Source organism: Leucopleurus acutus (assembly GCF_964270905.1).
Source record: "Leucopleurus acutus genome assembly, chromosome: X".
Lineage (NCBI taxonomy): Eukaryota > Metazoa > Chordata > Mammalia > Artiodactyla > Delphinidae > Leucopleurus > Leucopleurus acutus.
The window spans coordinates 110323221-110395309 of record NC_139148.1 but is presented as its reverse complement, the minus strand read 5'-3'; positions in this window follow the sequence as shown (position 1 = coordinate 110395309).

Here is a 72089-nt window from a genome sequence, read left to right as displayed (position 1 = left end):
GGGGACACAGGTTCAAGCCCTGGTCCAGGAAGATCCCACATGCCGTGGAGCAGCTAAGCCCGTAGACCACAACTACTCAGTCTGCGCTCTAGAGCCCATGAGCCATAACTACTGAGCCCACATGCCACAACTGCTGAAGCCCATGCACCTAGAGCCTGTGCTCCACAGCAGGAGAAGCCACTGCCATGAGAACCCTGCACAGTGCAACGAAGAGTAGCTTCCACTCACTGCAACTAGAGAAAGCCCATGCACAGCAACAAAGACCCAATGCAGCCAAAAATAAATAAATTTTAAAAATATTATTAAAAAATGCATTAAGTATATCGGTCAATTTGTGGAAATTTGACATCTTGACTATATGGGTCATGTTTTCTTACATCTTGACGTATCTAGTTATTTTATTATTGGGTTACTGGGTTTTGTAAGTGTTACATTGTTGAATGTCTGAATTTTTTTCATCCTCTTTGAATGATATTGGATTTTGTTTTCAGAAAAGATAAATAAGTTGCAGATCAATTTGATGCCTCAAAGCCGGTTTTTAATATTGTCTAAGGGAATTCTAAGTGAAAATTTACTCCATGGAATAGTTCAACTCTCCCACACAGGAGAGATTCCTCTGGGGTTTCCACTGAATGTGTCTGGTATCAGCAATGTGTCTCTGATCTAGCTGGTTGGAACTTAAATTTTTCATCACTTATATGAGCTCTAGGTAGTGCTTAGCTTGCATCTGTCTAGTGATTTCGAGTGCAGCCATATAGGGTTTTGCATATGCATTTGAAAATGATGGCTATATAGATAACTGGAGCTTTTCTTCTGCGTAGCTCTTGCTTATCCAGAATCTGCCTTACTATTTCCAACCTCTCCAGTATCTCTGAACTCAACTTCGTCTCTTCAACTCAACAAGGCCACTGAGCACTGTTTGTATTCTCTGTATTTATACACTCATTGTGGAAATTGCCTACAGATTGAAAGCTGTAGCTCTTGTGGGGCTTACCTTTTTTGTTTCCCTTCACTCACGGATCCCACTTCAGTGCTATTCATTGCCCAATGGGTGGATATACTTGGTCCAGTTTTCTAATTATTTATGTTGGAAAGGTAAGTGTGGTCGTTTTTACTACAATATAGCCAAAGTAGAAGTCACTTAATATCAGTAGTTTGCTGCATACTGTTGTGTTTGTATCTGAATTAATTGGTATAATTACCAGCAATTCTCTTTCTGAGGTTTCGTCAGGTTAACTGCAAAGATAATGCTATTACAGTATTGATTTGAACAACGAAAATAAAATTTCCAAATCATAACTATAGGAAACTTATTCCTTTGGACTAATCTAGCACAGTTGCACAGTTCTTCTGAGTACCTCATGTGTATGCTCCGTTCATGTACAGTGACACATCTTTCCATACCTTGGATATACTCACTCATTTCTCCTAATCTTCTCACTTCAACTAAGGAGACTTCCATATCTGTGTCTTAAACTTGAATATTTCTGTTGGCCAGAAAGGTACTTCAAAAGTCGGATTCTCCAAGCTTAATTCATGTGGTACCATTCATATAGACTCCAGTCATTATGGAGATCTGTGGCAAACTGAAACTAAAGACACCCAAATCCATTAAAAACAAACTGGTGTGAACACTTTAAATGTTTAAGTGTCATGAAAGGCAATGAAAAACTGAGGAACTATTCCAGTTTAAAGAAGACCAAAGAGGCATGACAACTAAATCTAATCCATCATTTTAGATTGGATACTTGATTTTAAAAAATTGACATAAAGGAAAATATTGGAAATATTTGAGTATATGGATTATATTAAATGATAATAATGTATCAAGTTAAATTGTCTAAATTTGATAATTTCATATTTTGGGGTAAAAGAATATCCTTTTCCTTGGGAGATATATGCTCTAGTGGGAAAGAGTAAATACATGTGAGCATAGGCCAGTGAGATGAAATTTTACCATTTGGTGAATCTAGATGAACATTTGTCGGAATTAACTTTATTACCATTCAAATTTTTATGTCTTAGAACTTGTTTTAAATATAAAAAAGGTTGAAAGCAACCAAACCAAACAAAACTAAAACTAAAACAAAAATGACACGCTTCTTCCTAAACAAAATAGATCTAACTTTCAAATTTGCCAGTCAGCTGCTATACTGTCTGATTAGTCCTTAGAATGTTCTCTTTATTTTTGAATCCTCATAGTATCCACTATCTCTAAAAAACAACCTTGATTAGAGTATATTTTCTCTTGTTTTCCTCTGTGTGTGTCTTGTTTTTTCACAGTTGGGTAAGCTACTACAGGGTATGTTCTAGTCTCTGTCTTATTTATATATTCCCTTAGCAATTAGGAAAGTTTTGAGCACAAAGAGGTTAGTGAATAATTCCTTTTTTTTTAACATCTTTATTGGAGTATAATTGCTTTACAATGGTGTGTTAGCTTTGCTTTACAACAAAATGAATCAGTTATATATATACATATGTTCCCATATCTCTTCCCGCTTGCGTCTCCCTCCCTCCCACCCTCCCTATCCCACCCCTCCAGGCGGTCAAAAAGCACCCAGCTGATCTCCCTGTGCTATGCGGCTGCTTCCCACTAGCTATCTACCTTACGTTTGGTAGTGTATATATGTCCATGCCTCTCTCTCGCCCTGTCACAGCTCACCCTTCCCCCTCTCCATATCCTCAAGTCCGTTCTCCAGTAGGTCTGTGTCTTTATTCTTGTCTTACCCCTAGGTTCTCCATGACATTTTTTCCCGTAAATTCCATATATATGTGTTAGCATACGGTATTTGTCTCTCTCTTTCTGACTTACTTCACTCTGTATGACAGACTCTGGGTCTATCCACCTCATTACAAATAGCTCAATTTTGTTTCTTTTTATGGCTGAGTAATATTCCATTGTATATATGTGCCACATCTTCTTTATCCATTCATCCGATGATGGACACTTAGGTTGTTTCCATCTCTGGGCTATTGTAAATAGAGCTGCAGTGAACATTTTGGACATGACTCTTTTTGAATTATGGTTTTCTCAGGGTATATGCCCAGTAGTGGGATTGCTGGGTCATATGGTAGTTCTATTTGTAGTTTTTTAAGGAACCTCCATACTGTTCTCCAGTATGGAGAATTGGCTGTACCAATTCACATTCCCACCAGCAGTGCAAGAGTGTTCCCTTTTCTCCACACCCTCTCCAGTATTTATTGTTTCTAGATTTTTTGATGATGGCCATTCTGACTGGTGTGAGATGATATCTCATTGTAGTTTTGATTTGCATTTCTCTAATGATTAGTGATGTTGAGCATTCTTTCATATGTTTGTTGGCAGTCTATATCTTCTTTGGAGAAATGTCTATTTAGGTCTTCCGCCCATTTTTAGATTGGGTTGTTTGTTTTTTTGTTATTGAGCTGCATGAGCTGCTTATACATTTTGGAGATTAATCCTTTGTCAGTTGTTTCATTTGCAAATATTTTCTCCCATTCTTAGGGTTGTCTTTTGGTCTTGTTTATAGTTTCCTTTGCTGTGCAAAAGCTTTGAAGTTTCATTAGGTCCCATTTGTTTATTTTTGTTTTTAATTTCCATTTCTCTAGGAGGTGGGTCAAAAAGGATCTTGCTGTGATTTATGTCACAGAATGTCCTGCCTATGTTTTCCTCTAAGAGTTTGATAGTTTCTGGCCTTACATTTAGGTCTTTAATCCATTTTGAGCTTATTTTTGTGTATGGTGTTAGGGAGTGATCTAATCTCATACTTATATATATATATATATATATATATATATATATATATATATATATATATATATACCTGTCCAGTTTTCCCAGCACCACTTATTGAAGAGGCTCTCCTTTCTCCACTGTACATTCCTGCCTCCTTTATCAAAGATAAGGTGACCATATGTGCGTGGGTTTATCTCTGGGCTTTCTATCCTGTGCCATTGATCTGTCTTTCTGTTTTTGTGCCAGTACCATACTGTCTTGATTACTGTAGCTTTGTAGTATAGTCTGAAGTCAGGGAGCTTGATTCCTCCAGCTCCGTTTTTCATTCTCAAGATTGCTTTGGCTATTCGGGGTCTTTTGTGTTTCCATACAAATTGTGAAATTTTTTGTTCTAGTTCTGTGAAAAATGCCAGTGGTAGTTTGATAGGGATTGCATTGAATCTGTAGATTGCTTTGGGCAGTAGAGTCATTTTCCCAATGTTGATTCTTCCAATCCAAGAACGTGGTATATCTCTCCATCTATTTGTATCATCTTTAATTTCTTTCATCAGTGTCTTATAATTTTCTGCATACAGGTCTTTTGTCTCCTTAGGTAGGTTTATTCCTAGATATTTTTGTCTTTTTGTTGCAGTGGTAAATGGGAGTGTTTTCTTGATTTCACTTTCAGATTTTTCATCATTAGTGTATAGGAATGCCAGAGATTTTTGTGCATTAATTTTGTATCCTGCTACTTTACCAAATTCACTGAATAGCTCTAGTAGTTTTCTGGTAGCATCTTTAGGATTCTCTATGTATAGTATCATGTCATCTGCAAATAGTGACAGCTTCACTTCTTTTCCAATTTGGATTCCTTTTATTTCCTTTTCTTCTCTGATTACTGTGGCCAAAACTTCCAAAACTATGTTGAATAAGAGTGGGGAGAGTGGGCAGCCTTGTCTTGTTCCTGATCTTAGCAATTAGGAAAGTTTTGAGCACAAAGAGGTTAGTGAATAATTCTTTTTTTTAATGAGCATTTTTTAAATAAGCATTTTTTAATAATGCTTTTAGTTTTTCTCCATTGAGGACGATGTTGGCTGTGGGTTTCTCATCTGTGGCCTTTATTATGTTGAGGAAAGTTCCCTCTATGCCTACTTTCTGCAGGGTTTTTTTCATAAATGGGTGTTGAATTTTGTCGAAAGCTTTCTCTGCATCTATTGAGATGATCACATGGTTTTTCTCCTTCAATTTCTTAATATGGTGTATCACATTGATTGATTTGCGTATTTTGAAGAATCCTTGCATTCCTGGAATAAACCCCACTTGATCATGGTGTATGATCCTTTTAATGTGCTGTTGGATTCTGTTTGCTAGTATTTTGTTGAGGATTTTTGCATCTATGTTCATCAGTGATATTGGGCTCAAATTTTCTTTCTTTCTGACATCCTTGTCTGGTTTTGGTATCAGGGTGCTGGTGGCCTCGTAGAATGAGTTTGTGAGTGTTCCTCCCTCTGCTGTATTTTGGAAGAGTTTGAGAAGGATAAGTGTTAGCTCTTCTCTAAATGTTTGATAGAATTCGCCTGTGAAGCCATCTGGTCCTGGGCTTTTGTTTGTTGTAAGATTTTTAATCAGAGTTTCAATTTCAGTGCTTGTGATCGGTCTGTTCACGTTTTCCATATCTTCCTGATTCACTCTTGGGAGGTTGTGCCTTTCTAAGAATTTGTCCATTTCTTCCAGGTAGTCCATTTTATTGGCATACAGTTGCTTGTAGTATTCTCTCATGATCCTTTGTATTTCTGCAGTGTCACTTGTTACTTCTCCTTTTTCATTTCTAATTCTGTTGATTTGAGTCTTCTCCCTTTTTTTCTTGATGAGTCTGGCTAATGGTTTATCAACTTTGTTTAGCTTCTCAAAGAGCCAGCTTTTAGTTTTATTGATCTTTGCTATCATTTCCTTCATTTCTTTTTCATTTATTTCTGATCTTATTTTTATGATTTCTTTCCTTCTGCTACCTTTGGGGTTTTTTTGTTCTTCTTTCTCTAACTGCTTTAGGTGCAAGGTTCGGTTGTTTATTTGAGATGTTTCCTGTTTCTTAAGGTAGGATTGTATTGCTATAAACTTCCCTCATAGAACTGCTTTTGCTCCATCCCATAAATTTTGGGTCGTCATGTCTCCATTGTCATTTGTTTCTAGGTATTTTTTTATTTCCTCTTTGATTTCTTCAGTGATCCCTTCGTTATTAAGTATTGTATTGTGTAGCCTCCATGTGTTTGTATTTTTTACAGATCTTTTCCTGTAATTGATATCTAGTCTCATATCATTGTTGTCACAAAAGATACTTGATACAATTTCAGTTTTCTTAAATTTACAAAGGCTTGATTTGTGACCCAAGATATGATCTATCCTGGAGAATGTTCCATGAGCATTAGAGAAAAATGTGTATTCTGTTGTTTTTGGATGGAATGTCCTATAAATATCAATTAAGTCCATCTTGTTTAATGTATCATTTAAAGCTTGTGTTTCCTTACTTATTTTCATTTTGGATGATCTGCCCATGGGTGAAAGTGGGGTGTTAAGGTCCCCTACTATGAATGTGTTACTGTCGATTTCCCCTTTTATGGCTCTTAGTACTTGCCTTATGTATTGAGGTGCTCCTATGTTGGATGCATAAATATTTACAATTGTTATATCTTCTTCTTGGATCGATCCCTTGATCATTATGTAGTGTCCTTCTTTGTTCCTTCTAATAGTCTTTATTTTAAAGTCTATTTTGTCTGATATGAGAATTGCTACTCCAGCTTTCTTTTGGTTTCCATTTGCATGAAATATCTTTCTCCTTCCCCTTACTTTCAGTCTGTATGTGTCTCTAGGTCTGAAGTGGGTGTCTTGTAGACAGAAAATATAAGGGTCTTGTTTTTGTATCCCTCAGCCAATCTGTGTCTTTTGGTGGGAGCATTTAGTCCATTTACATTTAAGGTAATTATCAATATGTATGTTCCTATTCCCATTTTCTTAATTGTTTTGGGTTCGTTATTGTAGGTCTTTTCCTTCTCTTGTGTTTCTTTCCTAGAGAAGTTCCTTTAGCATTTGTTGTAGAGCTGGTTCGGTGGTGCTGAACTCTCTCAGCTTTTGCTTGTCTGTAAAAGTTTTAATTTCTCCATCAAACTTGAATGGGATCCTTGCTGGGTGGAGTAATGTTGGTTGCAGGCTTTTCTCCTTCATCACTTTAAACATGTCCTGCCAGTCCCTTCTGGCTTGCAGAGTTCCTGCTGAAAGATCAGCTGTTAACCTTATGGGGATTCCCTTGTGTGTTATTTGTTGTTTTTCCCTTGCTGCTTTTAATATGCTTTCTTTGTATTTAATTTTTGACAGTTTGATTAATATGTGTCTTGGCGTATTTCTCCTTGGATTTCTCCTGTATGGGACTCTGTGCTTCCTGGACTTGACTAACTATTTCCTTTCCCATATTAGGGAAGTTTTCAACTATAATCTCTTCGTATATTTTCTCAGTCCCTTTCTTTTTCTCTTCTTCTTCTGGAACCCCTGTAATTTGAATGTTGGTGCATTTAATGTTGCCCCAGAGGTCTCTGAAACTCTTCTCAGTTCTTTTCATTCGTTTTTCCTTATTCTGCTCTGCAGTAGTTATTTCTACTATTTTATCTTCCAGGTCACTTATCCATCTTCTGCCTCAGTTATTCTGCTATTGATCCCATCTAGAGTATTTTTAATTTCATTTATTGTGTTGTTCATCATTGTTTGTTTCATCTTTAGTTCTTCCTGGTCCTTGTTAAATGTTTCTTGCATTTTCTCTATTCTATTTCCAAGATTTTGGATCATCTTTACTATCATTATTCTGAATTCTTTTTCAGGTAGACTGCCTATTTCCTCTTCATTTGTTAGGTTTGGTGGGTTTTTATCTTGCTCCTTCATCTGCTGTGTGTTTTTCTGTCTTCTCATTTTGCTTATCTTACAGTGTTTGGGGTCTCCTTTTTGCAGGCTGCAGGTTCGTAGTTCCTGTTGTTTTCGGTGTCTGTCCCCAGTGGCTAAGGTTGGTTCAGTGGGTTTTGTAGGCTTCGTGGTGGAGGAGACTAGTGCCTGTGTTCTGGTGGATGAGGCTGGATCTTGTCTTTCTGGTGGGCAGGTCCACGTCTGGTGGTGTGTTTTGGGGTGTCTGTGGACTTATTATGATTTTAGGCAGCCTGTCTGCTAGTGGGTGGGGTTGTGTTCCTGTCTTGCTAGTTGTTTGGCATAGGATGTCCAGCATTGTAGCTTGCTGGTCATTGAGTGAAGCTGGGTGCTGGTGTTGAGATGGAGATCGCTGGGAGATTTTCGCCGTTAGATATTATGTGGAGCTGGGAGGTCTCTTGTGGACCAGTGTCCTGAAGTTGGCTCTCCCACCTCAGAGGCACAGCACTAACTCCTGGCTGCAGCACCAAGAGCCTTTCATCCACACGGCTCAGAAGAAAGGGAGAAAAAGTAGAAAGAAAGAATTAGTAGAAGTAGAAAGAAGGAAAGAAAGAAAGAAAGGAGGGAGAGCGGGAGGGAAGGAAGGAAAAAAAGAAAGAAAGAAGATAAAGTAACAAAATAAAGTGAGATAAAATATAATAAAGTTATTAAAAAATTATTATTAAGAGAAACAAAACGGACGGATAGAGCCCTGGGACAGATGGTGGAAGTAAAGCTATACAGACAAAATCTCACACAGAAGCGTACACATGCACACTCACAAAAAGAGGAAAAGGGGAAAAATCATAAATCTTGCTCTCAAAGTCCCCCTCCTCAATTTGGGATGATTCGTTTTCTATTCATGTGTTCCACAGATGCAGGGTGCATCAAGTTGGTTGTGGAGCTTTAATCCGCTGCTCCTGAGGCTGCTGGGAGAGATTTCCCTTTCTCTTCTTTGTTCTCACAGCTCCCGGGGGCTCAGCTTTGGATTTGGCCCCGCCTCTGCGTGTAGGCCGCTGGAGGGCGTTTGGTTTTTGCTCAGACAGGATGGTGTTAAACGAGCCGCTGATTCGGGGGCTCTGGCTCACTCAGGCCGGGGGGGGGGGGGGGGGGGAGGGAGGGGCACGGAGTGCTGGGCGGGCCTGCGGCGGCAGAGGCCGACGTGACGTTGCACCAGCGTGAGGCGCGCCGTGCGTTCTCACAGGGAAGTTGTCCCTGGATCCCGGGAACCTGGCAGTGGCGGGCTGCACAGCCTCCCCGGAAGGGGGCTGTGGATAGTGACCTGCGCTCGCACACAGGTTGCTTGGTGGCGGCAGCAGCAGCCTTAGCGTCCCCTGCCTGTCTCTGGGGTTCCCGCTTTTCGCCGCGGCTGGCGCCCATCTCCTGGAGCTCCTTTAAGCAGCGCCCTTAATCCCCTCTCCTCGCGCACCAGGCAACAAAGAGGGAAGAAAAAGTCTCCTGCCTGTTCGGCAGGTCCAGACTTTTCCCCGGACTCCCTCTCGGCTAGCCCTGGTGCACTAACCCCCTGGAAGCTGTGTTCACGCCGACCACTGCAGTCCTCTTCCTGCCTCCAACTGAAGCCCGAGCCTCAGCTCCCAGCCCCGCCCGCCCCGGCGGGTGAGCAGACAAGCCTCTCGGGCAGGTGAGGGCCGGTCGGCCCTGATACTCTGTGCGGGAATCACCCCGCTTTGCCCCCCGCCCCGCACCCCTGTTGCTGTGCTCTCCTCTGCAGCTCCAAAGCTTTCCCCCTCTGCCGCCCGCAGCCTCTGCCCGCGAAGGGGCTTCTTAGTGTGTGGAAACATTTCCTCCTTCACAGCTCCCTCCCACTGGTGCAGGTCCCGTCCCTATTCTTTTGTCTCTGTTTTTTCTTTTGCCCTACCCAGGTACGTGGGGGGTTTCTTGCCTTTTGGGCGGTCTGAGGTCTTCTGCCAGCATTCAGTACGTGTTCTGTAGGAGTTGTTCCACGTGTAGATGTATTTCTGGTGTATTTGTGGGGAGGAAGGTGATCTCCGCGTCTTACTCTTCCGCCATCTTCCCAGAAGTCTCCCGTGAACAATTCTTGAATTTGGTTAGTTTGTATGAATTTGGCAGGTTGACCAAATGATAACTTTCTCTATTGCAGTTCGGGAGTTCCTATTATCATTTGTACTGAAGTTTTACTTCCTAAGCAATTAAGACAGTCATTTAATCTTTCTTTTGAAATGCTCTACGATTTGGAGAAACGTAAAGGGAGTTTTGCAAGGAGGAAGAGGTATTCTACAGCACATGAAGAGGTCACTAATTTTTTTTTTTAATGTACAAAGTAGGTCATTCTCTCTGTACTTTCATCCCTAGGCCCAGTTATAAATTCAAAAGTGGAGCCTTACTGTGTTGTTCTAACTGAAAGAGCATGAACAAAGCGCTGAATGTTAGTGAAGCTCAAAAAAGTTTCAGTAGCAGAGCTTCTTTTATTTTTAACCTTCAAAGGACTGAGGAACATTTAACTGTTTTATTTTTATGGAATGTCTACCACGAATGTTAGATGGAGGGGCATTTAAAAGGATTTCCTTGTATCGGGCCAGTTCAGAGCTATAATCAATCTTAAAAATTCAGAGTAGCCATGTCTGAGCTGCGCTCGTCAGTCTCCAGTACAGTACATACATTTCATCACCGAAGCCATATACATTGCCTCTGTCCTGGTAACTCAGACAAATGTAGTGTTAAGGTGTTATGTAGTAATGGGATAGGTTAGCCTGAACTAAGGATGTTTCTTCATTTTGGTTAGGTTACTGTGTGTTCTGGGCTATGTTTTATATCCATTCATACAAGCAAGAGTCACAATTACCCATGGTGAATAGTTAGTTCTGCTAGCTTCTTGAAAAAAAATTATATATTATATATATATAATATATATATTTGAGAAATGAATTTGCTTATATTTAAGATATACAATGTGATGTTTTGATATATGCATACATTGTGAAATAATTACCACAATCAAACTAATTAACATATCCTTCATTTCTCATAATTACCGTATTTTTTATCAAAAGAGTAAGCATGCCTTCAAAATTTATTTTACATTGATTTGTAGCAGGAAACTAAGAGAAATACTGATATGGCATAAAAATCATATATCTGGGTAGAATCTTGTTAGGAAAAGACATCTTGCTTAATGAATATAGAAGTAAAGCAAAGGGAGTTGTTAAGAGCTCTTACTAGCAATGAAGATATTCTCATGTTTGGTTTTTTTTTTTAGGAATATTTTGCTTCAAGGAGTGAGAAGTTTTCTAGAACTGTGTTACTTAAAGTATGGACTATGAATAATGTTGCTTATGTTCAGGATGTAGAAAGCTAGAAAGAGCTTTGGTCCCAACGTAAACACCAAATAAAGTTAAAGTAGTTACAAAATCATAAATTTGCTTGAATCCATCCGAGAATTGAGGTTGAAGGACAACCAAATAGCCTGAAATCTGAGGAAATATAGAATCTTCCAAGGGGAGATAAGATGCAAATATTGGATCACATGTGAAAGAGCACTGGACAAAGAGGCCAGGTGCCATACAAGTAAATGAAACATCAGGTAAAATGTTTAAGAGAATTCTAAGAGCTGATATGGGGTACTGTGAAAGTATAGAAACCTTAGGATCCTGAACACAAACACAGTTTGCATAACCTCGTAAGCTTTATTCCATGAGTTCTCATGAGAAACAGAGTTGGTAATATGAAAAGGCCTCCCTCAGTGGTGTTGGGGAAAAAAAAGGATTTATAGAAAATACTCAGTAAATCCAAAAGATGAGAGAAAAATAGAAAAAAACAAAGAACAGAAGGAAGAGATAGTAGATCATACTCCAACCATATAAATAGTTATATCAAATACAGATGGTCTAAGCATACACAAATTAAAAGGCATAGATGATTAGATTATGTTGTTTATAAGAAATCCACCTTAAATATAAAGACATAAATAGTTATAAAGGAAAAGGGTAGAAAAAGATATACCATGTAAATAGAAAAATCCACATTTGATAGAACTTTTAGGTTTAAAATCAGCAAAATGTAGAATACTGTTGAAATGGTATCAACCAACTTGTGTTAATTGACATTTAGATTTCAAAAAATTGACAAAGCAGCAGTGGAATATAGTTCTTTTCTAGTGCACAGGAAACATTAACATAAATCATATTCTGGCCTATAAAACATATCTAAACAAATGTATTGGATTGGGCCAAAAGTTCGTTTGGGTTTTTCCATAAGGTGTTACGAAAAACGTGAACAAACTTTTTGGCCAGCCCAGTAAATATTTTCAAATCACTCAAAGTGCATTATCTGAGCCCAGATGAATTAGAAACAAATAGAAAGATATTTGGAAAAACAAAATCTCGGAAAAGGGCTGTCAGGCAGTTTATTTGGGGGAAAAACGAACATGTAGAGATGGCAATGAACACACAAAAAGGTGCTTACGATTACTACTCATTAGAGAAATAGCAAATTAAACCACAAAAAAACTAACAGAGTATTTAAATGGCCAAAATAAACAACCAAGTCCTGGCCAGTTCAACTTTCCAGAGGATAAATAGCAACTAGAACTCTCATACTTTCCTGGTGATAATATAAAATGGTACAATCACTTTGAAAAATAGTTAGGCCATTTATTATAATTTCATTATTGAAGTATGGTTGATTTATAATATTGTTATTTTCAGGTGTACAACTTAGTGATTAAAATTTTTATAGATTATGTTCCATTTAAAATTATAAAGTATTGGCTATGTTCTGTGTGCTGTACAATATATCCTTGTAGATTGTGTATTTTATACTTAGTAGTTTTTACCTCTTAATCCCCTGGCCCCATCTTGCCCCTCTCCCCTTCCTACACCTGACTCATAACCACTAATATATTCTCTATATCTGCAAGCCTGTTTCTGTTTTGTTATATTCATTTGTTTGCTTTATTTTTTAGTAGCACATATAAGTGATAACACAGAATATTTGTCTTTCTTTGTCTGACATATCATTATGCATAATACCTTCTAAGGCCATCCATGTTGTTCCATATGGCTAAATTTCATTCTTTTTATGGCTGAGTAGTATTCCAATAAATATACCACAACTTCTTTATCCATTCATCTGTTGATAGACACTTAGGTGGCTTCCATATCTTGGCTATTATAAATAATGCTGCTATGAACATTGGAGTGTGTGTATCTTTTGGAATTATTGTTTTCATTTTCTTTAGTATTTACCCAGGAGTGGAATTGCTGGATTATATGGTACCTCTAATCTAGATTTTCTTTTTGTGTGTGTCTATTTTACTTATTTCCTCTCTGATTTTTATTATTCCTTTCCTTCTGCTGACTTTGGGCTTTTCTTGTCTTTCTTTTTCTAATTCTTTCAGGTGGTAAGTTTGGTTGAATATTTGGGGGTTTTCTTGTTTCTTAAGGAGGACCTGTGTCACTCTAAACTTACCTCATAGAAGTGCTTTTGCTGAATCCCATAGATTTTCATTTGTTTCGAGGTATTTTTTATCTTATGTTTGATGTATTCATTGATCCATTGGTTTTTTTGTAGCATCTTCTTTAGTCTCCATGTGTTTGTGTTTTTCCTGTTTTTTTCTTTAAGTGATTTCTAGTTTCATATCATTGTGGTTAGAATAAGTATTGATACAATTTTTATCCTCTTAAATTTGTTAAGACATGTTTTGGGACCTAGCATGTGATGTATCCTGGAGAACATACATGTGCACTTGAAAAGAATGTATATTCTTCTATTTTTGTATGGAATATCCTATAGATATATTTTCAGTTCACTGGTCTAATGTGTCCTTTAAGTCCACTGTTTTCTTATTGATTTTCTCTCTGGATGACCTGTCCATTGATGTAAACGGGATGTTAAAGTCCCCTAATAGTATTGTGTTACTGTCAATTTTCCCCTTTATGTCAGTTAATATTTGCTTTATATATTTAGGTACACCTATATTAGGTGCATGTATATTAACAAGTGGTGTATTCTCTTCTTGTATTGATCGCTTTACATTATATAATGCTCTTCTTTGTCTTTTGTTATAGACTTTGTTTTACAGTCTTTTATGCCTGAGTATTGCTACCTCCATTTTCTTATCATTTCCATTTCCATAAAATATTTTTCCATATCCTCAGTTTCAGTCTGTTTGTGTCTTTTGGTATGAAGTGTCTCTTGAAAGCAGCATGTAGATGAGTCTTGATTTTTTTCATCCAATCAGCAACCCTATGTCTTTTAATTGGAACATTTAGTTCATTGACATTTAAAGTGATTATTGATAGGTACATACTTATTGCCATTTTGTTACTTGTTTTATGGGGTTTTTCTTGTTTGTTTTTGCTTTTTTTTTTTTTTTTTTTTTTTTTTTTTTTTTTTTTTTTTAGTTCTTGTGCTTTTCTTCTTCTGTTCGTTTCTTCCCTTGTGGTTTGATGGTTTTTATTAGTGGTATGCTTGTGTTCCTTTCTCTTTTTCGTATAACTATTGTAGGTTTTTGATTTGTGGTTACCATAGGGTTCACATATTCAATATGTTGACCTATATCTACTTGTTTAAAATGGTAGTCATTTAAGCTCAAACACTTTCTGAAAGATCTACACTTTTTTTACTTCCCTCTCCCACAGTTTGTGTTTCCAAGTCATATTTTCTGTCTCCATGTTTATCCCTTCACTGTTTCTAATACTTGCTGTTGTTTTTTTTTGTCCTTTTATTTTCCTAGTAGCTTATTTTAATGGTTAATACACTGCCTTTATCATATATTTGCCTTTATTTGTGGGAATTTTCCTTTTCTATAGATTCCTACTTCTTGTTGTAGGTGGTTTTGTTTGTTTGTTTGTTTGTTTTTCCCTTCCCTTAAAGAAGAACCTTTAACATTTCTTTTAAGATTGGTTAAGTGTTAATGAACTCTTTTAGTTTTTGCTTGTCTGAGAAGTTCTTTCTCTCTCCTTCAATTCTAAATGGTAATCTTGCTGGGTATAGTATCCTGTGTCGTTGGTGTTTTTTCCTTTCAGCAGTTTAAATATATCATGCCACTCTCTTTCGCCCTGCAAAGTTTCTGCAGGAATATCAGGTGATAACCTCATGGGGCTTTCTTTGTATGTGACTTTTTGTTTTTTCTCTTTCTGCCTTTGAATTCTCTCTTTATATTTAACTTTTGCTATTTTAATTTTGAAATGTCAAAATACCAAAATTAACGTGGGTCTCTTTTGCTTCATCTTGTTTGGGACTCTCTGTGCTTCTTTACCCAGATATTTATTTCCTTTTTCAGGTTAAGAAGTTTTCAGCCATAATTTCATCACATACTTTCTCTCTCTTTCTCTCTCTCTCACTTTCTCTCTCTCCTCTTCTTCTGGGACCCCTATAATGCAAATGATGTTGTACTTTATGTTTTCCCAGATGTCCCTTAAACTGTTCTAATTGTAAAAACTCTGTTTTTCTTTTTGCTCTTCTGAATGGATAGTTTCTAATTAGTCCATTTTCCAGATCACGTATGCATTCTTCTGTATCACCTAGTGTGCTGTTAATTTCTTCTGGTGTGCTTTTCATTTTAGGTATTGTATTCTTCAATTCTGATTGGTTTTTCTTTTATTTTCTAGTTGCTTGTTAAAATTTTCACCATGTTCATTTATTTTCATCCTAATTTAGTTAGCATTTTTATTACTTATGCTTTGAACTCTCTATCTGGTAAATGATTTAGCTTTGTTTCATTTGTTGTTGTCTTGTTCTTTCATTTGAAATAAATTGCCCTCTTTTCTCATTTTGCTTAACTTTCTCTGTCTCTTTGAAATTAGGTGAAACAGTTACCTATTCCAGTTTAGAGCGGGTGTCCTTGTGTGAGAGAACCCCTATACAGCCTGTTTGTACCCCTTGGCTTTGGTGGGGGTGGTAGATCTGATGTGATCATCATTCATGTCTTCCTCCATGATGTGTTGACAGCTATCACCTTGGTAGAAGGTGGCATTGTAGATGGAGATGCTAGATCAGGGCCATGTGTGAGCTATAGCTTCTCCTCTGCTCAGTGGCCAGCACCCTCCTAATGTGTGTGTGGGCAAGTCCCAAGTTGCTGGAGCAGAAGCCCTGAGGTTTGGGTCCAAGCTGGCTCCCTTCCCTCTAAGTGTCTTCTCTCCCCTCTCTCAGATCTTGAATTTTTGGCCCAGAGGAGAACAGTGCTGGATTAAGAGGGGCTAGACCAGGCAGTTGGTGTGGTTTAGGGAGCAGTATGTGGAGGTCCCAGTTCCAGTCATTCCTGGGCTACTCCGGATGCACTTCCTCCATAGGCGTCAGAAATGGCCACCCTCTCCCCATTTAGATACCATTCATGGTTTAAACTGGCTCTATCCCTCCCAGCCAGGAACTCCCCTCTGCCACTGCAGCCCTCACCCCAGTGTGGAAGTGTACCGTGGAGCAAGAACGTTTGCACATCAAAGGAAAGGAAACAATCAACAGAGTGAAAAGGCAGCCTATGAAATGGGAGAAAACATTTGCTAAACAGATATCTGATAAGGAGCTAATATCCAAAATATACAAATACCTCATCAAACTCAATAACAAGAAAACCTATAACTGGATTAAAAATTGGACAAAGGACCTGATTAGCAATTTTTCCAAAGAAGGCTGACAAATGGCCAGCATAACTAATTAATCATTGGGGAAATGCAAATCAAAACCTCAGTGAGATATCACTTCACACCTTTTATAATGGCTTTTATCAAAAAGATGAAACGTAAGTAGCATTGGCAATGATGTGGAGAAAAGGAAACCCTGGTGCATTGTTGATGGGAATGTAAACTTGCAAAGCAATTATGGGAAACAGTATCAAGATAGCTCAAAAAATTGAGATACCATATGATCCACCATTCCGACTGGATATATATCTAAAGGAAGTGAAATCATGATCTCCAAGAGATATCTGCACCCCCATGTTTATTGCAGCATTATTCACAGTAATCAAAATATGGAAACAACCCAAATATCCATCTACAGATCAATGGATAAAGACTGTATCATATCTACATCTTATATATATCTATATATATAATGAAATATTATTCAGCCTTAAAATGAGGAAAGCCTGCCATTTAGACGACCTGGATGGACCTGGGAGATATCATGATATGTGCAATTAGCCAAATGTAGAAAGACAAATACTGCAAAATCTCACTTATATATGGTATCTAAAATGGTCAAACTCATAGAAACAGAGAATAGAATAGTGGTTTCCAGCTGTTGGGGGGAATGAGAAATGTGGAGATGTTGCTCAAGGGGTACAAAGTTTCAGGATGCATAAGTTCTAGAGATCTAATGTATAGCATAGTGACTCTAGTTAACAATACTGTATTGTACTCTTGATATTTGCTGAGATGGTAGCTTTTAACTGTCCTCATCCCAAGCAAAGAAAAAAAGAAATAAAGGAAATGGTAACTAAATGAGGTGATAGATATGTTAATTAACTTAAGTGATTAATTTGTAATGAACATGGAGTGTAGATATCTCTTAAGATCCTGATTTCATTTCCTTTGAATATATACCCATAGGTAGGATTGCTGGATCGTATGGTAAGCAGTTTATTTGATATCTTTCTTAATGTAGGCATTTACTGCTATAATATTCCTTCTGTGCACTGCTTTTGCTGCATTCTGTAAGTTTTGGAATGTTGTGTTTCCATTTTTGTTTCAAGATATTTTTTGCTTTCCCTTTTGATTTCACCTTTGACACATTGGTTTCAGGATTGTGTTTTTAATTTCCAAATATCTGTGAATTTTTCAGTGTTCCTTCTGTTACTGATTTCTAGTTTCATACCATCGTGGTTGGAAAAGTTACATGGTTTGATTTAAATCTTTTAAAATTTGCAGACATTTGTTTCATGGCCTAAGTATTGATCCATCCTGGAGAACGTCCCATGTGTACCTGAGAAGAATGTGTATTGTGAGGCCCTTGGATGGAATGTGCTGTGTATGTCTGTTAGGCTTATTTTGTCTAAAGTATAATTTAAATCTAATGTTGCCTTATTGATTTTCTTTCCTGATGATCTATCCATCGTTGAAAGTGAGCTATTGAAGTCCAGTACTATTATTGTATTGTTGTCTATTTCTTGCTTCAGATCTGTTAATATTTGCTTAATACATTTATGTGCTCTGATGCTGGGTGCATATAATAAAATTGTTATAAACTCTTGAGGAATTGATCCTTTTATCATTATACAGATGACCCTTGAGCAACGTGGGTTTTAACTGCATAGGTCTATTTACATATGGATATTTTTCAGTAGTAAATACAGCATACTGCATAGTCTGTGGTTGGTCGAATCCCTGGATGTGAAGGAACCGTGGATATGGAGGGATGACTGTAAGTTATATGTAAACTAACTCCCACATTGTTCAAAAGTCAACTGTATAACGACCTCCTTTGTCTCTTGTTATTGTTTTTGACTTAATGTCTATCTTGTCTGATGTAAGTGTAGATACCTCTGCTCTCTTTTGGTTTCCATTTGTGTAGAACATCTTTTCCATCCCTTTACTTTGAGCCTATGTGTGTCCTTGCAGCTGTGTCCTATAGGCAGAATGTAGTTAGGTCTTGTTTTTTTACCCATTCAGCCACTCTGTGAGTTTTGATCAGATAATTAATCCAATAAATTTAAAGTAATTATTGATAGGTAAAGTCTTACTATGGACATGTCAATTTTTTGGCGGCTGTTTTGTAATTCCTTTGATCCTTTCTTCATCTCTTGCTGTCTTCCTTTGTGAACTGATGGTTTTACATAGTGGTATACTTTGATTCTCTTCGTTTTATTTTGTATGTTCTGGTAGTTCTATTTGTAGTTTTTTAAGGAACCGCCATACTGTTCTCCATAGTGGCTGTACCAATTCACATTCCCACCAGCAGTGCAAGAGTGTTCCCTTTTCTCCACACCCTCTCCAGCATTTATTGTTTCTAGATTTTTTGATGGTGGCCCTACTGACCAGTGTGAGATGATATCTCATTGTAGTTTTGATTTGCATTTCTCTAATGATTAAAGATGTTGAGCATTCTTTCATGTGTTTGTTGGCAGTCTGTATATCTTCTTTGGAGAAATATCTATTTAGATCTTCTGCCCATTTTTGGATTGGAAACTTCAAAGCTTTTGCACAGCAAAGGAAACCATAAACAACACCAAAAGACAACCCTGAGAATGGGAGAAAATACTTGCAAATGAAGCAACTGACAAAGGATTAATCTCCAAAATTTATAAGCAGCTCATGCAGCTCAATAGTTTTAGAGTATTCTGAATCTGACCATTACTTTTACCTGTGTGTTTCATATTTTCATGTATTTCTTGTTGCTAGTTAGTATCTTTTTGTTTCATCTTGAAGAACTTTTAAAAATTCCTGTAAGGCAGATTTGGTGTTGATGAACTCCCTCAGCATTTGTTTATTACAGAAAAATCTTTATTTCACCTTCATTTCTGCAGGAAAATTTTTCTGGGTAAAGTATTCTCGGCAGTTTTTTTCTTTCAGCACTTTGAATGTATCATCCCACTCCATAATCGCCTGCAAAGTTTCTGCTGAGAAATTCACTTATAAACTCATGGGGGTTCTCTTGTATGAGAACTTTTTTTCTCTTGCTGCTTTTAAAATTCTCTGTTTGTTTCTGATTTTAATCAGTTTTATTATAATATGTCTTGAGAAGATTGTTTTAGATTGAAATTTTCAGATAGTCTGTCAGCTTTATGAACTTGGATGTCCAAATCTCTCCCCAGGTTTGGGAATTGTTCAGCCATTATTTCTTTAAACAAGCTTTCTGCCCCTTTCTCTCTCTCTTTCCTTCTGGGACTTATGAATTATGAATAGAATGTTTCTCTTTATAGTGCCCCTTAAATCCCATACAGTTCTTTTATTCCTTTTTCATTCTTTCTTATTTTTCTCCTTAGACTGGGGAATAATTTCAAATGACTTGTCTTTGACATCACAGATTCTTTCTTCTGCCTGGTCCAGTCTGCTCTGGAAGCTCTCTATTGAATTCTTCAGATCAGTAATTGTATTCTTCATCACCAAAATTTCTGTTTGTGTGGGTTTTTTAAAAAATGTTTTCTCCATCTTTATTGAACTTCTCATTTTGTTCTTATGTTCTTTTCCTGATTTCATTAAATTGTTCATCTGCATTCTTTTGTATCTCTCTGAGTATCCCTAGAACAATTGTTTTGAATTCTTTGTCTGGAAGTTCCTGTATTTTCATTTATTTGGGGTCAGTAACTAGAGGTTTATTGTATTCCTTTGTTGCAGCCATATTTTCCTGGTTCTTTATGATCCCTGTAGCCTTATGTAGGTGACTGAGCATTTGAAGAAGGCATCAACTCTTCCAGACACTATGGATTGAAGTTGGTGAGAAAAGACCTTCACCTGTGAATGGGGGCATGCTTGAGCAAGCTGTGACCATGTGTCTAGTGATGCAGGGCACCAACTGTGGGTGGTGTATGGTGGCTCGAGGTACAGGGGGCATGGTTACTTGTTGGCTTATGCTGCTGAGTTGCATAACATCTACAGTTGTGTGGTCCTTGGCAAGCACTGCAGAGGGCCCACAGAGGCTACAGGGGCAGTGTAGTTCTTCAGCAGTGACTTCAGGTCCAGTTGCTAGGGACCAGGGCATGCATTGGTGGTAGCTCGATTGAGTGGTGTGCACATGCTTGGCTGGGAGGGCCAGCTGCTGGTCCCTGTGTAGTGTCAGTGATAGTTGCAAACACACATACAGTGGTGGGGTCCCAGGAAAGCAACAGGGGTCAGGGCCAACTGCAGATACTGGCAGATACAGGGGCTTCTAGTTCTCACTATGGGCACATGGTAGTGGAAGCCAGTGTTGGGAGTCAGATTGGGGAAATGCAGGTACCCAGTTGGAAAGGCTAGCAGCAGGTGGACCCAGCGATGTAGGCCAGTGACAGGAGATAGGGCTGGATCTGGGCCCACACATGGCTGCAGGGGCCCTGGCTGTTTGCACACACTCCTGGGGCTGCACAGTCTCTCCATGGGCACACACACGGCAGTGGAGGCTGGTAATAAGGGTCAGGCCAGGAGTGTGCAGGTGCACAGATGGAGGGGCTAGCAACAGATGAGCCCCAGTGGTGCAGGCCAGTGACAGAAGACAGGTCCAGATCCAGGCCCACAAGCAGCTGTGGGAGGCCTGGCTGTCAGTTCACTCCTGTGGCTACAGGGTATCCGTATGTGTGTTCATACAGCAATGGAAGCCTGTGATGCAGGTTGGATTTGCTGCCTGTAGGTGGACATCTCAGGGGTAGTTGCAGATGAGCCTAGAGGCGCAGGCCAGTGACAGGAGATGGGGCCAAATCTCGGCCCACAAGCTGCTTGGGGGCCTTGGCTACTGACATGCACTTCGGTAGCTGTAGGATCTTGCCATGGGTGCACACAAGGCAGTAGAGGCCGGTGACAGGTGTTAGGCCAGCAGCATGGAAGTGCACAGGGGTGGGGCTACCCCCAAGTGTGTATATGATGGTGGGAGTCAGCTGTGGAATTCTGGCATCTTGGAGTCACATAGCTGCAGATGCCTGGGCTCTGGTGGGGGTGACGTGGAGGTAAGGAGCAGTGAGGGACTCAGGCAGCTGGCGTCAGCAAACGTGAAAACATGTGGGGCAAAACCTAGTGAAATCTGCAGGGGGCCTGTGGTGGCTTTGTGGGCCACTGGTGAAAACTCCTGAGGCTTTCTGCAGGGCAGGTCACTGGCTACCGTGTTTGCTCCCACTGTGTAGCTGATACTTGTAGCCCCTGCTTTCCTTCCTCATTGCTAAATGTCTCTTACATCTCAGCTTTGCCGGTCTCTGGGTGGAGTGAACCAAAGCAGGTCCTTCTTGTGTTGCCCCAAAAGTCTGGGGAAGCTGGTCTCTCACCCCGTTCTCCCTTTCCTGGTGAGGGGAACTCTATAGCTGAGGACGTCCCGCTTAGAGCTGATCAGTGGTGGCTTTGGGGATGGGATGATGCAGGCACAATGAAGGTGTTTTTCCTACCTGTTTTGTGGAGGAAAACTCAGGTTGTTTGTTATTCTCAGGTTGGTTGTTCTCAGGTTGTTTGTTCCACTGTGTTGCTGAAGTTTCTTAAGTAGGCTCCAGAGCTCTCCCAGAACTATTTTTGTTCATGGATAGCTACCTAATTGTTCATCTTTGTGGGGGAACAGAGTCTGAGGTCTCCTACTCTGCCATCTTGATGATGTCACTCTTTTCTCAAGATACTTTAAAAATTCCTTGTTGATTTCTTCTTTGAGCCTTTGATTGTTCAGCAAATATCTTATTAACAGAGCAGTGACAAGAAGAAACTTTAGTTGGATCTAGTGCAGCTATGAAATCAGCAAATTGCTGTGTCTAATTATGTGAGCCATGAACAATTAGAGAAGTGACTAGAGCACCACAAATGGTCATGTCAAGTTTTCTTCCATGCTAAGAACCTTCAGTTCCTATCAGTGTCATGAAGTTGTCGTATCTGTCTTCTTCAGTTGAATATTTTTCAAGGAACGTGGGTAAGGGATGAAATATACCTGTCTCTGTTAGGTAATCTGGGGGAGAGCATGCTGAAGTGTTTTGAAAATAATGTGTCTTCAACTCAGAAACAGATGCTTCATTTTTGTTGGATCTAGCAGGGGTCTCTGTCAGACCCCTAGGACAATCTTCTCTCATGGTTCATTGAGGGAAATTGGCAATGAACCTGCCAGCTGTGCTTCTGGTTCCAGAAATTCTCTTTTCTCTCTCTACCCATCAAAACAGTTTTTCGGGCAAGTAGGCGTCCCACATTAGATTGTGAGCTCCTTTCTGAGCAAAGGCCATGTTGATTAAACTTAGGTTTTTTCGTCCACAAGCCCAGCATTTGACACAGAATATGTGGAGTTCCTCCATAAATAATGGTTAAGGACAATCAAACCCATCTAAGCTTCATGTTATCCCCTCAGGGTTCAGTGGTCCTTAGGAGAAAATGACTATTGATAGGTTAATTGGGTGAAAGGGTATATAAACTAGTTTATGTGTTACCTCTCTTGAGAATAAAAGACTGCTTAATCTACCTACAATATATAAATCTCCAGAAGGGCTCTTACCAAGTGAATATCTGTGGAAATATCCTGGCAGATGAGAGCAAATAAAGTGAATTTTCTGTGAAAACTGAATTCACTTACAAACTTTAGATGTATGGACAGAGCTGCTTATAGGCTGGGTCTAAAGCCTAGTCTACTCAACAGAATAATCTGTGGAACTTTAAAAAAATACAGGGTGATTCATAAAGAGTTGACAACTTCACAGACTCATTTCTTAGTCACTAGATTATATATTAATAGGTATGTACCAAATTATAGAGATATACTTACATTTGCCAATTATGTGGGTTAGAGCTTGCTGAAGTTGATTTTGTGAGTGTAGTGCAAAGGTCGTTTTTTGGACTATACAACAAACCTCTATAGGTCCTAACGATGTTTACTGGTGCTCCAAAGAGATGGGGTAAACAAAACATGCACCTGTAAAGGGCATCAGCACCGAGTGGTCTAGTGTGTCTAAGGTAGTCGTCAGTCACATTGGTGTCACCATCAGCAAAGTCCCAGGAAAAGTTAGCAGTTAACCAGGCATCTGTTAGCCAGTGGTCTGGTACATTTTCTATAAACTGCTGAAGATGAAATTAGGCCCCTTGCACCTGATGAAGACCTTAATGGAGGCGCATCATGCAAAATGATATAACTTCTGCAGTTTTCAGTCAAATGGAAATGAATTTCACATGTTACTTCATATTCAGTGAAGAGGCTACATTTTACTGAAGTGAAAAAGTGAAGCACCATAATTTCCACTTAATGAGACAATGGAAACCAACGTGACACATGTAAAAATGCTGTCAAAAGTTAACATCTTTTGTTCTATCTCTTGCACATGGGACTTTGGTCTACTTTTTTTGTGTACAGACATTGACAGTAATCCCATATCGGATGGAGTGTGATTTTTCTCCTCTGTTAAAAGGTTATCTCCTTCAACTTCACTTCCAGAAGGATGAGTCTCTGTTTTATTTCCATAACAAGTCTGGAGGTCCCCTAATAAACATCTAACATGACATTAGACTGGGTATAGTGTACAAACTTTGACGTACCTGGAAACTGTTTGCCACCCAGATCCCCAGTGCAAATCTTATTACACTGTGCAAATCTTTTCCCTTGTAGCGGTATGTTCAGAACTCCGTGGTTTGTACCACTTCTTTCTTGAAGGCTTGAGAAAATCAAAGAACACAATCTGGCTGCCGTTCCTACCATGAGAGTCTGGGATAAATTACTATAGGACTGAACGTGGGTCTGTGTGGTAAAGAATAAATATTGAGCAATTGTAAGATTATAAAAATAACTGGGATAGATGTTTTTATAAATTAGTTTGGCTATGTGCTCATATAGACACAATTACTGAGTAATCAGTTTTGAAAAGGGTTTAATTATTTTCTGAATCGCCCATATACATGCCAGGGATACAATCCTTCTTATATGTTAAGACCGGCTTTGTGCTAGCCATCTACATATTTGAAATGATCTAAGAAGATGCAGATTTGGAACCAGAGCGGAAAACCCCTCAGAAACAGCCATTACTGTTTGCCCTTATTCTATTCTCCAGTCTAGACTGATAATACTGAACTTTATGATCCTCTGCAATCCCCACCCCAAATTAGCACATATACACACATGAGTGTGTGTGTGCCCACACACATGGGTACATGCATATAAACATGCACCTTGGAACTGAGTATTCAGAGCTGCCAGAGACTAAATCGTGCCTCCTTCCAACAGTTCTCTGAGATCTTTACAACACCATTCTGGTGATCTTTACCTAATTATAATACATCATAATTACGTAACGGCACATTGTAATTGTATGATTACATGTGTTTACAGTCAATAGACAATTAGAGATAATCACCCGTAGCACATAAATGCATGATGACAAAAAGTTACTTGATGGAAACTAGGAACCTACATAGAAAGTGAAGTGGATCAAATGCTATTCTGATTCTGCTATTTTGATATTTTCTGTCTAGCAGTGCTCATGAGGTGCAGCTAGCAAGACACCTTGCCTCAGGGTGGAGAAAGAGCTTTGGAAAAGTATTCTAACTGAAGAAAATGGAAATGAAGAAAAAAATCAGGAAAAACTTTCTTGGTTAAATTTGCAGGAACAGCTAATACTGAAATTAACTGAATTGAATACTGAAAATCACTGATAATAAATTTCAGTTAATACTAAAACTAACATTTGAAAATTTATATCTTTTTGACGACTTAAATACCTGTTGGGGTATTGATGAATGGGAGTGTCATTACACGTAGACATCATGTTAGAAACAGAGGCACACAGTCTTCCATTTTCTCTGCCCATTCATTTATTCACTCGCTCATTCCTCCATCATATGTATATTGAGTGCCAGTCATGTACTGAGACGTGAGTTAGACACTGGTCATGTCCTTATTCTTCAGCAGCCATTCTCGCCTCTGGTCTGCAGTGCTTTTACCTTCTTCCACAGTGTGTAATGCATACCCTCCCCTTCAAAACTTTCCTTTGGTATCTCTCTCTATCATGGTTGGATTGTCATCTAGGTGGTAATGAGTTGTCAGGATCTCAGAAGTAAAACAAACCAAAACAAAAAAACCCCACACGCTCAGGTGTTACGGAATTAAGGGGTAATTTTAGTACTAGTACTCATAGGCACTGTGGCAATAGTGCTCCTGTCTGGAGCTCAGCAATGTCTTCCAAGTGCTGCGTCTACTCAGACCTAAAGCTGCAAGCCCAGGAGGCAGTGCATGCGGTCCTGAAGCAAAACACCCTCCTAACTCCTATGTCCACCACTCACATTGGACTGTGTGCTCCTTGAGGAAACAGGTACCATCTGAATAATAACCAGCATACGGCAAAGGACTGTGGGACAAGTCAGCTGTATATGCTTGCTAACTCTCTGAATGAAGAGGAGTTAAATAATAAGCAGGGCCACCCCTGCCCACGTTTCCTCTCTGTAACAACCAGAAGTGAACAATTTTCCACATGAGTACTCTTCATACATCCTAACATCTTTAAATCAAATATCTATAGTTCATATTCTATTTTTTTAACATCTTTATTGGGGTATAATTGCTTTACAATGTGTGTTAGTTTCTGCTTTATAACAAAGTGAATCAGTTATAGATATACATATGTTCCCATATCTCTTCCCTCTTGCGTCTCCCTCCCTCCCACCCTCCCTATCCCACCCCTCCAGGCGGTCACAAAGCACCGAGCCGATATCCCTGTGCCATGCGGCTGCTTCCCACTAGCTATCTACCTTACGTTTGTTAGTGTGTATATGTCCATGACTTGCTTACCAACTACCAATTATCATCATTATTCTAAAGGTGCTTGATTTAAATATCTGTGAACTGTTCAGTTGGAAACTAATACTAGCAATTTCACAGTAAGCAGATCCCTAACCCCCAAGGGAATCTGCTATTTAAAGAAATTTTGTGGTAAAATATTTTCTAAAAATAGGATCACAGAGTTGTAGCATCTTGGAGTAGGAAGGGACCTTAGAGGTCATCTGGTCCAAATTTCTCGTTTCCACTGAATATAGAAACCTACACTATTATATCCTTGGAAGGCATTTAGTCTGGTTAAACATTTCAAGAAAGGTGCTTGGTATTGTACAAGGCAATCCATTCTGTTCTATTGACCTCCTTACACTGAATTGAAACATACCTCCTTTTAACTTTTCATTGCTTCTAATTCTCCTCGGGGAGCTACACGGAATAAGGCTGTATCTTCTTCCACATGATAGCTCTTCAGATAGGTAAGTGCCGTCCTTGCTCAACTTGTGCCTCCATTTCTTTGTTTTTGCCATCTAGACATTGTCAGGGTTTCACATATTCTCTGTATGTTATGGTTTTAGAACTACTTAGCCCTATCCTTTGGATTTTCTCCTGACTGCCGGTATCCCTCTGAAAATGTGAGGGATATCTTATTCTGGGTTGGCTTGACCCAGAATAGAGGAGAGAGCCTATTAAACTCCTCCCCTCATTGGGGAAGGTGTTCTTCTTCCTAAGTACAGAACTATTCTTTATTAAATTATTTTATTTGATTTATCATTCCAGTCTATTGAAATGTCTTTGAATCATGATTCTTTTATATTAACTATCTGTTTCTGCTTTGATTAATTTATAAATGTGGTCAATCAGTGAACTTCCTGGGATTACCCTGAGTTATTGAGAGAGTGAATAAGGCCTGTGACAGGAACCTGTTCATCCAGATTGCCCCTGATTTATTCTTCGGGGTGCATACTGTGGCTGTGGTCATCCAGCTTCATAAGTATCTACTTAACTGAGTCCACTCAGCATCATTCTGGGTAGTTGCCAGAGTTATTACATTCTTTTCTGAAATCTACATGGGCTCTAATTGTAACGTTCAGCAAATCTGCTAGCAAATCTGCCAGCTAAGTAACACTACAGAAAAAAAAGAAATGAACATGAAATTTTAGAAAACCCACACTGGCTGCTTTCAGAAATGCCTAGCAGTCATCTGCTTATTAACCCATTCTTGACGTTTTCTGGAAATAAACATCTCTCTCTCTCAATTTTTGTTCCAGAATCCAACAATTTTCTGGTTTTGAAAATTAAGCCACTTACTCATATTTAGTCTTCAGATAACTTTCTCATTGCTGACCATTTCTCAAAGGATAATAAGAGTAGTTTAGCAATTATAAATACATATTCTGTCCTTCACAATTGAATTAATCAGAGTCATTTATATCAACCTACTGCTGCTCATTGTAGGCTCTAGATCTTACTTAGGGTTTAATCCCCTCCCAATATGTGCATATTCGTATGGGATTCACTTGTAAGTTATGCCTTTTTAGATGGATTTACAATGACTCCAGAAGCATAGAGCTCCTGGGGAGCGTATTCGTTTAACATACTCACTGTAGGTTAAATCTGAAAAAAACTGTTAAAATTGTCCTAGCACCTTCTGACTTCTTTATCTTCTCCACACTTACCATACACGAACAAGTTCTACATCTTTCCAATCCTTGTGTACCTTTCTTACGTACTTCTCACCACAGATGAGGCATACAGATACCCTTCTCTTCAGTGCCCTCTTAATTGCTAGCAGGGCTTTTCCTTCTACCCCTTAATCCTACTAGGAGCCCAAGGCTCTCATACTGATTCCTGAACTCCAGGGATCTCCTTGTGGTGTCCCACTAGGCCTAGACAGGGTTCCATAATTTGGACATTCGCTTAGGCTAATTTTCTCACAGACCAGGTAGTCTCCTGGGATTCTACTCTCTGCCATGTGATAAGTTAGTTTCTACAGCTAAGTTAGCTAAACAGGTTGTCACTCATCTCAGGTAACGGAATGTCTTAACCTGGGTGACATGGGCTTGACTCTAAAGGCTATTATTGCTTTGGATGGTGTTCATTGCAGGAATCAAGGCACATTGGGGCAGGGGGGTGGCAGAAGAGATATTTTAGAGCAAATCAGTGTTGTTCCCCAGAATGGAACACTATATAGATACTCACTTACTCTGCCATGAGACTTTGCAAAAGTGAGGTTGAGGGGTTTTCTGCTGACTTACACCATGCTTGTGACAAATTGGAAGGTGGAGACAATATGACAGGAAATGTTTCTGACTCAACAGATTGAATTTCAAACACGAGTCTCCTCTGGGCTCTTAACTGCAGGCTATGGTCTGTTTCCTGGGTTACGATATTGGGCTGTAATATTCTCATCTTGGCTCTTTCTTCTCCAGAGGCAGTGAAAAGTCTTGTGTCACCTTCTCACACCTCAGTTAGACATAAAGGCTGAGACAATACTATTCTCAGTCCTGATGGGGTGAGGAAGAGTTAATTAGAGCAGAATGACTTTTTCTCTTCCCTGGCTTCAGCTTAAGTACATCTCCATTTCTCTTTCAGTATCACCTTTTCTCAATTCTGAACTTTCAGGGCGAGAAAAAAACAGGTCATGGCTGCTTCCTGTATGATAGGTTTCATGGCCACATTAGCAGTAATCCTGAGAAATTACCTGGGTTTTGGTATTTGTGACATATACTTGACAAGAATAGCCCATTTAATCAGAACACCTCCCACTCAGTGATTATTAAGGCAACTTGAATAAAAAAATACAGCCATATGGAAAAATACATTAAATCATTCTCTGCCTGCAAAACACATACATCACACACACACACACACACACACACACACACACACACACACACACACACACAAACAAACTCCACAAGCACACGCATAGGACCTGACTTTCCTATTTTGTCAATTTTCCCATCATAGAATCTAAAGTTGGAGTCAGAAGGAGAGGGCAAAGGTGTTTAGTTGACTTCGTGTAACAACTCTGGAGTTTCTGTGGCCTTCTCTGTCTGCCTCCATTTTTGTGCTTCCGCATAGCTCCGTTGACATCTCTGGTACACTTGGGCAGTGCACAAGGTCACTTAATGTGGACAAAATACTCTGAATTTAGAGAGTTTAATTGTTGGGGGCACTGGGGAATTGATAGGAGACAGGTAGTTAAAGTACTTGCAATAGGTTCTTCATTTTCAGAGCTTAATACCAAGAGCTTCAGAGGACGGAATGTTTCATCATAGAAAGAATTGGATTTAAATCTAGCTTCCTGGCTCTTCCTCACTTAACCTCTCTGAGCCTCTATTTTATCTGTAAATTGTAGGATTACTGTGAATATTAAAGGAGGTGATATATAAAAAAGAGTCCTGCAAAATATAACTATTAAAATTATTTGAGGAAGTGGGGGAGGAAGTGATGGAGGGAGAATAAACCAATATTTATTGAAATTCCACATGATCAGTTGGAAATAAGGGCCCAGGTAGCATAAATTATGTAGGTTTCTTTTTTTGAATTCCTATCCATTCCCTGTACTAGACAAAAAACTCACCTGTGGCGTTCAGTGAATTAAAGAAGGAGTAAATATTTGCAAAATGATTCCTTGCTGACTATATAAAAGTGAGGGCACCATAATATTACTGTTGTGATTTTAAAGTTTTCAACATCAGTCGTTATGAAAGGAATTTTGTCCATACCCTGCTCTCAGAGAAGTTTGGTACCTTGATTTTTGTGACTATATGATTCAACCAAGTTTTCTAAACTCAAATATCCTTAAAATTTTAATTTATTTACTATAATTCCCTTAGTGTTTTTGTCTCAGTTCTATGTTTTACTTTATTTAATTTTCATCATCAGTCCTTTTACCACAGTGTCTACATTCCTGAGATAATTTATCTTATTCATCTTTATTTAACCAGATTTTATCATCAGGTACTTTTTTCAAGAGTAACTATAGTTGCTGTACTCTCTGAGGTTCTTGCTTGCTTCAGATATCCTGTAGCCTTTGTTCTGCAGGACCACCTGCCTAGGTATCATATATTTGGGTCACTCTTTACTTCACATAGAACTTGGTAGATATTGTTTTACTGTCTTCTGGTATTGAATGTTGCTGTGGAGACTTCTGATATCAACCAAATCTTCCCTCTTATACATAGTCTGTTTAATGCCTAAATGCATTAATATTTCTTTTATTAACATTGAAACTCAGTGACTCAACCAGACTGTGCGTTGATTTGAGTCTATCAATTTCTGTATCGATTTTTTTTGTGGAGCATGATGTGCTATCTTCTTCTGCAGAGTCAGTTCTTTCTTCAGAGAAATATTCTTGTAAGGTTTCACATATATATTATGAATATATATATATAATATATTATTAAACACACACACATTAGGATCCCTGATTGGATTGTCTTTGCCTAATGCACACACACATACACATACCCCAAATCTTATCTCTAATTGCTTTATTATTTATCTTTTTTTTCCTGGATTCCCTGTGATTATTTCAGGTACTTTCTCTTTTTCAGTAATTAGGTTTTGCTCCATATTTCATCTGTTTTGTGAGTATCAATGTTTATTAGTTCTGTAATGGTATTGTTTTGATCCTTGGTTTGCTTTATTATCTCAGTAATCTCACTTGTCATCTCAATGTGGTGTTTTAATTTTCTCATCTCTGGGACCTTATTTTACCGAAATCACAATCTTATTAAACTCTTCCATAGCATGAAGTACACACAGGGTATTTTCTTCCTTTCATTGGCATATGCCTTTTTTTTCACATTGGATTATTCAATCCTCTTTCCATGTCTTAAATTGGGTTCTCCAGAAGCAGCCCCTGAGAGGGAAGATTCCTGGGTAAGTAATTTATTGAAGCAGGAAGTACTGCCCAGGGAAATCCCAGGAGAACCGAGAGAGGGACAGTGAAAAGCCATGCAAAGATGTGTCTTAGGCAAAGCCTTATAAACGGTAGATTCAGCTTGTTTATGTAGAGAGATTCTAGAATGTACGTTACAACTCAGAGTTCCCTCAAACCAACTCAAGAAGAACTTTCATACTCTTTTCACCCATCTGCCATTGGCTAACGCCAAATTGATTGGGGTAGAGGGAGCGAGATCAGTACATTGTTGGGAGCTTCCATTTCTGCCAGACTATAGGCAAAGTAGACTCTAGTAGCCTGAAGGGCAGACCTCTGAAAAAGTGCCTTAGATGCAGGTTGTTAGAAACAAATTCACATCAAAGCACAGGAAACACACACACACACACACACACACACACACACACACACACACACGTGTATGAAAGGATTTGTGGTGATCTAGGAGAAGTGGGAACACTGTCTACTATACTCGCTGTATTACTTTCATGGATTATTTGAATAGGTTTTATAGTTGCCATGCAACTCCTTCTCATATCGCCTATTGGTCATGCTTACCATGTGTAAGTGCTGTTCAGATATTTCATTTATTCTTATGTAAGGTAGATGAAATTTCCTTTATTTCCTTCATATTGTATTTGAGTCCTCTTGTTCTTTATCTCCCAAGTATATTTTGAGAAATGGAGTACAGAAAGTTGGGGTAGGTGGAAGGGAAGAGCTGCACTGCTCGCGGGTATAACTGTGTGGATGACATGGATTCTGCTGTTTCTTCAAAGATTGTATAAGAGGTCCTATATCTGGACTCAGTCCACCAACTTGGAGAATATATCATATTCCTCTATCAGAATGCGCTTGAACTTTAGATCAATCCTACAATTTGTTATGGAACCCTGAAGAATGTCAGGGTTTTCTTGCCTCTGTTGAATTCTTGCTGATGGTAAGTATGGACTCCTACTCTTGAAGATTTTACAACTTTTCTCTGGAATCTGTCCATCTACTTTTGTCCAGATTTGGAGTTTACTCATGAAAATACTCGAGATCTGTTGATCTACTTACTGCCTTTACTCAGAATGGAATTTATAGGAACCCCACAGAACCACACCATAATATTTTGTTTCTTTGGCTACCACTTTTCAAAGTTAATAATATAAGTTTCTATTGTGTTACTTATATGGTGCTGCTATGGAATTTCTTTTCCTCATTTATTTGTTCATTTAGGGAGAGAGATTCTGTGATTTAGCTTTACTATCCCGTTACAGCTGGGATACTTACTGTCTTCTCAATCAGAAGTTTTCCTGTTTGTTTTGGTGAAATAGAATAAAATCCTTCCTGTCAAATTTTCTTCATACGTTTACATCTTTACTTGTATCTTATGGATGTTGAAAATCACATAATGGTCTTTGCATCAATCAACTTTTAAACCTGCATATAATACTTGGAGTTGTAAAAATCTAATTTAGACAATAAACAGTTTCTTAAAAAGTCGTCTCTAATCAGAGGAAGTAATTTTCAAACATCCCTTAATTATAATTAAACATAATTTTGGTCATAGATTTTCTGTGGTTTTACACCAGGAAAACAGAAGAGAATAGTAATCAGCTCTTTACACTCTCCCTGTGAATATTTCATGATGGTTATGTCAGCATATCAGACTCAGCTCTGCCTTGGTTCAAATATCACTTAACTTGAATGAGTGTTGCATTCATGGTGTCTACTCTCATCTCTCTAGATAATGTCTAGGCTGCTAAATATGCTATTTAGATTATTTGGGTAATAGCAGAGAGGATGAGGAACTGGAAGAGGCGTATGAAATATTTTCAGTGTGGCAAAGGGGAACAGCCTACATAATCACCTGTGGACATTTATTCTTTGAATAGGATGTGAAATTCTCCACTACCTATTCCAACAATGCTAGCAGGCATCATGTGGTCAGTAATGTTTCCCAGGACGATATATCCTAGTTGGAATCTGTCCTCACTACAATACTACTCTGAAATCACAGCTACTCTGAGAGGAGGCCTCATCATGGTAACAATTTGGAGAAGGTCTTGTTCTTTTGGACTGCTGTGAAAGAAGGCAGCTAACTAAAGTTTGTGGCTGTTTGAGATCGTCAAAAAGTAAGGGAAACTGTAGTTTTTGCCTACGTCATTTGATTGCTGTACTTGTGAAACAGTTTTGCAAGGTAATTCTTTTGTCCCTGTTTACTGCTACTTAGCCTCTATTTTAAAGGAAAATAAGGGCTGGGAGAAACTAGATCACCATGAAGAAAAACCAGATAAAGAGTCAATAAAGATTTCTGCTGTAATATTTTCTCAGACAAAATATATTAAAAAATAGTTGGTGGGATATGTCTTTCTCATTCAGGTCAAATTCTGTTTAGCTCATTAGTAGCTGAATCATTTTCAGATATGTGTTGGTAGTTTCTGTTTGTTTCTAGTGGACAGATGTGAATGATTCGTTTCTGTCAGCTTACCCATTCTCAGAAAACCAGATTTGTCATTCTGCTGTTGGGGTCATAGAGTCACCCAGTCATCAGCTGCTGACTGCCTATCTGCTTTGACAGGGAAGGAAATTGAGGGTGTTAGTAGAAGTTATTTAGGATCACTCAGTGAGCGTATTGAAAAGAAACCACGAGAAGTGCTTTGACAGATTTGAATTTAGAGGAAGATAACACCAAGCAGAAAAACAGTAAAGTTTGTGTATCAAGTGCTTTTTCATAAAAAGGATTGTATGGATTGAAAGGATTCATCAAAAAGGAATGAAAGGATTCATTCATCTGTATACCCATAAACACATATTCTTTTTGCCTTTCTCATCAGTCATAGCATAAAATATGAAGTAATCAAATGATCAAATAGGCATTTATAGTTTTCTAGACTATCTTACTTTGCTCTTAATTACCAGGATGCATGTGTAAATGTGTGTGCATATGTGTGTATTTTATGCTGAGCCATATGAAATTACCTACGTTGTAGGTCAAAAGTAGTCAAATATTGGCAATTCCATATGGTTTAATCCAACATACTGTAGATGATTAAGACATTCACAGTTTTGGATATTATTCATGAATGATCCAAAAAATCATTACTTTTAGTGATTTTTCAAATCTTACTAAGGCAAAATTTAAATTGCATGTACTACAAGGCAAGTATATGTGAGGGAGTCCTTAACTAATGAATTGCATAGTCCCCAGCTTTAATTATCTTTATTAAAAAAATTGTTTTAAGTGAAAAAACCCCCACATTTCTTCCAGCTATCGCTAAGGTATATGGAAAAAAGTGAAGTAAGTGATGGTTCTTAGTTGGGCAATAGATTTAGTTGGTAAAGAATAAAGCATCAGATCTATGATAGTTCAGTATATGGTTTGAATAATTCACTCTATATGCACTATGTGGAACTAAGAAGATTTCACTCCTGAAATTGTTTCCGCCAGTGCTAAAACAAGTGCAAAAATGTTCATCAAGAGAGAGAGATAAATTATTGAGTGCTTAAAAAAAATTAATTGGCTTAGTTTTGCTAGCTTGGTTTTGCTCTCCAGCATTGATTCTCTCCTCTTTCATATAACAGTACAGTGGACCCTTGAACAATAAGGTTTTGAACCTCATAGGTCCACTTATACGTTGATTTTTTCAATAGTAAATACTACGGTACTACACCGTGGTTGGATGCAGAAACGCCAATATGGGGGAACCGCGTATATGGAAGGCCAACTACAAGCTTTGCGTGAAATTTTGACTGTGCTGAGGGTCGGTGCCCCTGACCCCCACATTGTTCAAGGATCAACTGTACTCTGAACTTCGTCTAGAATTCACCCTCTCCTTAGCTCTCCCATCTTCTCAGCTAAGTGATTTACATGGAATTGATTCTACATCCAGCTTCAAGTGGGTGTGGATTGGCCTAAACTAATCAGTGTATGGCATTCACCTAATAAGTGGGTCTTGAGTAAGTACACGATGTGATCCAGTCCAATCATAATGAACCTCAGGAGGTTTGTTGAGAATGCCAGGTCAAAGATTTTCTCTTTCCTACTGGGTTTAATACTCTGAGAATGCATGGTTTGGAATTACTGCAGCTGTCTTTGATACCATGAGGAGAGACAGCCTGAGGACAAATTTTGAGGGCAGAGGAAGACAGAGATTTATATGACAACAGAGCTGGAACTCTGATGATGTCTTGAATTTCTGGATCAAACTATGCCTAAAGTCAGCCATACTTTGGATATTTCTATTCTCTGAGCCAATCAATATCCTATTTTGTTGAGAAACTTTTATTCAGTTTTATTTCTCACCAGAAATCACAAGCATCCTACCCAATAATATGTGGTTACTTTGAGGTTTGAGTATAGGCATAAGAAACATGTGACTCTCCATACAAACGTGATTTGAGAGAAAGCCAGGGAATCGTTCAGAAGTGTTCAGGATGCAACTGTTAGAGGAAACACTAAAGTGTCTGCGTGAACAGTTTTTCACCATGAGTAAAATTTGGATGAATAATTAAAATGTGTGTTCCATTAAGCGTTTTTCCCAAGTATAAAAGTACACACTCATATGAAAAAATTAAAATAGGCAAGTTCAAGACAAAAAACAACAGTCACCTATAATTCCACCACCCAGAAGAAAACATTATCATTATTTTAGCACATTTGCTTTTATTCTTCTTTCTATCAATTTTTATGTAGTAGAGATCACACTGTATATACGATTTTTATCCTGCTTTTTTTCATTCAACACCAAATAATAGGCATTTTCCCACCTCATTAACAACTTCTCATGAAGAACATGTTTTTCTTCCCAAGGAAATGACACTTTATTTGGGGATGTAATACAAATACACATGAAACAATGAATAGTATAGTAAAAAAAAAAACCTTAGGTAATACAATTAACTTGAGACTATGACTATGCTGAAACTAATATGATTAAATATATTAAAATATCAATTAAAAATACCAATTTAAAATCAAATTATCTGATTTTCTAAAAGTTTAGAAAATCAGGAAATTTGTCATAGCAAAGGTAGAACTTATAGGAGAATAGAGTATAGCTTAGGAGCAAGGAAGGGATTAGACAGTCTAGACCAAGAGAATTGCATTTAATATGTATGCTGATCCAGTTGAGGCATGATCTGTGTATAAGGAACAAGGACTAGGATGAAGATTTAGTAAAGGGTGGTCAGAAATAAGTGTAGATATATAGTATAGGGACTTCCCTGGCGGTCCAGTGGCTAAGACTCTGTGCTCCCAATGCAGGGGACCCAGGTTTGATCCCTGGTCAGGGAACTAGATCCCACATGCCGCACCTAAGAGTTCGCATTCTACAACTAAGAAGTCCACATGCCGCAACTAAAGATCTAGCATGCCACAACGAAGATCCCGTGTGCTGCAACTAAGACCTCGTGCAGCCAAATAAATAAATAAATATTTAAAAAAGAGAGTCGATATATAAAGTGTTTGATTTTGGAAGATCTTGTAAATCAGAAAAAAGGTTTCTATTTCTGTAATGAGGTGCATGTAAACATCTGGATTAATCTAGGACTGATTGGTTTAAGAGGCATAAAGAGGACTATGTCATCTTATATGACATGTTTTAACTAAGAATTGTGGATAAAGAGGAAACCAAATGACATTAGTAAGACCCTTCCAAAAGGATGCAACGCAAAGTATGGTGTTGCTTTTGCTAGAGAATTTGGGATCAAGTGCTCTAGTTGAATTACGGCACTTTCTTAGAATTGTATGGTGCCCATATGCTTACTTTATTTAGTTTCCTCCCTGAAAACCTATGATATAGATGTCATTGTTGTTATCTTTACTTTATAAAAGGAGAAACGAAGGCTCAGAGAAATTGCAGGAACAGTAATCCAGCTCAAACTAGCTTAAGCTAGTGTAATATAAATATGGATATGTTTATGAAAGTGAATATTGTTTGAACCAGATTACTGACCCTTGCAGCCAAATAATAGTTGATATAGGTTCAATTCCAACACAGGTCTTTTTCCAACTAGTCCTATGTTCTTACCACACTTTGCTGCATTGCTAATGTTAATGTTAGGCTCCTGGGTCTTTGACTATGGTAGCCAAGGCATGAGTCTTTTTATATCATTACTTCCCTGTTTGTGAATCATAAATATTCATTCATGGTTTGGGCGATGGTCGTATAGTCCACATATTTGTTATAAGTATTTATATATGATAGTATAATTAAGTCTTTGTACTGTCCTATGAGCCTTTGACTACCTAAGGCTGTGTGTTCCTCTGTACATGAAAGACAATTAGGCTTAGTATATAATTCCTAGTTCACAATATTTCCCATCAAAATCATGTTGATTTTGCTTCATTCATTGCCTTTTGGAACATACTCTATGTCTGAGATGTTTATGGCTATCTTAAATTTTGTAGCTTTATAGATAACCTGTTTATTTTTCTCCATGAATATTTGTAAGGATTTTTCTTTCAATTTGTTTTGGTCACGATGTGTCTAAGTGCAGGTCTCTTCTCATTGCCTTTTTTTAAAAACCCAGAAAAAGTTCTTCAATCATGTCTTTGATTATTGCTTCTGATATCTTCCTCAGTAACCTCCATAATTCTTGAGTTGGAGTTCTATTCTCTGTATCTGTAATTTTTCTCTTGTCTTGTTTTCATGCTTGCCTATAACATTTACTTGTGGGTACTGACCAAGTGTTTTCTGGGAGTTTATGTCTCTGGATATAGACAGCAAAATAGTAAGGGTATGAGGATGGAGAGAAAATCACTCTGGTTGCTTCCAAAAGGTATATGTATGTACTGGGTGGTTAGCCCTTGCTTTGCTGAATCATGGAAAAGACTGTGATGGAAGAATGAAGTGTGTTTTGCTCCTTAGTTTCAAGTGAGAGATCTGCTTCCGGTGGGATGGGAAAGATGGGCATGTATTTGCGTTTCCTGTACTGCTCAGGAGTGTCAGATGACTGTATATGCTGATCTTCCTCACCACTTTTGGTTCGGACTTGCAGGTTCAGTTTAGTTCTCATTTAACACTACAAAATAATAGAGCTTATGTCAGCGACCAAATTTACTTTCACAGCTTTATAAATGATTATTGCCCTGGCGTTATGGAATCATAAAGTGTCTGACATTTTAATTTGTAACATTTTAAAAGGAAAGTTATATAATGTAAGTTCACAAAGTTGGAATATGTGAGTCTCTGGATATATATATCTTGGGAATATCAGGGCTCTCCTATCCACTATATGTGTATTGACTTGAATCTTCATATTTTACATATTTATGTGCAATAATAGTACTTACTGAATGCTTTCTATGTATTGTGAATTTTATAAGTACTTTACATGTATTAAGTCTCTTAATCCTCATTAAAACTCAGTGAGAAAGGTCCCCTCTTTACAGATAAGGAAAACAAGGCACAGGGATGTTAAGTGACTTGTCTAATGTCACACCACAAGGATGTGTTATAGCCTGGATAGAAACCCAGACAGTCTGGTTCCAGAGCCCTTGCAGTAAACCTCTACGCAATTCTATCCCCCATACGTATGTAATATACATGTCTCGTCTGTTTATTTACCTACTGATTGATCTGTTGATTGACGTGTGTGTGTGTGTGTGTGTGTGTGTGTGTGTGTGTGTGTGTGTGTGTGTGTGGAGTGAATCTGAAATGAATATCCAAGACAGCCTCCATTTCAGGATCACATCAAGTTTAATAGGTTAGATCCAGGTCTCTCCATTTGCTGAGGCTGTTGCTCTCCAAATGCCAGTTTTCCTATAATCTCCTATCTGTGCTTCTGCATTTCACTTCTGACTCATTGCTGCTTGTACTTCCACTGGTCCCAAGCATGAAGACACATTTGGATCTTGGAGTGAGAATGTTTTTGAATTTCTTACTAATGGCACTTGGATTGCCCTTGTCTTTCCTATATGGATCAGTTTTCAAATTGCGGACCTATTTCATATTTTTCATTCATTCTGAAAATCATTATATGCTTGATTGTAGAATAAACAACACTTGCCTTGTTCTTGTGTGTAGTTGCCATTCCCTCATCTGACCCAGCGGGTCAACCAATACTCAGGCCTACCCTTCAACTTCTTAGGGTTGCGGTGGGGATTAAATGTGAGAATATATGCAGAGCATGTAACATAGTAAGTAGCACCTTCGAAGGATTAAATTAATGAAAATATGTGGACAGTTACTGTTATGGGTTGAATTGTGTCCCCCTAAAAATGCTGAAGCTCTAACTCTCAGTACCTGTAGATGTGACCTTGGAAATAGGGTCTTTGCAGATGATCAATTTAATATGACATCATTAGAGTGCACCCTAATCCAATGCAACTGTGTTTACATGAAAAAAGAAAAAGAATATTTGGATACAGAGACAGACATGCACACAGGGAGAATGCCATGTGACCATGAAGAAAGATTGGGGTAACTCATGAACAAGCCAAGAAACACCAAATATTGCCATCAAACCATCAGAAACTAGGAGGAAGGAATGGAACAGATACTTCCTTACATCCCTCAGGAGGAAACAGCTCTGCCGACACCTTGATCTCAGACTTCTAACCTCCAGAACTGCAAGATTAAAAATTTCTGTTGTTGAAGCCACCCAGTTTGTGATATTCTGTCATGGAAGCTCAGCAAAGTAATAGTTACCTAAACTTCTCACATTCATGTCTGGCTCTGACATATACACATAGAGTAATACAAGATCAGTGCAAAGATCTATGACTAAAACTCTGTCCTGTGGAATACATCATAAATCATGATGGTGAATTTTGAGTAGTTTCATATGTTCCTTATTTGTGGAAGTGAGTAGATATAGAGATTTGCTTATGATAAGCCTTCCTCAGGCCTATTGCCCTCTGTCACTTTCATAGAAAGAAAGTTAGAGTGATTGGGAAAGAACTGAAATGGGACAGTTCTAGAATCTGAAGTCACTTTTCCAGGCATGGCCCACTGGACGATACCACCAAAGTGCCTCTTTGTCGGTCAAGGCTTCAAGAGTGGTTGGGATGCTTACATGAGTAAAGGTGTCCTCAAATATTTTCGTCTCTGTCACACTGCTTCCAGCTTTCTCATTTTTTCTTCTCATTTCTTTTTTTTTTTCTTGTTTCATCATCTCATGAGTAGGCAGGAAGCCTTCATCAGGTCGTTCAGGTTGCACGATCCACCCACACCCAAAGGGCTGCCCTATTGGCTCGAACTGCCCTCCCTAGAACGTAGGGTCAGAGAAGCTCACTTTAGGTCAGTGAGTGACATATTTTGGGCTTGATTTTATGATAGTTTCTACATTTTCCAACCCATGTTCTTGACCTTTGATTTGGCTTGAGTTTGAACACTGACTCAACTTCTCCAGGAACTCTGGCTTTGGTCCTTGACTGCACCCTTTGCAATGATTATACTTAATGTCAGTCTTGTCCTCTACATTGTCTTGAGCACAATTATTTTAAACCTGACAGTGAGTTTCCTATATTAGAACCTCCAATAGATACCCACTAAAAGTCTAAGCACCTTCGCATAGTAGTATACAAGACTCTTCACAGTCTGGACTCCGCCTGTCTTTCTAGTTGCAGATCTTGTCTAGGATGCTAAAATATGCTTTCTCCCTAGAAGGGCAAATAATGGGTAACACTTGAGTTTCCCCAGAGTAGCCACTCAATACATGTTGGTTGAATTAATTAAAAAGTAAAAGATATTGGGCTGTGGCATGAGATGGGAGGAGTGCTGGGCTCCAGGCATTCCCTGGTGTCTAAGTGGAACACAGCAGCAGGACGTCAGAAGCACGTTGAGTGCTGTGGCATGGTGGCAGGGCACTAACAAGAGGGATGCAGGGAACCTGCAGGGAGCTGGCAGAGAAACTTTGCTTATTTTGCAGCTCTGCATTGCTAAGAACGCTTCTCTAGTACCCGTGAAGCGCCATCCGTGTCCGAGAAGGAGAGTGACTAGGGCACATTGTTTTTGAAGATCTATTATTTGAATGCTGCCGTGTCGGTGAATAAATGGACATTTGGCTAATCTATACACACCTTCCTTTCACACATCCAGACCTGAAACATTACAGTGTCCTGCTAAGGCCTTAGACAATAGGATTCGTGCATCTGCAAAGTCAGAATCAAAGACTAATCCATACTTGGTTATTCTGAGTGAACTAAAGCACAGTAATTCATTTTCATTATAGATCGGGCACGGTGAGGAGAGGAACTGATCCATTACTGAAATCTGCTGTCTGTTCTCCATTCAGCCCGCTGAAGCAAGGGTCAGTCTGACACCTCACTATGGGAAAGCCAGGGGGAGGGGGCTCATCCTCAGGAGTGTGAAGTTGACCAGGGTAGTTTGCATTGTATTTCTGGCAGCTGAAAGTGCACTCTAACTAAATGGCTTCTGTCAAAACCTTCTGTGGTAACGGAAAATGTGTGGGACGATGGCTGAGGAAGCTGCGTGAAATCCAAACAGATGTGGAAAGCTTGTCTTCCTAGAACACGGCCACCAAGATTTAGATCCATGTTTGGACTTCCCTGTAAATGGCTCTCTGGGAGCTAAAACAGATTCCAGTGGGATACAAAAGGTAGTTGTCCTCTGCTGCTCTTCTTGTTCTTAAATGTTTGGAAAGATATTTTAGCAGAGTTAATGTGACAGCTTAGTCTCCATTTCTTTCCGGGAGGTCATCCTCTGTTAAGACTTCTTAGCTCTAAAGTGTTTTTTGTTTTTTTTTTTTTTAATCAGTCCACTCAGTCCTCATGAACTCACTGTGCTACAACTTTGCATCTTCTGTTCCTTTGCCTTGCCATTGTTCTTCTGCTGAGTGTGCATGTCTGTGATGGCATGTGTGTGATGTGCACATATATGTATGTCTTTGCTCTCCATTTAAAGTGCAGGCTTCTAACATGGCAGAGCATCTGGCTGTTTTCCTTTTTTTTGAAGTCCCCCTGTGCTTTTGGTCTCTGTAACACAGAGCTTTCTATATAACTCCCTTTTCCCACCAGACTGTGTTGGATAATACAGAAAAGCCATTCATGAAATTAATCACAGGGACAAAATGGAATAAAAGAAAGAGGGAAATAATGAGTCATAAGTTTTCACTCTGGATATGCCACATTCTTCAAAAATGACCTCAGGCAAGTCTGTTTCCATCTCTGCATCTCAGGTTCCTAAGAAGAAAATGAGAGGATCAGACCATACGATCTCTAAGGCCCTTTCCAGTTCAATCTTCTGGAATCTATCATGACTATTCTTTATTACAGCATATGTGCAGTTGAGCTTGGGAAGAAATCTGCTATAATCAATCAGATTTTTACCTTTGAATAGCTTAGTTCAGCTACTACTATATATAAAGTATGATTCTTAGACCCCTTACATGCACTATCGAATTTAATCCTCAAAACAGCTGTATAAGACTGACACTATTATTTTCTCCATTTTCAGAGGGGAGTTTAAGGTACTTGCCCATTGTTATACGGCTAGAAAATTCTAGATCCAGAACACAAATCCATGTCTCTCTGATTCCAAAGCTCATGTTTTTAACCACTAACTGTACTAAGCTTCTCCCAGTTGAGGATATAGGATAGACTCAGACATACCAACATGCGTACACTTACACGTATACAGGTTAAAAAAATAGGAAGTGGCCAAGTGTGACCCTGATGGACTACGGTTATCTGTGAGTCGATGAACTTTAACCAGTTTCCCAGTTGTTGACCTGTGATCTAGGCCTGCACAGCTCTGAAATTAAAGCTGTCCCAAAACTTGAAAGTAGCTGGGAAAGGGCGCTAAGCAGCAGCATGGAAAATAAGGAGATGCAACCAAGGGCACAAGGGCAGCACTGCAGGAAACCCTGCATCTGTGTAAGGAAAACAGATAGAAGCAGCAGGCAGTAGCATGAGGAAAGTCAGAAGAGGATGAGAAAAGGACAATGGAAAGGAATCTAGCACAATTTCCTCCTCATACCTGCCCAGTCTGGCTCTGTGTATTCCTTCACTACTTGTGTTTTCAAGCTGTGAGCTCCAATTTCTTCTGCTCTAACCTAAATAAAAATTTCAAGTCTTGTTAATAAGCTAGTGATGAGATACAAATAGTACATGAAACATGAAAAATTCCTGTGTCTAATCTATGGGACTAAAATGGAGGCAGTTTATAAAAGAGAAAAGCCTGTTTCTAATTTTACATTTTCCTTTGAGGTTGGGTGAGGAGTTGCCCAACAGTTGGTCAAAGTGAGGGCCCGTCCTTAGCGCCAATGACATACACTACAGAGGCACTCTCCCCACACTCCTCACATTCATGTTGGAAGAATAGACCTTTTATTAGGCTATTTATGTGGGGGTTTTTGTTTGCTTTTGTTTTGTTTTGTTTTTGGAGAGAGAGAGAGAGAGAGAGAGAGAGAGAGAGAGAGAACCCCAGTAGCCCATATGGTTTGAGAAGAAAAAGGGGCTGGGGGCTGGGGGCTAGAGAGCTGGGATATGGTACCTAAGGAAGGAAATTGCATGGTCCGTTTAAGCTGTGCTTTAAGGCAAGCATTTGGTGAAGTTGAATTGTACTTAGTTGAAGGAGTTCCTGGGGTGAAAAGCAATGGCCTGGGTAAGATCAGATGTTCTGTCTTTGCTCTGGGTACTTTGAGGGAGGTGCTTAGGGATGTGGTGAGTGGATTTGGAAGGCATTCTTGTAGCAGATTAGAATGAGAAAGGGATTAAAACCTGCTCTGTGTAGAAGTCTCTACCAAGAGGCTGTTTCTCTGGCTGGCTGGAGTGCAGCCATTGTATGAAGCTTAGCCAGTAAGTCCTCACTTCATATGGCTTCAGGTCTTCAGTGTCCTATATTATTCGGCAGCTCTCTCAACGAAGCACAGAACATTTTCTGAGGTCATTTGTCTCACTTGGAAGAGCCAGTTGAACTGAGCTGTTAAGAGGATAGAGTAAGGCAGGCAGAAGCTTTCAGAAAAGAGCAGAAAGCCTTAGTAAATGCTCCCTGGTTCCCCATAGGGCAGGGCCAGAAAGAGGGCAAGAATCATTCTGAAAAATTAATGGTATCCAAATGAAGAGTCTTTCCGAGAACCCCAAAGTGAGGGATAGAAAATTACTTGCGGTAGATGGAAGGCCTATTTATTATCTTCCACACCTCCTCTGGTGAATAATGTTACCTCTCAACTGCTTCCATGTGTATTGTTCACTTTATGGATTAGCTGCCGCCAATTGAGAATGCCCCAAGTCCAGCATTCTGAGTCTCAGAGCCCCATGATTCTCATTAGCAAATGTACTAATTTTATTATTAATCCAGACAGAATCCCGGAAGGTAAAGCTGCAGCAAAGAAAACAAATATCTGTACAAACATCCTACATCCCAAAGCCAGATATGAATGAATTCATATAATTTCCTCTTTTAGAATTTTTGTGACTCTCCTCCAGGAAAAATCAAGGGTTGTTTGCCATGCAAGATGGGCCTATTCAGATAAAGAAGAAAGCATTGTGCTGCAAATCGCTGAGGCTTTGACTAATGTGATGCTTTTGATGCAAACAAGGTATGCTCTCAGATTAGCCTCTGAAGAGCACTGAAGGGTTCCCAATTATTACAGCTGTATACTAGGAGGCTCTTTATTTTTCCTCTTGGACACACGGCAAAATAAGACTTCCTCGGTATCTTTAGGGGAAAAAAAAGTAGTTTTGACCTTGTGGTTCTGTGAGAGGCCTGAGAAACATGTCTGGGAAAGCACAGTTTTATGTTACATTCAAGGTATGAAAGTGAGTGTACAACAGTGAGCCTCTGGGTGCCACCTAGTTGAAGCAAAGTGTGGAATTTGATCTGAGTTTTGTTTCTTCCAGTGGAAGCAGGGTGGAGACCTGCAGCATTTCTTTCTCTGCTCCATTAGTGAAGGCTGCTACTATCAATAGTATGACCCCAGGATCAGTTGGAGAACCCTGGCATTCTAAAGTAATCTCTTTCCGGGAAATCCCAGAGGCAAGGGCGAGTCCGTTTCCAGGTCAGGCCAGAGTTAAACCCAGGGATAACAGGCACCACCTGTAAATGTGAAGTGGAATTCAGACCGCCTGGCTTTTGCCTAGATTTAGAACTGGACTTGGGGCAAGATCAAATCGCCCTGTGATGTGCCTTTTCTGGGCTTCATGCTGCTTTTTGTTTGTTTTTAAATCGTCTCCTCGACACTCATAAGAATTCAGAGAAAGAATGATGATCCTTAACATTTTGGTTTTGCCTGACAGTTTTCAAATCATTTTACTCTGCACTTCTTTCTTATGTAGCATTTATCAAGAACCTACCATGTGCCAGGTACCATGCTCTCACATATATTGCATAATTTAATCATCATGTCAATGCCGTGCTGTGGTTCTGAATATACTCATTTTACAGATGAATTTCTGACACTTGGACATTTAAATAACTGGCCTAAGGCTTGTGAATTGTGGTATCTGGATTTATATCTACATTTGCTTGATTCCAAAATGTGTGCGGGTTCCATTACATGCCACGTTGATTTCTGTGGTGGGTATGAGTCGAAAGAGCACAGAGAGACACAGCCTCACGTATATATGATGTTTTCTTCTCTGTCTTAACCTGCTCACTTCCTTTGCACTGCCCTTTTCATGCATCAGCTTGTCAGGAAGAACTGGGTTCACTAATCTCTCCACCTATAGTATTGTCTCTGACCCACTTCCAAGATCCGATATAGGAAGGACTAAAGCCAGTAATGGGAAATTATTTTCATCCCATTCCAACACTGAACTACGGGCAGTAACTTCTTGGAACACTTTTGAGAAGGCTTATGTGGTGGTATCCAGGAACAGGTGCTGTGATCAATTACTGTTGGCTGTAATGGGCATGGGAGGAGAGAACACATGTGCTATATATTTGCTATCCCTAACTTTAGCAATCCCAAACTCCACTCCTGATGAGAGGAGAGTTAAGTGTACGTCTATGTCAGTAATATATACTTACAGACTTTCACAGGCTTCCTCCTAGTTTTGACCAGTGGGTCCTCATGCAGTTCCCTGAGTTAATTCTTACTGCTTCTCTCACCACCTACCCTCACTACATACCCTTGTCTTTTTTTTATATATATATAGGTAGTGCCTACTATGTGATATTCCAGTGTTTTTCATTGTTTTTGTTTGTTTTTTAAATTTATTTATTTATTTATTTTTGGCTGTGTTGGGTCTTCGTTTCTGTGAGAGGGCTTTCTCTAGTTGTGGCAAGCGGGGGCCGCTCTTCCTCGCGGTGCGCGGGCCTCTCACTATCGCGGCCTCTGTTGTTGTGGAGCACAGGCTACAGACGTGCAGGCTCAGTAGTTGTGGCTCACGGGCCCAGCTGCTCCGCGGCATGTGGGATCTTCCCAGACCAGGGCTTGAACCCGTGTCCCCTGCATTGGCAGGCAGATTCTCAACCACTGCGCCACCAGGGAAGCCCCATACCCTTGTTCTTATAAGGCAATTCCTTTATTCGACTTCCAAAGTCTGGTTTATACTTGTGTTAGTTTTCATGGCTTCCTGTTCCTTTACACTAAATGAGATTTGATTAAAACATTGCACATGAAAACTGCCATCTAGAATCTGCGTCTCTAACAAGGACACCAAGGTCCCCAATGCCTGTTTACTCACCATCAGCAAAGAAGACCACCTGGAAATTTCACTCTTTTTGGAACGCCACGTAGTTCTCTTTTTTTGTATCATAATTGAAAATCCCTTACCTTTGAAGTAACATGTTTTGATTCACAGTCTAAATTTCTACTGTCATCTTGGCCTTCTCCATATACCTGTCTTATCCTCGTGGGCAGGTACAATGCCAGATCCTGTCCTTTGTGGATCCAACCTCCTGCTGGATCTTGGTGTAGGAACATTTCTGTGACACAGAGATTTCCATCCCAGATATGTCAGAATATACTGTTTAAATAACTAAGATTCACTAGTCACGTTATTCTTGGTGTGTATAACCTTGGGACTTTGATAATTATAGACCAAATACTGTAAAACAGCAAAACCATAAAACTCGGCCCAACCTCAAATATCCTTATGTCAGTGAGGGTATACTCAAATCAGGCTTCAGACCTGATCCCGGGTATTTAAAAAATAATTTCGAAAAATCAAAGTAATACATGTACATAATATTGAAAATCTGATGAAACTAAAATACGTGTTGCCGAAACAGTAACCCTTCCTAGCCTCTCTTTTCTACTCTTCCAAATGGGGATTAGACCTACCCCACAGGACTGTTGAGCCAAGGTCTTAGCATAGTATTTGGTCTGTCTAATAAGGATTAAATGGTATTTATCCATCTGTGTAACTATTATCGTCATGCTGTGCACCCTAGCAAAGACTAGAGTGTAAGACAATTTGTTGCTGTGTTTAGCAGAGATCTCCAAGAATTTCATTTTCCCCCTCAGTAAGTAGGAATGGAAAGCCTGAATGCACTGAGAAATGAGCTAGCATATTTCTTTAACCAAATGGAGAAAAATTGATTAAAAAACAACACTTTTCCACTCGTTCTTCCTTCCCTATGTGTCCTGAAGAACCCTATTGGCAAATATGTAGTTGTCAAGTATAAGGCGGAGACTTCACTGCTGGAGAGAGGTTTACGTAGCAAAGGATGATTCTGAATATAAAGAAAGAGAAACTTCCCTTTCACTTTCTGATTAGTATTCTTCTTGCTGAGCAGACACCAAATGTTTTGGAGACTGTGGAAGTCAGCTGCTTTTGCAATTTGATCATACCTCCAGATTATCAGGTGACATATTTGTTATAAGGAATGATAAAAATTGTAATTCTTACCACCCACATAAATGCGTAAAACCAATTTCCCTGTTCAGGTTCCTGAGAAATAAACATGCCAACACGGAAAGGTTATTTATCACGGCTGTCATAATTAGGTCCAATTGGGGAAGTCAGTTCCCTTTCGCAAATGACAAACTTCAAGTTCCAACTCACCAGCCCCATTTTGCAGGACACGTCTAATAACCTCCAGTCATTTATCAGTATTCCCAAATACCAGGAGCATCAGAGGCAAGGCAGGTGTTCCTCACTCCAGTTCACTAACCTAAAATTATTGCCATCATTTTACCAGTATGAAGATACTGCCTGGCTTCTGATATAAGCACATTTTCAGCAGTTTTTTTTTTTTTTTACTTTTTTTTTTTTAAGTTTAGGAAGTACAGTTCAGAAAAATTATTAGGGTAGTGTTTTTTTTTCCCCCCTGACTGTTGACTTTACAAGTAGACACTCAGCTGCTAACTTTAGCCAGTGCGTGCATATGTGTGAAGTAGACATTAGGAGACAAGGGGATCAAAGAAACCCCGGGTGTCTCCCATTTCACTTCCTGCCAGCATAGAGAAAGAGAACAATGCATGGCTGGAGCATGTCTGGACTTATAGACCCGAGAGAGAACTGAAAGTTCTGCTTCAAAATCATAAAGATCATGCTAAATATATCACCACTTCAATTAACGGAAAGAATCTGGGATTGTGTGTGTGGTGGGAAAGGGTTTGATTGATGAAGGGATTCTGTTTAATGAGATCCTCTCAAAAACTGACAAATCTCATTTGATTCACCTCTCCGGATTGAAAGTCTTACTAAAAACGATGCCTGTTTCCTTCATAATAAGTGTAGTTTAGTGACCTTCATGTGTTAGGTGAAAGAAGGCGGGGAAAGAGCCGTGGAGTTGGCGCCAGCGAACCTGCCATGAACAAGCTGGGTGTCCTTAGGCTAGTTGCTCAGTTTTTTTGGACTGTGATTTCTTCTTTTGTAAAATAGACATAACTACTACTGCCTTTATGAGAAACCAAGAAGACAATGCGTATGTGGTAAGTACTCCAAGTTTCTTTTTAAAGAAAAAGAAAGCAAAGCTCAGAACCAGTGAGTGACGTTTAGAAATGGTGAGTGACAGCCAGGTTTACGCGACTCATCCATATTAGAGTGAGACTGTGAATCCAGACAGTCGGCTCCCACACCAGTGTTCATTCTCCCAGGATACGTTGATCACCTATTTGCCAAGGATTGGAATCCAATCAAACACCTTTAAGAGTTCACTTGGGCAAAAGGATGCCATCTCCTTTGTAATGCCACCTTTTTATCACTGCACTTAATTCATTGTATTATAGTTGCCTTTTTGCATGTCAGCCTCCTCATTAGACTGCAGGGTCCTCAAGGACAGGGACCATGTCTTATGGATCTTTCTATCCCCAGAACCCAGTCCAGTGTTCAGAGACAGAGTAAACACGCAGTAAACGCCTGTTGTAAGAAAATGAGGAAGGAACGGGAGGGAGGTATAGGTGATCCACAAGGCACTCTTGACTCCTGCCTTGCTGATACTTCTTTTGCACAACACCTGGAAATAATTCTGACGCTTTGAACTTTCTGGGGGTTTGAGTTCTGGATAAATGCCTAACATTTATCAAGGATGCCTAACTAATCTGAACTTCTTGAATGCTTTAGTGATAAAGCAATCAGCCCAGCCAACTCTCAGGCCATGTATCAGCTAATCAATAGGAATGTTCAGGCTACACCAAGATTTTCTAATAGCTGTCAAGGCTGACTAATCAGGGATTGTTCAAAAATCACACAGAAGAGAAAAACCTTTCCTTTCTCTTGGGGATTTGCTATGAGAAAAGACCTTGGGTAGGAATTGGACGATTCAATTCTCAAATGATCTAATTATTATTAGGAAGACTATATAAAATGAGGAAGCAGAGAGGAGAAAGGGGAAACCAAGGGACTTAATCATGCTTATCATCGCACCCTTAGGAACTCTGCTCAGTATTCTGTAATAATCTAAACGGGAAAAGAATTTGAAAACATAAAGTTACATGTTTATGTATAACTGAATCACTTCCCTGTACACCTGAAACTAACACATTGGTGGTTTTGTTTGTTTTTTGTTTATTTTTAGAATGTTGAGCTATGCTTTATTGTTTTTCGCTGGTGCCCAACTTTTCATTATTTTATCTTTGCAGTATTTTCTAAAATAGCTTGAGGTATAAAAATTACATGCAATAAATTGCACATACTTAAAGCCTTCAATTTGATACCACCCTCTTGCCTTTCCCTACCCCTGCCTTCATCCCCAGGCACCACTGATCCTTCTGTCTTTATAGTTTAGCTTTCTTTTTCTAGAATTTTATAAACTGAATCATACAATATGTGCTTTTCTTTTGGTCAGGCTTCTTTCACTCAATAAGACTGAGATTCATCCATGTTGTTGCAGGCACTGACAGAGCTTTCCTTTGCATTTCTGAGTAGTGTTTCTTTGTATGAGTATGCCACAATTTGTTTATCCATCCACTTGTTGATGGACATTTGGGTTGTTTACAGTTTGGGGCTATTAAAAGTATAGTTACTATGAACATTTACATCCAAGTCTTGTCATGATCATATGTTTTCATTTCTCTTGGGTAAATTCCTAGGAGTGGAAAGCTTGGGTCATATGATAAGAGTGTGTTTAATTTTTAAGACCTTCCAAATGGTTTACCAAAGTAGTTGTAGCATTTTTCATTTCCAGCAGTAGTTTGAGTTCTAGTTCCTTGACATCCTCATGAAAACCTGGTATGCTCAGAGTTCTTCACTTATTATAATAGGTATGTAATGGTACTCACTGTAACACAACACTATTTGTCAAATATGTTCCAATATAAAATAAAAAATTTTTTAAAAATAAAAATATATTAGACCCCTGGCTTGCTGGATTCTCTCAGAGAACTGCAGGAGATGAGGAGTAGGGAAGGCAAAAGAGATGCTTAGGAAATTAGAATGAGAGAGAAGGAAGATAGAGAATGGTGGTGTGTGGCACCCACTCCTCCTGTAACACTTGAAAAAAAACGTTTCCCAGCAGCTTTCTCGTTTCAAAAACATTCCCTCACGGGATTAATGCAATTGAAAACACTGTGCACACCTCCCCACCCCCATCCCTCAACAAGACACAGACTTAGATGTCTTAGCCCTTCCTGTACCTCCTGCTATTTTCACACTCCTAGAGCTCAGTCCTATGGGTAGTGTTAGGGTAAAAGGGTCTGCCATTGTTTCCATCATCAACAGTGTTTACCCTAGGTTTACTAGTTCAGCTGTTTCAAATCCCATAAGGCTTAAGCTTGGCACCAAACATCAGAGGACAGATGCTTTTGAAAATGTTGCTGCTTTCTTTAAACCCAGGTAATCAAAATCTGTCAAAATGTTGTTAATTTAGAGGTGAGAATATATGTCCTTACTTCTGATTCAGAGTTATTTTTGGTTTAAAGACATCTGTTTTAAAAATAATATTAGGTAGTATATATATGTCCATGCCACCAAACGTAAAATAGATAACTAGTGGGAAGTAGCCGCATAGCACAGGGAGATCAGCTAGGTGGTTTGTGACCACCTAGAGGGGTGGGATAGGGAGGTGGGAGGGAGACGCAAGAGGGAGGAGATATGGGGATATATATATATATATATATATATATATGTATAACTGATTCACTTTGTTATAAAGCAGAAACTAACACACCATTGTAAAGAAATTATACTCCAATAAAGATGTTAAAAAAGTAAAATAATAATAATAATATTAGGGATTTTTTTTTTTTTTTGAGGAAGGGAGGTAAGAGTCCTTGGTGATGCCTAGCCACAGTTTGTCATACAATAGAGAAAGAAGTTAGTAAGGGAAAAGTATGGTGAGATTTGAGTAGCTTTTTTAAGATTTTATTCTTGATACTGTGGAGAGAATTTTTTTCTCCTCATGATTCAGGGAATATTATGGGTGAGCTCCACTTCTTTCCAAAATGACAAATTCAATGCTCATCCCCATGGGATAGAGTCAGATGTCATTGGAATGACTCGAGTTGCAAATTCTTTCAGGATTCCATCTATTTTGCCAGGAGTAGGTGTATCTGTTCCAAACAACAGTTTCTATACTCTGGTGAAAAGTATGATTATGCTCAAGCTAGAATGCATAAATAGTGCTTTTAATCATTTTGTGAAAATAGTTTAATGCCCCCAGTCCTGAGAGTGGGTAAATGAGATAGGACTACTATTTGTAAAGCACCCATTTTGTGTCTGTGTGTTATGGGACTTGCATATGTTGTCTTATGTAATCTTCACCCCAAAAATATTGCACCAATTTCCAGTTGAAGAAACAGAGGCAGCAGCATTTGGGCCCAATAAGATGTTCAGATCCTCAAATTGTCTTCTAAGACTGGTGATAGAAAATGTGTGTATAAGATTGGTAAAGCCATCTAGTCTTTATTTTCAGTTTGTGTGTTTCTGTGTGTTTGTGTGTATGTGTGTGTGTGTGTGTGTGTGTGTGTGTGTGTGTTGGGCGAGGATAAGGGGAATGAAATACCAACTTAGGTTATCCTCTAGGTGATGAAGCTTGGGAGCTAACAGCTATCTACCACCTAGGGACCACTAATTCAGATTCATTCATTCACACCGTCTCATTCCCCCTACCTCCGTAGGAATTCCATCATTGGGGGGTGGATGGAGAAAGAAGGAAAAAATACTACCTGAATAGATTGTTTTCAGCAACTTTTTTCCACAGCAGGTTCCAGGATAGCTGATTGTTTTGCCCCCAAAATTCTTCCTTATCCGTCTTCACCATTAAGAGTCAACTCATTCGCCCTTACCCCTACTTTTGCAGCCTATCAGTGCTTTCATGGGTTTTGCTGTTCAATCAAGAGCAAAATTTCTGGTTTTAGAATATGCTAAAATATGCCCAATATCCTGGGGACAGGTAATAACTCAGTATACTGGTAACAGCAGCCCAGACCAGAATAGTGCATCTGCTTCCTGTGTCTCCGGAAGACTCAAGGACTATAAAATGGCCTCAATGCTTTGCCTCAGGTGTGGTCCCACAGATGGGAGGTGCTGAGAATGAACATTCCCTGGCACTGGCTGCCACAGAGATAAGCGTTTATTTGGCCCTTTTCCAGTTGTTTATAGCTTTAAGTCTATTGCTCAGTACAAGATTGCCATTTTTCCCTGGCATTGCCATTCTGGGCAAGGTGAAGTACAATTCTTCATCCTTTAGAAGATGTCCCATTCCATAGAAGCCAGAACAAGAGCTCTGTTCAGGGAGTGTTCCCTGAAATCCTTAAGGCAATGCTGCTGCATTAGCGTACTTCCCCCAAATTCCCACGCAAAGGCTTTGCGGTGACAGTAAGAGCTTTACAGAAATGACCCTTCTCGAAAAGATGTCCTCACGTCCTCTCTGTAGCTCTAAAGTTGCTATCCAGAGCTGGCTCCCCCAAGTCACCAACCTAACCTGTTGAGAAGACATAGCTGATTTTGTCACTTCCCACATCAAGGGTGAGCACCACCTCCACAACACTTCAGCAGTGTCTCAGATGTCCTGAAGGAAAGGTCAGAATTTATTGAGAAGTTTGACTGAAGCTGGGTCTTTCAATGAGGGAACTTGATTAGTGGGTAAGCATCATGATACAACTGTCCAAGATGGGTGGAAACAGAAAGTTGAGGATTTTAAGATGAGGAATTCAAACAATCTTAGGGTGTTTTCCACTGAAGAGTTGATAGATCTTTTAGGAAGTTCCTGTAGTAAACAATATAACCATTTGCTTGGGCAGGACATTCCCAGAAGTGGAAGGAAACGTTAATGAAGACAGTGGAATACCAAAATAATTTTTTTTAGTGACTTCAGAAAGACTATGGGAACTTACTTTGCTATTTATTTTGTATGTTATATAGTTACTTCTTTTTTGTTCCTTTAGATGCCTAAGGTTTTTCTCTTTGTTTTGTTTTTAGTTTAATGTCAGTCTATCGTAGCTATAGAGTTGTCTTGTAACTGGAAGTTTGTACCCTTTGACTACCTTTACCCATTTATACCCCCCACCCCAGCCTCTGGCAAATACCAGTCTGAAGTCTGTATCTATGAGTTTGATTTTTTTCAGATTCCACATCTAAGTGATATCATACAGTATGTCTTCCTCTGTCTGACTTATTTCACTTATCATAATGCCTTAAAGGTCCATCCATATTGTTGGAAATGCCAGGATTTTCTTCATTTTTATGGATGAATGATGTTCCATTGTGTGTATATGTGTGTATATGTGTGTGTGTGTGTGTGCGTACACACACACACACACACCACATTTTCATTATCCACTCATCCTTTGAGCTGTTGTAAATAATGCTGCAAGGAACATGGGGGTACAAATATCTTTTCAAGATAGTGATTTTTGTTTCCTTCAGAAAATGCCCAGAAGTGGGATTGTTGGATCATATGGTAGTATTCTTTGTTATTTGTTCAGGAACCTCAATATTGTTTTCCATGGTGGCTGCACCAATTTACATTCCCACCAACAGTGCACAAGGGTTCTCTTTTCTTTACATCCTCACCAATACTTGTTATTTCTTCTCTTTTAGATAATAGTCATACTAACAGGTGTGAGGTGGTAACTCATTGTGATTTTGATTTACATTTCCCTGATGATTAGTGTTGTTGGGAACCTTTTCATTTATCTGTTAGCCATTCGTATGTCTTCTTTGAAAAAATGTCTATTCAGTTTCTCTGCCGTTTTTAAAAATCAGATTATTTGTTTGTTTTGCTATTGTGTTGTAGGAGTTCTTTATATATTTTGGATTAACCCTATATCAGACATATAATTTGCAAATATCTTCTCCCATTCTGTAGGTTATATTTTCTTTGTTTTTTTTTTTTTGCAGTACGCGGGCCTCTCACTATTGTGGCCTCTCCTGTTGCGGAGCACAGGCTCCGGACGCACAGGCTCGGTGGCCATGGCTCACGGGCCTAGCTGCTCCGCGGCATGTGGGATCTTCCCGGACCGGGGCATGAAGCCGTGTCCCCTGAATCGGCAGGTGGACTCTCAACCACTGTGCCACCAGGGAAGCCCCATTTTCATTTTTTTAATGGCTATTTTCTTTATAGTTTATTTGTATTTTATTTTATTATTATTTTTTAATTTTATTTTTTTTATTGGGATATAGTTGTTTTATAATGTTGTGTTAGTTTCTACTGTACGGCAAAGTGAAGTAGAGTTCCCTGGGCTGTACAGCAGGTTCTCATTAGTTATCTGTTTTACACATCTTAGTGTATATATGTCAATCCCAATCTCCCAATTCATCCCACCCCCCGACTTTTCCCCCTTGGTGTCCATATGTTTGTTTTCTACATCTGTGTCTCTGTTTATGCCTTGCAAACCGGTTAATCTATGCCATTTTTCTAGATTCCACATATATGCAGCTAAATATCAAAAAAACAAACAACCCAATCAAAAAATGGGTGGAAGACCTAAATAGACATTTCTCCAAAGAAGACATACAGATGGCCAAGAGGCACATGAAATGATGCTCAACATCACTAATTATTAGAGCAATGCAAATCAAAACAACAATGAGGTATCACCTCACACCTGTTAGAATGGGCATCATCAGAAAATCTACAAACAATAAATGCTGGAGAGGGTGTGGAGTAGAAAATACAAACACATGGAGGCTAAACAATACACTACTTAATAACCAAGAGATCACTGAAGAAATCAAAGAGGACATCAAAAAACACCTAGAAACAAATGACAATGAAAACACAACAACGCAAAACCTATGGGATGCAGCAAAAGCAGTTTTAAGAGGGAAGTTTATAGCAATACAATCCTACCTCAAGAAACAAGAAACATCTCAAATAAACAACCTAACCTTACACCTAAAGCAATTAGAGAAGGAAGAACAAAAAACCCTCAAAGTTAGCAGAAGGAAAGAAATCATAAAGATCAGATCAGAAATGGATGAATGGATACAGAAGATGTGGCACATATATACAATGGAATATTACTCAGCCATAAAAAGAAATGAAATTGAATTATTTGTAGTGAGGTGGATGGACCTAGAGTCTGTCATACAGAGTGAAGTAAGTCAGAAAGAGAAAAACCAATACCGTATGCTAACACATATATATGGAATCTGAAAAAAAAAAGTGATTATGAGGAACCTAGGGGCAGGGCAGGAGTGAAGACGCAGACGTAGAGAATGCACTTGAGGACATGGGGAGGGGGAAGGGTAAGCTGGGACGAAGTGAGAGAGTGGCATGGACTTATATATACTACCAAGTGTAAAATGTATAGCTGGTGGGAAGCAGCCACGTAGCACAGGGAGATCAGCTCGGTGCTTTGTGACCACCTAGAGGGGTGGGATAGGGAGGGTGGGAGGGAGGTGCAAGAGGGAGGGGACATGGGGATATATGTATATGTATGGCTGATTCACTTTGTTATACAGCAGAAACTAACACACCATTGTAAAGCAATTATACTCCAATAAAGATGTTAAAAAAAAAAAGACAAATGCACTGAAATGTTCATTGCAGCACTGTTTACCTTTACATTTTGTTGATTATTTCCTTTCTTGTGTGGAAGCTTTTTAGTTTTATATACTTGCACTTGTTTATTTTTTACTCCTGTTGCCTTTGCTTTTGGTGTCAAATAAAAAAAAAAATGATGGTCAAGACTGATGTCATGTAGCTTATCCCCTATATTTTCTTCTATGAATTTTATGGTTTCAGGTTTTACATGCAAGTCTACTCCATTTTGAGTCAATTTTTGTGTATGGTGTAAGATAGTGGTCCAGTTTCACTCTTTTGCATGTGCCTGTCCAATTTTTCCAACACCATTTGTTGAAGAGACTGTCTTTTCTCCATTATACCTTCTTGGCTCCTTCATCATGATTTAATTTGTTGTATATGCATGGGTTTATTTCTGGGCTCTCTCTTCTGTTCCATTGACCTCTATGTTTGCTTTTATGCTAGTACCATACTGTTTTGATTACTAAAGCTTTGTATTATAGTTTGAAATCGGGAAATGTGATGCTTCCACCTTTGTTCTTTATCAAGAATGCTCTGGCTATTTGGGGGTCTTTCATGGTTCCATATACATTTTAGGATGGTTTGTTCTATTTCTGTGAAAAATGTCATTGGAATTGTGATAGGGATTGCATTGATTCTGTACCTTGCTTTGGGTAGTATGGACATTTTGACCATATTAACTTTTCCAACCCATCAACACAGAATCTTTCCATTTATTTGTGTCTTTTAAAATGTCTTTCATATGTATCTTACAATTTTCAAGGTACAGGTCTTTCGCCTCCCTGGTTAAACTTATTCCTAGGTATTTTTTATTCCATTATAAATGGGTTTTTTTTTTTTAGTTTCTCTTTCTGATAGTTTGTTATTAGTATATAGAAACACAATTTTTGTATGTAAATTTTATATTTGCAACCTTACTGAATTCATTTATTCTACCAGTTTGTTGGTGGAGTCTTTAGGGTTTTCTGTATAAAATATCATATCATCTGCAAATACAGTTTTACTTCTTCCTCTCTGATTTGGATGACTTTTATTTCTTTTTCTTGCCTAAGTGCTCTAAGACTTCCAATCCTGTGTTCAGTAAGACTGGCAAGGGTGGGCATCCTTGTCTTGTTCCTGATCTTAGAGGAAAAGCTTCTTCCTTATCTTAGAGTGATAGCTTTCAGTTTTTAGATAGTTGAGCATAATGTTAGCTGTGGATTTATTCTATATGGCCTTTATTATGGTGAGGTATGTTCCTTCTAGGCCCATTTTATTGAGAGTTTTTATCATAAGTGGATATTGAATATGTAAAATGCTTTTTCTGCATCTATTAAGATGACCATATGATTTTTTATCCTTCATTCGGTTTATATGGAGTATCACATTGATAAATTTGCAGATGTTGAATCATTCTTGCATCCCTGGAATAAATCCAACTTGATCATGGTATATGATCCTTTTAATGTTGTTGAATTAGTTTTGCTAATATTTTGTTAAGGATGTTTGCATCTTTGACCATCAGGGACATTAACCTATCATTTTCTTTTGTTGTAGTGTCCTTGTATGGTTTGGTATCAGGGTAATTTTGGCCTCCCTCATAAAATGAGTTTAGAAGTACTCCTTCCTCTTCTATTTTAGGGAGGAGTTTGGGAAGAATTGGCATCAATTCTTCTTTGAATGGTTTATAGAATTTACCAGTGAAGCCATCTGTTCCTGGACTTTCCTTTGTTGTGAGGTTTTTGATTACTGATTCACTCTCCTTACTAGTAATTGGTCTATTCCGATTTTTTGTTTCTTCAAGATTTAGTCTTGCTAGGTTGTATGTTTCTAGGAATTTATCCATTTCTTCTAGGTTGTCAAATTCGTGGGTGTATAATTGTTCATAGTAGTCTAGTATGATACTTTGTGTCTCTGTGAGATCAGTTGTAATGTCACAAAGCCATTTTAATGTACACAGTGCCAGGCTGATGTGAGGGTGAATGGTTTGGGTTCTCATTGCCCATGAGAGAGGTAGGACATTGAAGTAGGTCATTTTTTTCTGCATCCTCATAGACTAGACCAATATAAAAACAGTTCAGTGCTCCTTTTTCTTTAAACTAAAACCCAGAGCCTATGGTTACAATATATCATATGGAATATGTTGGAAGAGCACTGCATTTTAGGGAGTCAGAAATACTGGGTTCAAGTGTCAGCTCTGATCCTAACATGCTGTATGATTTTGGGAAGGATAGTATACTTTATGGAGCTTTGATTGGTTTACAACCCAATTCAGACATGTAAAATTTTCCAAGTTGTACTGTAAAATGTATGAGTCCTATATAACTATAGCACTGATACTCTGTGTCTCTGTTCTTATGAATGTAGAAAATGAGGAGCATGCTAGAGCTGAATTTAAAGATAAAAAATTAGTTTTCAGTTGGTCTGTATTATGGTTCTGTAAAGGTTTGATGACAGCACAAGCCTCTTTACTACTGTGCCATATGGGAATTCTAAGAATAAACACAGTAAGAAAATCTCTAAAAAGTGACAGTTGAAAGCCACAAGGTCGGGACTTCCCTGGCGGGCCAGTGGCTAAGATTCCGTGCTCCCAATACAAGGGGCCCGGGTTCGATCCCTGGTCAGGGAACTAGATCCCACATGTGGCAACAAAGATCCTGCGTGTGGCAACTAAGACCCAATACAGCCAAATAAATAAATAAATATTAAAAAAAAAAGAAAAGCCACAAGGTCAAACAATATAAACAGGATGGAGACATACCAGTGCACCTTTTAGGTTCAATTAAGCTGATTGATTTGGAGAGGGGGAAAAATAAAGAGTAAAGCTATTAAAATTTATTCTGTAGGAAAACTTTTTTTTTCTCAAAAACGAATGTTTATTGAATTAATGAATACATTAATCCAAATGACTTTTCCCTTTTCCAGTCACTTAGGAGAACTTTTAATCATCTAGAAAAACATCTCTGTATACTGTTAATAGAAAAAAATCAGTTTATAAAACAATATGTAGTTAATAGTTGTCATTTTATATAAACATATTTAAGTATACACACATGTTTGGGAAAAAAGGCCAGGTATATATTCCATATAGCAAATAATAAGATGATTGTATTAGTTTTAATTTCTTCTTTAGCTTTTTTACAATTTCCCAAGTTTTCTACACTGAACACAAATTGAATTTTTATTCATATAAACCGATGCATGCTACGTAAAAGAAGAAAGAGAAGGGGAGAACAGGCTGAACCTTTCTTCAGCTTTTGTATTTGACATGGTGGAGTTCACCAGTCTGCCATGATGCCTGAAATTCCTATGAGATTCTCTTGCAGTGGGATAAATCACCCTCTCCGGGAGTGCACTGCTTAAAGGCAAATAGGTTATTTGGGATGCAGTAACCCATGAACTCATTAACATTCACTCACAGAAAACACAGTCCTGAACAAATGGGACACAGAAGTACAAAAAAATGGTTGGTGGTGATGATGGTGGGTTCATTTATCATCCAAGGAGGGTTTGTTTGGGGGTAGTCGAGCCCCATGAGGACAGGTGGTTGCTGAAGTTTGCCGACGTTAGAGCTTCACAGGGCAAGCTGGATTCTTACCTTATGTTCATATTTCATTGTGAAGTTAGCCTGTATTTATGGGTCTTAAAACAAATAAAATTTTCTTCCATGGATGTTCCATTATATAGTCACATTTCATTTCTCATTCTTACAGATTGCATTGATTTTTCAGTCAGTCAGAGATGGAGAAATCATTCCACTCAGATAGAATCACACTTATCACAATAGATAAAATATGGAACTGTGTTGGTGGTTAACTTCTTTTCTTACACATTGCTTTGGATTGGCGATTGTGGTGAGGGTGGGGAGGGCAATGTGTATAAGACAAGTACAATTTTCTTTTCTCCAGACTTGGGCAGTGCTGCCATGTGATGTTGGAGTCTTCATGTAACTTTCTTTCATTCTGTTATAGTCAAGATAGTGAGACAGTGATGATACATGAAGCGTTTGTATTTTGAAGTATTTCCAGTTATAATTTTTCTTAAAGGTATGTTTTCCCTTTTCTTATGCTAAGTAATTATCTTTTTGCTGGGGCATAATACTCTGTGCAAATGAAATAAGAGGTGGAAATGCCCTTTGCCCTCTCCTTGTTAAATAATTAGTGCCAAACGTCAATCATCAGCATTAGTGGAAGGGAGCAGCCATCTGGGGAAAACCTAGATCGCTTCGTTGGCTTTGAAATGCATCATGTGAGGTTTTCTTCCTTGCCTCCAATGTATTTTTTTCCTAAAAACACCTAACTGTGTAGATAATAAATTGACCTTATATTGTACGATCATATAAAAATTCTTGGTGGAGGAGGATCCACTCAGGCACAAAGTACTACAGTGGTGTAGAGAAGCGGCTTAGGAGGGAGGTCTATGTTTTCACCTTGGTTTGCCACTTATTAGCTCTTGCCTTTGGGTAAGTTTTACTTTCCTGAGCTTCAGTTTTCTAATCTGTGAGCAAAAGTGGGGATAATTCTAGTACTTACCACTCGGGTGTGTTTGAGGAACAAAGGACTTAATGAAGGGAAAATGCTTAGCATCGTGAATGGTCCTCTGTGAGTAATCAAAAGTAGTAATTGTTGTATCGAGCGCTGTGATGGAGGCACGGATTTGGATTATCCACAAGCAGGAGTACGTAAAAATGTAGCAGAGGTTAGACAAGTCATTCAGATAAATAAAGCCCACGTGTCTGCTGAAGCCTGACTCCACCTTAAGTCCTCAACACAACTGTCAAATGTGGACATGGAATATTAATGGCACTTGGCTCTTGTTGTCAGATTCCTTGTCTGCAGTGTTATAAGGCAACTAGCACAGGAATTTAGCAAGGACCTTTTACCTAGGTAATTAGGTATTCTTCCACAGCATTCATTTTAATGGTTATAGACTATTCCATCATATTAATGCACATCTGTCTATCTGTCTGTTTAATCAAAATCTTGGACATTTTGGCTGTTTGTAATGTTTCACTCTGGCAGAGACTGATACTTGTACATCAATCTCTGTTCTCCTCTTACTTTTTAATTGAGCTCAAAAATTTAGCTGGATCTCTGGCTGTGCAACTTACAGCTACATTTCCTACGCTCCTTTGCAACTTTGGGCATGTAATTATATTCTGGCCAGTGCTATATGAGTAGCAGTACTATGTCCCACTTCCTAGGTCTGTCCCTAAAGATGAATTAATGCCCTGGCCTTTCCTAGTTTGCTCTTCATGAAAAGATGATGAGAACTGGAGCAGTAGCCCTAGTTCTAGAGATCAAAACTGTGAGATTAGAAGTGCTGCTTAACCAGCCCTGAACTGCTTCCATAAGAAAAACACAAATGTCTCAAATGTCTGTTTTATTCATGCCATATATGCAGGGGTCTCTTTGTTTTATAAGTTATAACCTAAATCCCCATATAGGCAATGCTATGAGGATCACACTGTATCTGTGAAATTGTGATTATTTCTGTGGATGAGTCCCTAGGCGTAAAAATACTTACTTAAGTATCATACGTATTTGAGGTATTAGTAACATATTTCTAAATAATTCATCAACAGTGCATGAGCCTGCTAATTTTCCTGTGCCCACACTGGCTCTTGGTGTTGTTATTTTTGTTTTTATCTTTGTCAATTGATATTTTAATTTGCATTTACTTGACTGGTTGAATACTTTTTTTTTAAACATCTTTATTGGAGTATAATTGCTTTACAATGGTGTGTTAGTTTCTGCTGTATAACAAAGTGAATCGGTTATACATATACATATGTTCCCATATCTCTTCCCTCTTGCGTCTCCCTCCCTCACACCCTCCCTATCCCACCCCTCTAGGTGGTCACAAACCACCGAGCTGACCTCCCTGCGCTATGCGGCTGCTTCCCACTAGCTCTCTACCTTACGTTTGGTTTGGTAGTGTATATATGTCCATGCCTCTCTCTCGCTTTGTCCCAGCTTACCCTTCCCCCTCCCCATATCCTCAAGTCCATTCTCTAGTAGGTCTGTGTCTTTATTCCTGTCTTACCCCTAGGTTCTTCATGACATTTTTTTTCTTAAATTCCATATATATGTGTTAGCATACGGTATTTGTCTCTCTCTTTCTGACTTACTTCACTCTGTATCACAGACTCTAGGTCCATCCACCTCATTACAAATAACTCAATTTCGTTTCTTTATATGGCTGAATAATATTCCATTGTATATATGTGCCACATCTTCTTTATCCATTCATCCGATGATGGACACTTAGGTTGTTTCCATCTCCGGGCTATTGTAAATAGAGCTGCAGTGAACATTTTGGTACATGACTCTTTTTGAATTATGGTTTTCTCAGGGTATATGCCCAGTAGTGGGATTGCTGGGTCGTATGGTAGTTCTATTTGTAGTTTTTTAAGGAACCTCCATACTGTTCTCCATAGTGGCTATATGAATTCACATTCTCACCAGCAGTGCAAGAGTGTTCCCTTTTCTCCACACCCTCTCCAGCATTTATTGTTTCTAGATTTTATGATGATGGCCAGTCTGACTGGTGTGAGATGATATCTCATTGTAGTTTTGACTTGCATTTCTCTAATGATTAATGATGTTGAGCATTCTTTCATGTGTTTGTTGGCAATCTGTATATCTTCTTTGGAGAAATGTCTATGTAGGTCTTCTGCCCATTTTTGGACTGGGTTATTTGTTTTTTGTTATTGAGCTGCATGAGCTCCTTGGAAATTTTGGAGATGAATCCTTTGTCAGTTGCTTCATTTGCAAATATTTTCTCCCATTCTTAGGGTTGTCTTTTGGTCTTGTTTATGGTTTCCGTTGCTGTGCAAAAGCTTTGAAGTTTCGTTAGGTCCCATTTGTTTATTTTTGTTTTTATTTCCATTTCTCTAGGAGGTGGGTCAAAAAGGATCTTGCTGTGATTTATGTCATAGAGTGTTCTGCCTGTGTTTTCCTCTAAGAGTTTGATAGTTTCTGGCCTTACATTTCGGTCTTTAATCCATTTTGAGCTTATTTTTGTATATGGTGTTAGGGAGTGTTCTAATCTCATAGTTTTACATGTACCTGTCCAGTTTTCCCAGCTCCACTTATTGAAGAGGCTGTGTTTTCTCCACTGTATATTCTTGCCTCCTTTATCAAAGATAAGGTGACCATAGGTGCGTGGGTTTATCTCTGGGCTTTCTATCCTGTTCCATTGATCTATATTTCTGTTTTTGTGCCAGTACCATACTGTCTTGATTGCCGTAGCCTTGTAGTCTAGTCTGAAGTCAGGGAGCCTGATTCCTCCAGCTCCATTTTTCGTTCTCAATATTGCTTTGGCTATTCGGGGTCTTTTGTGTTTCCATAGAAACTGTGAAATTTTTTGTGCTAGTTCTGTGAAAACTGCCAGTGGTAGTTTGATAGGGATTGCATTGAATCAGTAGATTGCTTTGGGTAGTAGAGTCATTTTCACATGAATACTTTTCTTATGTTCACCGGTTGCAGTCTCGAACCAGTTTTTTAAAAAAATACTATCATACTTTTAAGTCATTTAAAGAAAACTTTTTGTAGTTTAAAGATACCAGGTATTCATTTTGGGTCTATCTTGAAAATGCTTCCCCAGTTTGTTGTTTACCTATAACATTTGTTGAGGATAATTTTTAGTGTTAACATCAAATAAAGATCTACCAGTTGTTTTCTTTATAATTAGACTCTTTGTGGTTATGATCCCAAAGCTTAAGGTCCACAGTTATTACCAATACTTTCCTAGTAAGAGTTCACTTTTTAATTTTTAAATCTTTAATCCATAAAAAATTATTTTTGATATATGATCTAATTTTATTTTTAGTATTGTTTTTACAGATGGGTGGCCAGTTTTTCCCATACCACTTATACCACGGCTACTTAATTATAAGCAATATCTCCCCTCTAAGATGAATTTTTAAGTGTGTATAGACTTTTTTGTATGTCACAATGACTAGGAGGTATTACCAACATTTAGAATATAGAGACCAAGGATGCTAAATGTCCCTCAGTATGTGGTATAATGCTGCATAAAGAATAAATGTCCAGTCCAAAATATTTTAAAAAGCCCCATTGAGAAATGCAGATATCTTCTTGTCCCACTGGTTATAATTGCCACCTTTATCATAGAAGAAATTTCCAAATTTATATATATATATATGTATAGATACACACTCTATGTTTTGTTCCATCTACTGCCACTGGATTTTAAAATTTACTTATTTTTGGTGGCATTGGGTCTTTTTTATAATATCTTTATTAGAGTATGATTGCTTTGCAATGTTGTGTTAGTTTCTGCTGTATAACAAAGTGAATCAGCTATACATATACATATATCCCCATAGCCCCTCCCTCTTGCATATCCCTCCCACCCTCCGTATCCCACCCCTCTAGGTGGTCACAAAGCACGGAGCTGGTCTCCCTGTGCTATGTAGCTGCTTCCCACTAGCTGTCTATTTTACATTTGGTAGTATATATATGTCCATGCCACTGTCTCACTTCATCCCAGCTTACCCTACCCCTGCCCGTGTCCTCAAGTCCATTCTCTATGTTGTCTGTGTCTTTATTCCTGTCTTGCCCCTAGGTTCGTCAGAACAATTTTTTGCCACTGGATTTTAAATGATCTTAGTTCCATCGTATTAAATTGTTATTTCATTGCATTATTCTTCCTTTGTCTAAAATCCCATGGCTATCTTCCTCAAGTATTCCTTCCTGAATAATTTTGTTAAATTATTCCTGAACAGCTTTGTCAGATTCCATCTTTTCATTGATACGACTTTATGAAATTTTGTTGTAAATGTTTTCTATAAAGAAAAAAGGTTTGATTTTATTTTTATAACATATAAAAGTCAATATATTTTAATAAGGGATTATTTTACTGTTATATTTGACTTCTCTCTTTTAATACTGTCTGATTTTTTGTTTCTTTGTTATTCTCTTATTTGATAATCTGATCTTTTCCTTGGTTGCTTTACATTAAAGGATTTAAATTTATGTATTCTACCTTTATTGTGATAGCTTAATGGAACAAAATAAAAATGGATAGGTGAACCAATAATTCACAGGTGAAAGCATTAAATGGCTAATGTATATATTATAATATAGTCTTAATATGAATATTTAAAATTAGGTATTTTGGTTTATAAGTTTGGTGAAGATTAAAAAATGTAAATAGTGTGTCATTCACAGTTGGTAGGAGTGTATAATCTTTGAAAGAAGATTTAACAATATCCGACAGTATAAATGTGCATACCCTTTGCCTTGCATATGTCTATAATCTACTTTTTTATGTTATATTTTAGCCAGATACTCTTTGACCAAGGGGAAGTTTAACAAAAATGATATTTAAGTAGAAACTAATCATAGGTAAAATAGTTTATTTTTGCTTTTTTTTTTTTTTTAAACATTGGATTTTGTAAACACCTTGCTAGGGCCCTTCCTTCCGGGGTCCTGGGAGGGGTCTGAGTGTATGAGGGGACTTGGGGACTTAAAGCTCTAGTTTCATGAGCTTCAGTGTAAATCTGCCTCAAAAATGGTCAGAAGAACCTAGGGGCAAGACGGGAATAAAGATGAAGACCTACTAGAGAATGGATTTGAGGATACAGGGAGGGGGAGGGGTAAGCTGGGACAAAGTGAGAGAGTGGCATGGACATATATACACTACCAAACGTAAAATAGATAGCTAGTGGGAAGCAGCCGCATAGCACAGGGAGATCAGCTCAGAGCTTTGTGACCACCTAGAGGGGTGGGATAGGGAGAGTGGGAGGGAGGGAGACGCAAGAGGGAAGAGATGTGGGGACATATGTGTATGTATAACTGATTCACTTTGTTATAAAGCAGAAACTGACACACCATTGTAAAGCAGTTATACTCTAATAAAGATGTTAAAAAAAATTAAACATTTCATAGCTTTCTTAACAGTTACTTATGCTCCACATTTCCTCAGTTCTTTAATCATTATTATTTATTTTATAGCATTCCCCCAATTCTCAAATTAATTGTTTTATCCGATATATCGAGTTATTAAAGTTATTCTTTTATATGTAGAATAATTAGGGTATATATTTTCTCATCCTTGAATATCTGAATATGTGTATTTCTGCTGCCTTCATAGGTGTATAATAGCTTGGCTGGGTATAGAATTTCGTTGCTATTTTATTTTTTCTCAAAACTCCGTAGTCATTGTTCAGTTGTTTCCCAGCTTTAATGTTATGGAAGATATGACAAATAAAAAGTTATATTTGGTTTTCTTTTTAGGTAAGCTGTTTTCAATTTGCTTGTTTTCTTGTTGGTTTGTTGCTATGGATACTAATAGGAGTTTTCCTCTCTCCTTGACAGTAAAAAGTCATGCATAGATATAGATGTACTCTGTAAAATCCTTCTTTTCTACAAAGTTTGGTTTTTTTTCATTATTTCTCATAAATCTGCTATATATTTTTGTGGAATTCCATATATATGTGTACATGTGTGTGTATACATATATATGAAGTATGTATGTATATGAACATATTAGGTTGGTTATTAAAATACAGTAGAATTACTTGATTTAGCTTTAGGGCTTTGAATCAAGAAAACCTGTCTTTGAGTCCCAGCTCTTTTCTTTTCTTTCTTTTTTTTTTTTTTTTTTTTTTGTGGTACGCGGGCCTCTCACTGCTGTGGCCTCTCCCGTTGTGTAGCACAGGCTCCATATACGCAGGCTCAGCAGCCATGGCTCATGAGCCCAGCCGCTCCGCTACGCGGCATGTGGGATTTTCCCAGACCGGGGCACGAACCCGTGTCCCCTGCATCGGCAGGGGGACTCTCAACCGCTGCACCACCAGGGAAGCCCCCAGCTCTTCTCTTTACTAGCTATGTGACTTTGGAAAAGTTATACAAATGTACTATTCCCCCATTTTTTAAACAATAAAGTAATAATAATATCTACTTCACAGCCCTGAGAGGAGTGAATGAGCTATAACATGTTACATATTTCGAACAGCTTCTGGCATATAACAAGCACTGAATGAAATTAGATACTTTTAATTATTTTCCTTCATCACAGTTTTACATTTAGTGCGTATGTTTTTCATCTCCATGAAATCTTCTCTGATTTTATTTTGTTGCCTTTTCGTCACTCCCTGCCAGTTAAAATATATTTTACAAATCAATATACTATATATTCTCATTGAAAATACACAGTTATATCTTACAGATTTTTCTAACATTTTCTCCTGTTTTTATTTGTTTGTTTCTGGGTTTTTTTTAAACTATTAAGTGACTCAATTTCATAGATCATTACAATTCTAGAGGAAAATTACTCGGGTCAAAATTGATCAACTTGTGGCAGACATCCTGTTGCTATTTCGTTCAAGTTTATTCTCTCCGGTTATTAGACCCCACTCAAAGATCATCACTTACATTCGTTCTCTGGTGATGGTATAAATGAGTACACTGTGACAGATATAGCTAAGAGTTCCTTGTAGCAAATAGTTCTCCTTGGCTAATTGTCTATTTCCACGTGACAGTTGATTTCAGGAGATGATAGAAATTTTCTAGTATTGGGTGACAGCATGTCCTCATTGAGCCGGAAGAGTGCTCACAAACTGTTAACCTACTGATTATGTTTCATTTGACCAGTACAGTATTTTTTTAATGTCTTTAGACACTGCATTCACTATTTCTCTCTAATCCCAGCTACTCTCAGTTGATTTTACACCAGGGCCACTTCACTCATTTCTACAACTTGCTCTGCAAACATTTAAGATTGTGATTCCTAAGCTGATGTAAAGTTTGTGCAAGTGAACCTCAGTGTGAACATCAAGATTAGCAAGAGGCCGTAAAGTCATGTCTAAATCTTCCAGCTGGGATATTAATGGATCATTGCATTCACCAAATATTTATGACTACCTACTGTGTGCCAGAAGTTGAGATAAGTTCTAAGGATAGAGCAGTAAACAAAACATACATGGTTGGAGCTTACAGTGCGGTGGAAGAAACAAAATTAACAAGTTACTCGCATAAATGAAAAATTGTTATGTTGATTTATGACTCTGGAAGAAGGTAGAAAATAGAAATGTTTTCTATATCTGAATCTGTCTCTGCTTTGCATATACATTCATTCGTTTTGTTTTTTAGATTCCACATATAAGTGATGCCATACAGTATTTGTCTTTCTCTGTGTGACTTATTTCACTAAGCACAATATTCTCTTAAGTCCATCCATGTTGCTGCAAATGGCAACATTTTCTTCTTTTTCATGGCCGAGTAGTATTCCATCATGTGTGCATGTGTGTGTGTGTGTGTGTGTGTGTGTGTACACATGCCACATCTTCTTTATATATTTTTCTGTTGATGGGCACTTGGGTTGCTTCCATATCTTGGCTGTTGTAAATAATGCTACTGTGAACATTGGGTTGTATGTATCTTTTCAAATTAGGGTTTTCATTTTTTCCAGAATAACCAGGAGTGGAATTGCTGGATCTTATGGTAGTTCTATTTTTAGTTTTTCAAGGAAACTCTCTACTGTTTTCTGTTTTCCATAGGGGTTGTACCAATTTACATTCCCACCAATAGAGTACGAGAGTTCCCTTTTCTCAACATCCTCCCAAAATTATTATTACTTTTAAATTTTCTGGTCAACTGGCCCATTTACAAATGGATTGCTTTCTGTAAATAGCTCACTGACTTACTAATTTGATGACAGTCCAGTTAACTCTTTCTGGTAAGCTCTCAAGCAGCTGGCTCAACCCAAAATTTCTCAGCCATGAATTTATTGAAGCAGCTTATAAAATTGCTCTTTAATTTCCTATATGTGTGGTCCAAACAGTACGTGGGAGCTTGTGCCTTCCAGCCCCATTGGGCTGAGTTAGAAGTCAAGACTGCAGACTGTTACTTATTTCTAATGGTGACCTAGCTGATACTCATTCCAATAGTAATCTCATCTGAATGTGTGACTGTCATGGAGAGACTGAGTTCCTGATAGGAATTTTTCTGAACTCCTACTGGCATTCCCACAGTACCAGCTCCTGGTGACCTCTTATAGGCCTCTGCATATGGACAGAATTTTAGCTCAGACTCAAAATGAGAGCATGTGCCCTTGACCTGTGTTTTTTCCCAGCGTAGCTAAATCTGCAGTGTAAACTTTCATTGATCAGATATTTGATAACACAGCTTCTCAACTGATCAGCACTTGTCAGCATTTGGAGCTTAATAATAATAATCACTGATATCTATTCGGCACCCATTACGTGCCAAACACTACAGAGATTATTTTCTTGGATCTTCACACAGCCATTTATAGTGGAACTTTTATTGACTCCCCATTTTACGGATGGAAAGGTGGTAAACTAGAGTGAATTTCCCAAGATATTTGCTACTAATTGATGGAGCTGGGATTTTCAGCTCAGCTTTCTGTGGCTTTAGAACATGAGGTTTTAACAACGATAGTCCTATCCCAGAATATGAGTTTTTACATTGCCCTGTAATTATGAAGCACTGAAAGATATTAAAGTGCCTTTTGAGTCATCAAAGAAAGATTTCTGGGTTTTCCAGCTTAGCAATATGTATTCTGTGTGTAATATTATTTCCTAGAGATATAAAAATAAACAGTATAAGTTATATTTATACTACATTGTGATAAGGACCATACTGTCAGTTTGGACAGAGAGATTTCAGAGCACTGACTGGTAGTGATACTCAAATTGAACCTGATGATGCCAGGAAGGATGCTAAGCAAAGAACAGTAAGAAGGAAGTTCCATCCAGGGGGAATATTACGAACGAAAGGTCAGAAAGATGTATCCAAATACATGGTATGTAATTTGCTGTGGCCAAAGTATTGAGAGGTTCAGGGACCATTCAGAAGAATAAATTTGAATAGTAAGTACTGAATGCTTATAATAGGCTCACCGAATGTTTAGACATTCAGTAATTTGCTGTGGCCAAAGCAGAGTATGCATGGCAAGTTGAAATAAAGGGAGGAGGAGGATAAATTGTGAAGGGTCTTCAGTGTTCTGTCTTATTAACAATGGTGTGTTATATGTATATGTATGTTTGTGATTCGTTCATTTGTGCATTCATTCATTATTCATTCATCCAGTGAACAGCTAACAGGTACTTACTCTCTGCCAGGTACCATGCTAAATGATAATGATTCAGAGATGTAAGACATGGCTCCTCTCCTCACAGAATTCTCTCACAGCCTAATTGCATGTAGTCCATGATTCATTTTAGTAACCTATGGAGTATTTTCATGCACAGATTTTTTCCTTCTCAGCAAACGTACATACTCAACAATGTATACACACCACCCATATGTTTCAAGATGTTTTTCAAAGCCCATACTGAATGTCTAAACATTCTGTGAGCCTATTATAAGCATTCAGTACTTACTATTCAAATTTATTCTTCTGAATGGTCCCTGAACCTCTCAATACTCTTTCAAGAATGCTTTTGCCTCTTTGTCCCTTCGAGGGAGGTCTCTGTAAGTGCATTTTAATGTGTGCTGAAAAAAGGGCAGCACAGCTGAACCCTGATTGAAAATCTCATCTTTTCCCTAATGTCACAAAGACATTCTGAGACAATGACTGAGGAGCTATGCACCAGTACCCAGCTGGATCCCTGCTACTTACATTGACAGATGCATTATCAACAGAGACATTGATTTAGAGTGAATTAAGTAACCAGTTTCCATTTTCAAGCCTCCAGTTCCATTTTAGCACCAGGAGATATTAACCAGTATTCTTGTAGGTTAAACCTGGTTGTGTTAAGGAGGGTGCCTGGACAATTGGAGAGAACCAGGATAGGAAATTAGTGTTCTGAGTTTTGTCCCCAGTTCTGGCCTGCTGGGTCACCTTGAGTGACTTGCATCATGTCTGAGTCTTGGCTTCTAAAAATCAAATCTTACTTGCTGTAATCCTGAGGAAGAAATTTGGATTACTGACTTGCTGTGTATGACTCTTTCAGGGTACGTATATGCAAAGAATTGCTATAGATGCAGGATTCTTCAAACTGTTGAAATGAAACATTGGGATGGACTTGATATATACTACTTTTCATTTGTATAGCCAGCAAACTGAAAAACAAAGTTGAAACACTGAAGTGCTCTTGTTTCCAGCATGGTTCCAGCAGATTGATTGAGCATGGTAGAGTAGGAAGGGAGGAAGAGAAGAAATCTTACGTACACAATCACTGTAAGGCGTACAAAAATATTAATGTTGTGTAATAACTCTTCTGGGTATAATTGTACTACTTTAAATACTTTAAAAACATATTGGTGTTATCATCAAAAATATTTTAAACAACAGAAGTATAACCAGAATTATGTTGAGTCAAATTGTGATTCCCATATATATATATATATATATATATATATATTAATAGCATAATTTATACTAAGAGTATAACTATATAACATTTTACAATTCACATATAAGTCGATTCATTTTAGCTACTATTATTCTCTATATTTAATAGTTGAAGACATTGAAGTTCAGGTTGATTGTTACTTGCCAATATTTCCAAGTTCCGACTAAACTCCGGCATTCTGTATCCACTGATAGTGATCTCTCCACCACCGAATGCTGTGTATACTAAGTTGTCTTATAGCTAAACAAAGCTATGACACCTAAGAGATTCGAAAGATTAATTTGGGCCAAAGGCCTCAAGGAAAGAAGATTTCATTCCTGAGGTGGGATACTTGAAGTATGGCATTTATTTATAATAGAGAACACTAAGAACATGGTACTTTACCTTATTTTTAACCTCCTGAAACCCATAGTTTCTGAAAATAACTAACTTCTGGTATTTTATTAGCATGGTGTTTTATAGACTCTATTTGGAGGGAGTTCCATAAAAAACAAGGACAAATACCTTTGGGGAAAATTGAATATGGTATCCCTTTTTTGGATACTGACAGTGTGTATTAGGAGATAAAATGTTTTGAGAAATTCTGTGAAAAGGAAATTTGTTCAAGTTTGTTACACTTGGCTT